We start from the raw sequence: 72,089 nt of genomic DNA, 5'->3' as shown, positions 1-72,089 counted from the left end.
GTCTGAAACCATTAAATATAATGACGACGATCACAAAACTGTGTTCCTGAAAACATTAAATGAACAACGTTTGGAAGGAGAATTTTGTGACATAGCTATCGTGGTTGAAGATGTTAAATTCAGAGCACATAGGTGCGTGCTTGCGGCCTGCAGTACCTATTTCAAAAAGCTTTTCAAAAAACTGGAAGTTGATAGTTCATCAGTAATAGAAATAGATTTTCTTCGTTCTGATATTTTTGAAGAAGTTCTCAATTACATGTATACTGCAAAGATTTCTGTTAAGAAAGAGGATGTAAACCTGATGATGTCTTCAGGCCAGATTCTTGGTATTCGATTTCTGGATAAACTCTGCTCTCAAAAACGGGATGTGTCTAGTCCTGAAGAAAACACACAGTCCAAGAGCAAGTACTGCCTAAAAATAAACCGTCCTATGGGGGAACCTAATGATACCCAAGACGATGAGGTGGAAGAAATTGGAGATCACGACGATAGTCCCTCAGATGTGACGGTGGAAGGAACTCCCCCAAGTCAGGAAGATGGAAAATCACCTACCACTACCCTGCGAGTGCAAGAGGCGATTCTGAAAGAGCTGGGAAGTGAAGAGGTTCGAAAAGTGAACTGCTACGGCCAGGAAGTAGAGCCTATGGAAACAACCGAATCAAAAGACTTGGGATCTCAGACCCCTCAGGCTTTGACATTTAATGATGGCATAAGTGAAGTGAAAGATGAACAGACACCAGGCTGGACCACGGCAGCTGGGGATATGAAGTTTGAGTATTTGCTTTACGGTCACAGGGAACACATTGTGTGTCAGGCTTGCGGTAAGACCTTTTCTGACGAAGCGCGATTGAGAAAACATGAAAAGCTACACACTGCTGATAGACCGTTTGTTTGTGAAATGTGTACAAAGGGCTTTACCACGCAAGCTCATTTGAAAGAGCACCTGAAAATACACACAGGTTACAAGCCTTACAGTTGCGAGGTATGTGGAAAGTCTTTTATTCGTGCACCAGATCTAAAAAAGCATGAAAGAGTTCACAGTAATGAGAGGCCATTTGCATGCCATATGTGCGATAAAGCTTTCAAGCACAAGTCCCACCTCAAAGACCATGAAAGAAGACACCGAGGAGAGAAGCCTTTTGTCTGCAGTTCCTGCACTAAAGCGTTTGCTAAAGCATCTGATCTAAAAAGGCATGAGAACAATATGCACAGTGAAAGAAAACAAGTTACTACCGCCAACTCCATCCAGAGTGAAACAGAACAGTTACAGGCAGCAGCTATGGCTGCTGAAGCAGAGCAGCAATTAGAAACCATAGCTTGTAGTTAAAAACTAAAGCAGAAACTTTATCAGAAATCATGTAAGAAATTAAATTGAACAAAATCTATTGTTGGGATACACTTAGACTGAGAATTATCTTTTCAAGAAAACGTATTTTTAGAGGATTTGGATGCTACGTAGGAACACACAGCATCGCTTGTTTAGGTGTTTTAAAACATTTCAGAGATGGGTATTCTTAGAATATGAAATAGTTTTGTTGTCATTAGCAGTATGATGCACTAATACCTGATTTAATTTGAGAATACAATCAAGTTCTCTGTAAAACAGGGATCATCACCGGCTGATGTTTTGTTTCATCCAATATGGAATGCTGCATACGATGTAGACATCAAAATCAATGAGTTATGTTTAAAAACACTGAGATCTCAGAAAAATTAACAACTATGGAAAGGAAATACTTGTTTTCCGTAGTTTTCAAAGTGTTACACTGCAGTTTTTGAGAAGCAGACGTTGATTCTCTAAGCTTTTTAATTCCTCTTTTTTCCACCTAATGCAGATGCTAGAGGTTGGTAAACAGAGCGTACAGGGGCATGGTGATCAAAACGAAATTGCTTCTTATTCCATTCCCTCAGATACCCTCTTATTTTAATCAAGGCAGCAAGCTTAATGAAATACTTGCTTTCCTGAAAAAAACTGCGTTACTCGCAGTGGTCCCGGCTGGCAAAGCAGATGGGTTGTGGTGTTCACCAGTCCCTTGTGTGGGGAAAAGAGTCTGCCTCCTTTGTTTCTATGTTCGCCCTTATGCAGGCACCTGGAGGTGGGACAGAGCCACAAAGAAAAAAGGGCGCAGCATGGAGGAGGAGTCACATTCCTTACTGGGACCCAGTAGAAATTAGTTAAATCTAATACAGCCTGAGGCTGTGGTTTTTATTATGCGGCTTCGAGTTCACCCAACCTAGCCCAGTTAAGGCAAAGGCGTGTTTCTGGCAGCACGGGAGGATCAGCTGTGCTGGTGAGTGACCGGGTGTCACTGCCAGGCCTCCGCAGTTGCAGAGCCCAGCCACGGGCTATCGCACACCTGCCCGCAGTGTTCAGGCTGGGCTTTGTGTCGTGGCTGGTCATACCAGCTAATAGGTCCTGTTCAAGTTTAAAAAACTCCGCTTTCTGACACACCACCTCTCAGCAAGAGGGAGATTTCGGTCATAATCGATCCAGAATCAGTATTAACTAATAGTCTGTTACTTAGAGTTGCCTTTTTTTTTTTTTTTCTAGACAAGCTGGGGTAGATGCTGCTAATTTAACTGTTAACCCACAGAGTCAACAAAATACGTGGTCTTTGGATTGCAGTCTGCTACGTGTAGTCAACAAGAGAAGACACAATAACAGTGGTAATGTAATCCAAAGGGATATCGAGCCTTTATTTTAAATTTGTAAATACTACAAGTGTTGTCAAAACTTCATTTGAAGTTGGAATGGTGAAAAAAACGCACTCTTGGGCACGTGGTTGGATAACATTGGTCGCTTGCGATACCTATAGCATATGAAAGTGTTAGATCAGTTTCTGGTAAGTTACCATGTGGTAGATCACATCTTGCTTTTCTAAATAGAAACTGAAAATACCATTTTTGGAACTGTTATATGGAACTTTGATTATTTTTGTTGGTTGGTTGGTTGGGTTTTTTTACAGCTTCATTAGATTCATGTACTCGTCAGGTTAAACAGTTATCTTAAAATGCCAATAATTGTTTGAAAGCTGGTCTGTAAATAAAACATGAACTTAATATTTTAGAAAATGTAAACTTTGGACCTTTACCAATATATTTTTTTAAAATGTTACTTCATTTTACATTCAGTAATATTAGTTTGTAAACAAACTATACATTTTGTATCTGTGCAACATCAGAGGATGTGTATTCATTACATTTTATTGGTTCTCTTGAGGAACATGATAAATGACCATTGTTAAAATGTTTTACTGTATATGATTATAGATATAAAGATAGTAGGTCCAAAATGGGATCTACTTTTTTTTCTAAGTATATTAGTCTTGCTATGTTTTCTTATCTAAAATTGTCTTCGCTTTTTCTTACCTGATAAAACTGGGGTTGATAAGTCTGTACAGAACAGATCTGTTGTGATAAGGGTTCAAAAGTGTAAAAGATGGAAGAGAGTCAATTTTCTCTTATAAAGGAGACACATAGGTCTCCTATGAAGAGTGCAAGAAGTAATGAGCTGAAATTACAGCAGAGAACATTTACATGAAACATTAGGAAAAACTTTTAAAGGGTTGAGTAATGAGTTATTAGAACAGAATGCCTGGGGAGGCACTGCAACCTCCACTAGTGGTGATATTCAAGAATGGGTTAGACAAACATCTATTAGGAGTGGCTTAAATATAGTCAATTCTGCCTTGAAGCTGAGGTATAAGCTAAATAACCTCTCAAGAAGAGCCTCGCTGGGCTTTTTGGAAAGTAATAAATGAAAACGGAGCTCACTGGGACAGCAGACACTTGAATGGCAAGACAGAGCTCAAGGCTTACAGTTAAAGAAGATTACCCTCTGATACCTGAGCACAAGCAGTCAGGCTGTGAATTTGAAATTGTTATAGAAAAGCAGGCTTGCAATAAAAGACATGACTGAAAGTGTGAGAAGATTGTGGTTTATGTCAGGGTAAATTCTGCTGCTGTGAAAGCTTGCAGCTGTAAGAATTACACAAGGTTACAGCTCTGTGAGCTGTGTGATGTTTGTAGCTTTTTAAAACTGGGACGGATTGATACTATACATGCTCTTAATACAAAAGGGCGCAGAGGCCAGGAACAAACGTTATTGTTGCACGTTCCTTGGACAGGCATAATCACCTTTCATGAGACTTGGTCTTAACAGTCTGTCATAGGAGCACATCCAGTGAAAACAATGGAACTGCTCCCACATCAAAGGTTTTGGAAGGGGCCTCGGCCTTTGACTAGTTTTTAGCTGCTTTCGAGTCAGAAGTCTGCTGTGTGCTCCTAAGACCAACAATGACAATATTGATCAAGAAGGCAGAGACTCTGTTATTTTTGTGAAGTTGAGAATTGTATTGGCAATTTCTACTACCACTGTCTCTTTTAAGGATGTGAACTTAGCTTATTCTTTTTTTTGAAAGCCATTAGATTGTTTTTTTCTTCCCTCCTCAATTGTTCTTATTCAAGACAGGGAGAAGGCCTAGAATACTTAAGCTTAAAGTTTTGGAAAAGGTTTCAGAAAGGGAGTGTGGAGGTAACCTTAGCTGTACATCATTGTTAATGTGCTCTAAATTAATCCTGTTCATTGTGTACATTCTGAAGGCGTGTTAGCTTATATGTTATGAGGGTCTGTCTGTGAAGTTCAGGTAAATCTGTCTGCATCTTAAGACACTACTGCTGCCAGCTCTCTCCCGTCTGTGCTGGAAGAAGCCACGTACAGAAGCAGATGCATGTCAGCTCCAAGCCACAGAGGTTCTCCAGCGTGATAAACCGTAAGCTACGAGCTGTGTTGGTCGAGGAATGAGCGAATTTTTATTTTTGCTGGTACAAGGATGGCAACTTCTTTCTGAGCTTATGAGACAGTGGGTGAGATTCTGTCCATTTAATGGGAATTTTGCTGTTGACTGTGTTGGGGCCAGACTAGCCTAACATTCCTAACAAGGTTTCCAACAGTGGGCAATGAGCTAATTGGTGTGCATGCAGAAATGACAGAATGCTGTAGAAACATAGGTGGCTAAAATAACATTAGATACGAACTAGTTGTTTTGCTCAGAGTTAAGGAGCAAAAATATGCATGGAATTAGTCCTAAACATTTCTCCATCTATGGTTTGTGAAATAGGAGTTACATCTTTAATATACATAGGATAGCAAAAACTCGGTTACTTTTTTGCTTATACTGAATGTATGTCCGTGTTATGATGTTAGGTGACTAAGTGGCTGCAGTGAAACTATCCGTGTATTGGAATTTGGAACTCCCCCATGTATTGGAGTTAAGTATATGAACAGGTGTTTGTGTGACCAGGGCTTACCTGCATATAGTGCAGCAATGTGTTAGCTGACGTGAAATGAGGTTCTTCTGGTGACCCAAATAGGTCTATATGGTCAACACCAGCTGAGGTGCCAAACCAAATTCTTCTCAGTTGCAAAAAGATGTCAATATTAAGGAAGTATAACCATTTAGCTGAAAGGCTTTGTGTTTTAAAAGGCTAATAAGACTTGAAATAAGAAATTTGCTGTTCCCTGACCTTAACTGTGTATTCTTAAAAATAGGGTGATCTTTTTGTACAGGGAAAATGGAACAAAGAAAACACATTTTGAACTCTGGTATCTGATTGATTTCTGATCCAAATTGTGCTAGCCATGGGTATGCTGCTGGTTATTTGGCATAATTCAGTTTGGAAACTGCAAAAGTTCAGGAAAGAATACCTTCTAGCCCTTCTCTGCTCCCCACCCCCTCTTCTACACACCCTTCTTATCAATATTTAAAGAAACCGTAGAAGATGAAGCAAGTCACAGTTGAGTACTTGTGTTTTCATTTTTCTGCTTTAATCTTTGAAAAAGCTTTAGGCCTGGAGATCAGAGTTTTAAAGGTTGTTGTGGGAAAGAAAACGCTGACATAAGTAGCGAGATTTTGAGGAGTTCAGCTTCTGTTTCATGTATGCTGCAGAATACTAAATACTCCTCAAAATCTTGCCATTTATTTACCCAAACTGGAGTTCTTTTGAAGATCAGGCCCTAATTTTCTAACCTAGAGATCACATTCCTGATTCCAGTGAGTAAGGACATTTAAATTAATAGTTGGGTGATACATAGAATAAAATATCAGATAATATCAGGAAGTCTGCCCTAAGCTTATAGTATATTTTTAGGGACAGGTTATCTGTTCTTAAGTCTGTTATCAATTTAGACACCTCTCTTTCTTCCGGAAGAAATGAAGCATTTCTGAAAAAACGTACATCTACCACTAACAACATACAACATTTCTGAATGTAAGCATGTACACATCAGTACATAACAGGGGAATTCTGCCTAGAAGGTAAAGGCAGACCTAAGGAATTTTCATCTCTTTCAAACAGCTAATCCACAGATCACTGTACTATGCCCAATCAGCCAGAAACCTGCAGGTTTCATTAAAAATTCCATTACAGCGGTTGGTCTGTCATTTGTCTCCATATAGGCCTAAAACAATTATAACAACATTCTTATACATTTCAGAAGAGACGGAGGATTTCCATGAATAGATTTTGTTAAGTATATGTCAAAAGAGTCGAGACATCTCTTCTCAGGAATGATTTTTAAATGTAATACAAGAAATCTGAAATAATAGGATAGCTAAAAATAGTGATTTATACAGTATTGATATGTTTTTCAATGTATTTCTCTCCCCTATCCACTTTTTTTTATTTATTTATTTGCAGGCCCTGCTCCTGCAGGTATTTATAGAACTCTGGAACTGTATGGACTTCAGCAGTTCCAGTAGGAACAGAACTAGGCTATCATGTTGAGAGCTCTTTAAAATAGAAACAGACTTTTGAGGTCTTACTGGTTTTTAATAATCTGTAGCCAAGCATCTAATTTTTTTTATAGATAAACTTGAAACACAGGTAGACCATATGAATAAAGTTGTTCCATGTCTCACCTGTTTGGCATATGGATATCAAAAAGCATGTCCAAAGCAGAACTTCTGGGTACCTGTATCCTGTATTCCTTCCTGTATATATGTGTGTGTATATATATTTTTTTCTAAGTCTGTAGTTCTTGAAAGAACACACATTTATAAAATGAGTGGTGCTAATGAATTACAATTCTTACAGAATGGAAATTCCAAATTTATTTTCTTTTTAATAGTATTGAGCCATTTTGAATAAGCATATAAGACAATAACTACATATTACATATTCTTATATTTAAAGGTGTTTGTTAATGCAGAAGTAAAAGAAATTGATGGAAATAATGCATTGAATATAGATTGTCTTTATGGAATCATAAAATCATGATAATTATGAAAATTGATAATTTCAACTTTTTTCCACCAAAACATCAAAGCAGTATTTTGTTTTAGAAAAATGTATTTTCTGATGCAGAACCATTCTGTTAAAAACAGTAACTCCACCGCCACCACCAAAACACACCCCACAGTGCTTGCATTTGCAGTTTTCTGACCTCCTCCCAATGGCCTATTTATACCTTTAATAGGAGTAATCTGCATCTGCAAGCAACTTAGCTGCAGGGAAGCTCAATCTTTATACTATCTTTAAAGAAAAAAATATTCTAGGTTTTCATTCTTCACTAATAAAGACCCATTTTTTCAGGGTCAAGGGGACCACAAGCAGTGATTACAGGAACAAACCACTGTAGTGGCGCTGCAGATTGCTCAGACAAGGGGATTTAGAACTGTAGAGCTCCACTTCGAGATCAAAGACTTATTTCTTTGTACTCCAGAAGTCAGAAATGGTACTGACAAAAGGCAGGAGTTCCTCTTCAAGGGAAGCTATCAGTTATCTGCAGGTGATTTATGGCTGTTTTTTACTCGTCATCAGCATGATTGGGGTTTACAGAGTGGAGTTTTCAGGACTATGTCTTTAGAGATATTAATTTGTTCTATTTTGCGTACTGTCAAAGCTTTCTTACATGTTTCTGTTGTGTTTAAGGTTGCATGGGCAAAGTTAGGAGAAGAGTTGGAATCAGTACAAGAATATACTGTGCAAAATGTACTAAACATTGCATTTAATAAGCTAATACAAATTACATGCAAATTTTTATTTAATGTATTTAGGGGGCATTAGGTTTAAGAACATGTTTCACTTGCTGAAGAAGTCAGTAGCCTCAGATGATGATTTGTTGATTTCTTTTCATTACCTTAGCCTCCAACATTTAGAATCAGTGTATAGATTTATTCTTCCTGGGTATGAAAGTCATGAAATATCTGTTCGTAAGGTGTGTTACACAAGAAACATCTAGTTATACTGTCTGTCTGTATCTAAGCAGCGTTTAACCCTTTTTTCTTTACCCTGGGGGTTCCACTTTCTTTGTATCCCAGAGAAGCCCATTATCATTCCCCCATTTCCTGTGTCAAAATAACTGAAGTTTTGATAAGATGTGCTAAGAACATCAAGTAGTGTTTCTCAGGTGGCAACAGGCTTTGATCTGATTACTTTGCAAAGATGTGGAGTGAATAGAAAGCGGCTTCCTCTGTACGGAAAGGCAGCTTACAATAGACTGTTTCCCTATGTTCATTTCAAAACTTCAGCATTGTTTATTATTTGTTTCTGTTCTGCTATAAAGCTGCTTTTTTTCCTTTTTTTTGAGAATACAGCCTTCTAAAGGCATAGCAAAGTAGACTTTGTAAGGTAAAGCTTATTTCTGCTGAAAGGGTGAGTTCTGTTCCTTCTCCCCTCCTTTCCTGCTCACAAAGGTGCCTGGTGAACTTCTGCGTCAATGCAAGGTAAGCGATGAAGGTATTCAGGCAGGAGCAGGGATGAGGGTAAACAGGGAAGAAGGAGGAAGCAGGACCTTCTCATTTCAACTGTAGTGGAATGAGTGACAACTCACTCTTTCTTATATAGTCACCCCATTAAAGTTTGTCTTGTCTGGAAAAATCTCATTCCTAAGTTATGTTCTTTTATTCTTGTTGAACCCTTCCTTTCTGAAGACTTTTCAGGGTGGAGAGGTTCAGGCGATGCTGGAAAGAATTTCACCTATTTCTCTGTGTAGAACTGTGGTAGACCTAATATTCTGATTACTAGTTAATATGCTGCACAGCCTGTGCTGTTTTGTTAACAAACTAATGGCTGTCAGCTTTGATCCAAAGATGTGTTCATAGTGCTCTTAAAACACAGGAACAGGCTTAGCACTCTTTTTAACTCAAACCAATTTGTCTGTCCTAGGTGATAAGAAAAAGAGAGAAGTAATGCACCACGGCAGTAGGCTTCGTGTCCAAGGCACAGCTAAATCATGGGACGTTGCTCTGTTCGCAAGTTAAGGGAAAAGCTAAACAAGGTCAAGGCATCAGGTCCGTGGCAATTTAAGACAATCAAAGTTGTGGTTGCTGCAATTTATTGTTCTTTTGCCTGCAGTAGCACTCATGCAACAATTCAGGGAACCACTCCATGGAGAGCCAAACCACCTGAAATCTAATAACTGTTTTGAGGCATTTTTTCCTTAACCTCCTCAGCAGCCCCAGAGGATTGCCTCAGCGCTAGGGTCAGCGGAAGAGCAGCCCCCATTTAGATCAACCTTGGCTATTGCGGAACTGCCTCCTGAGACAGCAGCTTTCTGTTTCACTTGCCATAGTAAAACTGCAAATTGTTGCTAAAAAGGGTAATCCCGTTCTCTCCTTTCCTCTCTTGCGGTTACCTTTTGTACCTGTTTCCTCCATCTTGCTTGCCTCAGAAATAATGGCTTTTGTGGCTTTAGGATAAGAGTTGAGCGAGTTTCTATAACAAAGCAATTTAGTGCTTCAGTGAATTAGTTTTAGGTTGACTTACCTTGTCGAAGCAATTAATTAGGTTTGATCCAAGGTAAGCGGCAGGAGCACATAGCTAGATTTAAGAGAACGAATGGAGCAGGACTTGCCTGGATTTGGCATCACATTAAATACAAGGTGATGAAACAAAGCACTTGTTGCAAAGTGTTTGTGAGAAGAAGCCAGGCAACAGAAAGGACCAGGCATAACTCCTTTGCAACAACCACTGGTGTTAGACTTGCAGGATTTTGAAGAGGGAGATGGGTATGCTTCATTTCTGCTTTGTCAGGAGAACAGAATTTGAGGTTTGAAGTTGGGGGGGTTGTTTTCTTTCTCTTTTTATTATTTAAATTAATCTGACCCCGTTTGCCTCTCATCCAACAATCCTGTGAAGACTTGAATTGTGACAAATTGCTCAGGTTAAGGAGAAAAGAATAGTTATAAAAAACAATATGTATTTAATTCACTGAAGGACAAAGCTGTAACCCCAAAAGGATGAAAAATTACATCTTTGCAACATTGGTAAAAGTTTACAAGTATTAGAAATATACAATATTCACTTCATACTTCCTTAGGTCTATTTTAGATCATTTGCACTGTAAAAATCACCACTCTTCTTAGTTATTGCAAATAATATAAACCCAAAGCATAGGGATAGCTTCTGTATTTCGTTAGGTGATGGCAGCTAGACTGATTTAATGTTAAGCATTTTTTTTTTCTGCCTTTCTAATTTAGGCTTCTGTGGTAAACTTGAAGTTATCAGAATGATTGATTTTTGTTTCCCTCCAGGTATAAATATGAATCCATTTGAAGGCCTGAATATAAAAATCGTAGGTACTTTTCCATTTCCATTTGGTACTTCAGATTAAGGAGTGTTCAGTGTAGTCCTTCATTTGTGTAGCTGCGGCTGCAGAAGGCATTCTTTGCTGAGAGTTGCCTTCTTTCAGTGAAAAGTTATTCCCTGGAAATGGGTTCTGTTCTCTGACGTTTCTCATAGTTTTCTGTGCTTTACTTTCAACAAGACTTTCTTCCACATCTGAAGTAACAACATTTGAGTTTGGTTTTGGGGTTTTTTTGTGGTTTTTCTTTTTTTACAATATACCTTGTTTTATATTACAACTATTACTGGTTTTGTTATTATACCCAACAATATTTTACTAATTCATCCAGATTTTCCACATTTATGACAATCATGGCCACTATATTCTTGTGCTTGAGGTGTAAAATAGAGCTCAAACCAGGATTTTGAGACCTAAAGCTTTTAATGGTGGTGTAAGGTTTCAATCTTTAACTGTTCAGCACTGTACGTGAAACCTTATACTCCTGAAAAGCAGTAAGAACTCACTGAATGCTTCTATTGGAGATGCTTGATATTTTTTTTTTTAAATAAATATATTCTGACTTTGTTTTTGGAATTCTGGATCATAAATCAAGTAAGGGAAAAGAGTTCAATCTGTCATCTTGGCAAGTGGGAAGGAGCATCTATACCCTTGCTTTTGTATTTCGGATGAGTTAGAGGTCTGAAGACAACTGGGCTTGTGTTAACGTAACTAACAGTTACGTACAGCTGTACATATAGTAACAGTTAAAACCTACAGTTTTTAAAGTGCGTGACAGGCAAGTTTACTTATGCTAGCGTTTTGCCATTCGTTCTGCAAAAAACCTGAAATACATCAGAAATCCTTACTTGAAAATGTCATGGCTGCCATCATAAACAGAGGTATGTTAGACAGAAGTGTTTTAATTAAAGTTAACAGTTACCCAATTTAAGAGTTAGTAAATGTTTTCTGTATGAAACATGGGTTTAATTTTCTACTTCAGTAATAAATTTTTCTTTTATCCAGTTGTATGACTTTCTCGTAGATCTCCCATCGTTCCAAGGACAGATTAAATGCAGTCAGAGGGGAGCCCTGATTTGATGGATGTGATAAATTCTGCTAGAGTGGGGATGTCCTATTATAGATACTTTTCAATTGGACATGGATTATGCTCTGTGACTCTTGCTAACCTAAACCCATGTTTTGATACTCTACTGTTTCAAATTCCTTCTTTTGTAACAAAGTTGATGCTTTCAAACATAATTTAAAATTCCTATATTTCTCTTATTTGGCCAAATTGTTTAATTTTTAGCTGTGCATGATGAAATCCCCATCCTTTTGACTCTATAGGACAAGATAGGAAACTGCATTGTGCATTTACCGTGTGTATGTTATATTGGTGTAATTCAGTCTAGTTTCCCATTCTCCGTTCTTGAACAATCTAAGCTGTTTAGTAGCACGTTAAAATGATAGGTTTGACACTTATGTTTCACATATCTTTGTTCTCTTCTCTGAGCATTAAATTAAGCATGGAGTTTAATATTTAGGTTTTTTACATTTATCAAAATGCTGTATCTGAATTTATTGAGGACTTTAATGAAATGGTATTTTCTTGCAAGTTTGGAAATTTCTTCACTTATTTTAAAGCTGACTTCTCCTTAGCTCGCTGGCTAGCAGTTTTGTCATGGGTCGTAAATGCTTCTTTGCATCTCTCCTTTCGAGTCCTTTGAACACTTGAGCACATGCCTAATTTTATGACTTGTGTCAAGTTATACCCACCAATAAATAGGCTGTGGTATGATCAGGGTCTTAAAACACTTTTTATAGAAAAGAGGAAGATGCATGTAAAAGTATTAATTTTTAGTCTAACAAATGTGCTGTCATGCTGGTAGAACAGAAAAGGTTTGAAGATGAGTATTTTACTTGTGGCAGACTCCCAACCTTTCCCATGAGTTTTTAGCATGGTGCAGAATGGTGTGGCCTTGTCCATGTCATGAGTCAGTGGTTGTATGTGGGGTCCTTTAAAGTCTCTCCTATATTTCATAGTGTCCCTGCTGGATCCAGAGTCATTAGCCAAGGACTAGACCGGACTGAATTCCTTGCTGTATAAAAGAATTCCTGTGTGATCGAAAGGCTCTGAATTTTGGACTGTGACTCATTTATCCGTCTCAGTGAAGGGACAGGCTGCCTACAGAGGTCTGGCAGGTGGGAGCAGCAATTACTTTGGCTCCACTGATTTTTGCCCAGTTGTATATGTAGTAATGTTTTAGGTGAATCATTCAGTCTCGTATTTAGATGTCCTAAATTTATCTAGGTCTTCTTTTCTTGTTGGTTGGCTTTTGCTTTGGGTTCAGCTTCTCTGTAATTTTGACTCCCATCTATAACATAAAGATACCAATTTACTTCTTATGGGACTGTTGGAAGATAAACATTAACAGGTGTGATGTGAGGCATTCAGATATTGTGAGGGTGGCGATGGAATCAGCTAGAGAGATTCCCTAGATCGAAGTGGGGCTTTTGAGATCTCTTTACATGCTGTGAGAAGTCCTGGGGTGGACTCATCTTTGTGATATTTAAAAAACAGAACAAAAAACCCCCAAACTGTACAGCTGTTTCTCCTAGACTCTATCTAAAATTTATCCATGTTTTTAAATCTCAGCTCTGGACTACTATGCAGTTTATCAGATTAATTACAAAAAAAATGAATAGGCTAATGTATTGAAACTCTAATGGCCACTTTTATCTTTAATCTAATGGTATTCACTTTTTCCTCTAATGGTACTCACTCTTTCCTGTCTCTGGAAATGTTGCATGTTCTTGCTGCTGGCTTTCAAGGTCTCGTGTCTTTGGCTGCTGAAAATCTGTGCATTGCTGTTCTTCTGTGGTACTCGTGGAAAGGTAACTGGCTTTACATTTACTTCCTTTTTCAGGAGAGTGGTACTTCTACCAGTTTGGATTTTTCTCTTTTCCCTTCTGTGTATATTCCTTACATCTGTCTGTTAGAGGTATATTAATCGCAGAGGCATTAATTGTTCTAGTTTAAATCTAGGACACTGAATGTTGTGATCCCTGCTATGCAAATTGCCGTTTGACACTTCCAATATCCGTCTAAATAATTTTAGATATTTCTTGCTGACACTCAATCACAATTATTTCCTCTAAAGAGTTTCCTTGCAGTTTCAGATGTAATGTATGGCACCTTGGCTAGTAAAGATTTTTATTATTAAGCTTAACCATGAGACAGTCAGTGACTGTAATTGCTTTTTGAAGACCATTATGGTATTACCCAGTTTAATGAAAGACATCAAGAAGTTCAAGCAGTTTACTGATCATATTAATCTTCCCTCCCAAAGAGCTGCGTTTGATTATTAATGTTGACGTGTGTGAGGAAATAAAAAAATTGGCTCAGGGCTAGTTTATTCTCAAAGCTGGGGAGAAAGCTTTTTTGTAAAATATAAAATTAACATTTGATAGAGACATAACAAAATCTTCCCGATTATTTTTATCTTTATCTTATTTTATTATAAAATGTTTTTATTTATATTTGGGTGATTACTTCCAAATTATTCTTCCAGAAACCCTCAGGTGCCTACCTGTAAAATGTTAGCTGTACATTCTTGTTAACAAAACGTTGAAACATTGGACATCTTCAGGTAAAAATGGCTTCTGCCTTAAAACATGTTTACCGAGCTGCTGAATCAATGTGACAAAATAATTGTTTTCAGCTGCATTAGAAGAAGGGGTTTACTTCAGATGTAAAACCACAGAATTACAAATAGCAACAGATGATTTAAAGTGACATCAGTCAACCTGATTTTTGTAACTGTCTAAAATTGTTAAAGTTCTCAACAAAGTACCCTCTAAGGAAGTCAAGGCTTCTTAAAAAAAAAAATCTTTGAAGATTTATACTCAAGAATTTTTTAAGTCTCCTGATGTTATACAGAAACTAGTAGTTCCTCCCTCAAACAGCAAGAACTTAAATGATACACAAGGCAGGGACTGTATAATTACTGATTAAAAGATATACAGATGTTTTTGTTAGTGATGTCATATTTTCTGTTTCATACAAGTTGATGGTACATCTTTAAATTAACAAGGCCATGTAGTGTATTTTAATGATATAACATCATTTTTACCACTGTGCTTCATTCTCAAGGGCTTTTTCTGAATAACTGGGCATAACGGGTGTTGTTTTCCACATGGCCACGTAATGTATGTATCATAAAAAAATACCAGCGCAAGTTTTCCTACAGTCTTTCCAAAATACATCTCCGTCCTGATTTCCTAAAGATTATAGGGTATCCTTGATATATCTCTTGAGAATGCTGAGTATTGCTGACAGTAATCCTTTCTGTATTTTATGTGGGGTACTTGAACTAGAAATTATTCTAATTAGTTCGTAGGTATCCCGTTAGTTCTCAGACATAAAGGTGGATGAGAACAAAGATAAATGATGAAAGGATAGATTAAAGGTTTTCGAAGTAACATTCTTAGAGGGAACACCATTTCTGCACAGTCAGAGGTATAATGTTTAGGTGAGTTAATTCAGTTGCCATCTGAGAGAAGTGAAATTGAATCTCTGAAATTAGTAGGCAGGAGACAAACAAATGGCAATAAAGAAGCTGAAATTGCTCGGGGGAAAATCTTGTGATAAAAAAGGAATATCCAGAAATCAGATAGCAGGAATGGTATGTGACGATGAATCTGGAAGGCATTCCCAAGGACAAATTGTCATATGTAGTATTCCAAAAAGAGAAAAAAAAACTGTTGCCAGATGATTAGTTTGACTTTAACGGGGATGCCATTGTTGAGTTGTTACTGAAGTATATAGGCAGAAGTATTTAAGCAGGTCAGTGCTTTTCTCTATCTGTACTTTAAGAATAAGGACTTATTTGAAGAGTTAAAATATTCCAGATTTAATTAGATAATACTGTGTGTATAAAATGCTTGACTATGAAAAGAAGGAAACAGGCTTGTAGAAATATCCTTAGGTCTTGAACATGTGATTGTAAAATGTATTGCATATTGCAAAGAATGACACACAAACATTCATGCTGAAAATGGGGGCGGGGGGGGGCAGGGTTGAATCTACTTTCTCGAATTTGCGATTTAGTTTAGTTTGCTAAGCTTAAACAGGACAGTTAGTTTCTCTAAATTGTGTCCCATCTGGCTGTCGTGCTTCTCACTTCTGTTGTAGACGTTCAGAGCCCACAGGAACTCTGGACATTTGTTTTAGAAATAAAAGCAAATTAAATGTGGAATATCAAAGTTGCTGGAAACTTTTAAGCTTTTTCTTCTCTCTGTGCTTACCCTCCTCTTCTTTATTTTGTTACTTATTAAGTTATTTATTTTACCTTCTGGCCTTGATGTCATCTTTTATATGCCAAAACATTCATGTTCCCTCTTAAATCAAAACACCTCTGTTCAGCAGAGCTGGGTTAACAGGCCTGTGAAATCAGAGTATAAATTCCTCAGCATTGGAACCTTTGAAAACTAAAATACTGTGACAAAGTCCTGCATTGCCGGAGCCTATTAGCAGAGCTGTTAGCTTGTGGTGAAAGCAGTGCACCCCGAAATGTCAGGCAGTGGGGCTGTTGCCGAGAGGTAATTGGGAGCAATTAGCCGGTCTCCCTGCTGGGCAGATCGCTGTTACCTTTCTCCTCTTCGCCCTTCCCCCCGCTGCTGCTGCAGGGCAACGAGTTGTGGCAGCGACAGTGCCCTGAGAGCGTGTCTGCGTGTCTGTGCGGGCGGTGGAGGCGCGGGGCCGTGCTGCGCCCCGGCCCCCTCCCCGCCCCGCCGCATTGTGGAGGGAGGGACCGCGGCCCGGCAGCCGCCGCCGTGCGGGGCCGGGAGCTGTCCGAGGTGCTGAGCCGTGCGGGGCCGGGAGCTGTCCGAGGTGCTGAGCCGTGCGGGGACCGGAGCCGTCCGAGGTACTGAGGCGTGCCGCGCCCGGGCGGCACCATGGTGTTCGCTCCAGGTAAGGGCAGCCGCTTCCCAGCCGGGGGAGCACAGGGGGGAGGCCCCGACCGCGGTGGAGAGCTGCTCCGGGGGCTGCAGGGGAGGGGGTAATGGCTGAGCCAGAGCTGCCACCAAGCAGAGACAGGCAGTTTCAAAGAAGGGGGCTTAGCTTAGGATGTGTTTATCTGTGGAGCCAGAGGTTATGAGGGTCACCCCTGTGGTTCCCATCAGGCACAGGAGCCTCCTATACAAGTGTGCAGGGGTCGGTGCTTCTCAAACTGCCCAAAAGGGTGAGGAGCTGGAACATGACCTTGCAGTGACTGGAGAGTGAGTCCCCCCCGGCACCCACACTGGTGGCTGCCAATAAGACAATCTCTGAACAGTCTCTGAAACTCATGGAGCTATTTTACAAATTTCTGTTTCCTCCCCACCACCCCCACCCCTCCAAGTGTTTGAAACAGAATTTAATTAAAAGTTAGTTCTGTTCAGTTCTTACTGGAACAAAATCGAAGACTTCATCAGGAGCTCGTGTCAAATGCAAGACCTCACTCTGTAAGGGTGCGGAATCTCTGCTGTGTAGCATATATGTGCTACACCATAGAAGAAGGGAAGCTACAGAGAATCTGCATTGAACTTGGTACATTTTGTTTGGAAATAGGCAGTTTATTGTTCAGGAAGGGATGAGATGCCAATAGATCCAGGATACAAATGTAAGTCATGCATAATATCTTTTGTAGTGAAATGACTTGAATTTAACTTCTTTAAAGATGTATAACTTCCAGTAAAAATAGTGGGTCAATAGAAAGGGAAAGTAAAGGCTGCAACCTGACAATGAGTAACTATTAATACCTTTGTTTTGCAAAGCTAACAAGTTTTGTCTTCCTTTGAAATTCTAGATCCAGTCTGGGAAGGGATAAGAATCCAAAAGCTTTATACCTTCATTAAAAAAGATGATCTTGGGGTTGACTTTGCGAATTCAGCACCTCAACAAAGTCTAATTTTTTGATAAATTAATATCCTTTTTCAACCATCAGAAGTTCATTTTGTCTCTTTAGATGCCCAGTCACTGTCTAATTTGATACCTTCCCATACATTGTGCTCTGAAATTGGGACCAAGTTATTTATCTTAATAGAACGAGCCACTGTTTTTTGTAGTACTCCTTTCTGTATTAGTGGCTCTTTTCTGACCTCCTTTTATCTGACAGTCACCATTAACTGTACTCATTTTTGAAATGCACCATGGGACTGGAATACTGGATTACCTCTAAAATAATGAAAACATGCGTATTTTCCTCAAAGGCTGACAATAAACAAACCCCAAATCTCATTAATAACTGCATGAATTATCCTTTTCACAACTCTAATGCATAAAGAAGAAGAAAAAAGATCTGTATAAATCTGTCTTGTATAGTCATTCTTCTTCAGTCTGCTTTTACTCAAAGAAAAGCCCATGGTTTCCTTGCAAACATTGCTATAATATACATAAGGTAACTAAGTAGGAATTTGTAAAAGAGATGATAAAGCAATCAGAAGGGATTGACAATCTCTTGTATTCAGACAGAGCAAGCCTGAGTAAATTGCATTTTTTAAATTGCTTTTCTTCATTGTAAATCAGCTCTGCCCTGGCACTCCCTCTTCTCCGGATATTTAAAAGAATAATAAAAAAAAAACCCAGACCCCAGGGTTTTGTACATCTTTAGCATCTTCGTAGTACTTAAAGCCAGATGACATAGGAATACTATGTTTACTAAGAAATTGAGTTTCATTTCTTGAGTCAACTTTCTGATTTTATCTCACTGTGATGAATGACCTTATCTTCTGTTTAATTTATTTGCTGGGGAGTAAGGGGAAGGAAGAAAAAGATTTGTCTAACTATAAATGGTTAGGGTCAGAATGATAAACAACCTTCCAGGGTGGGGGGCGGAAAAAAAGAAAAGAACAACCACCAAAAAGAAACTGTCTTCCAGAAAAAAATAATGGAACTTGTTTTTCTGAAGACAAAGATAAGATTTTGCATAGGAATAAGATGATGCTCTCTTCCTTAAGGTAGTGCACATGTTATTACAGAGCACTGAATTTAACATGCTATGTTTATAAACGGTTAGGTAGAAGAAGCTTGCCAGTTTAAATATACTTTTTAAAAGGTGAATCCAACTGACTATTGACTGAATGGATACTTTCCTGTTAAGCTTCAGCTCTCTTCCCTAAATCTTACAGCTACTATGTAAAAAAACCAACCAAGCAAACAAAAAACCAACCACCGAAAAAATCCCAACACCCCACACCAAAAACCCAAAAAAACAAACAAACAAACCAAACCCCCTGGGTATTACTGAGCTAGATAGATTAAAATTGTTACAAAAAGGCCAGTATTTCATGTTCAAAACTGGACTTTCTGGCTCATTCTAGACAGTATATTGCTATTTACAGGTATGCAAAAAGCTACTATTCCTATGTGTTCTTTCTTCATACCATGTTTTAATTAACTTTGAGTCTGGTCCAGAAAAGGGAGCTGAGAAAAGTACATTTTTCCTTACTTGGTTTAATTTCACTGGGCCTTCATTGCACTTTGTTGTGCTGGTTGACTAATGGTAGGTTGGTGTATAGGAAATGCAATCCAAACTCTGAGGTGTCTGGGAGTTCATTTTACCTGGAGAATTCCCACATGCTGTGCTGCCCTTGCAGTGGGAGATGGACCCTGTAATGGAAATGAGAACAAGCTATACGTTGCAAAGTTGAGCTTCTTTACTTTTCCTGAACTGAACTGCTTTAGGCAGCCTGAGGAGCAGGCAAAAAAAGTGTTACAGATCGTTGGCTGTAAGGATGGAGGTACGCAGGGGGCTGGAGTAGAGAAGTAGGAAATGTCAAAGTTTTGGATTAGGTCAAAAAGCAAAGGGAAGCCATCACTATTGAATTGGCAGGTTTTCTTGGGCGACTTCAGAAGATAGTGTATTCCAGGATTTAAATAAATATTGCTGCCAAATTAGCTTATAAAAGTTTGATAACTATAAATAATTCCACAGATTAAATACCTGTCCTTTTAAGATAAGGAATGAAAAGTTATTAAAACATTTATTTGTTCTAAAGCATGAACAAAAACTGTAGAATGCAGCAAGATTTATTCTGTTACCACATCATTAGTTTACAAAGGAGTGGTCACTTCCAGTATTGGGATTTATCAGAATTAACAATAATTTTAAATGTTGCTGATCAATATCATACTACCTCTTTGCAAATTGCTTGCAATTACTTTTCCCAAAAATGCCCTTGGGCATACTCCGTGCTTATATTCAGCCCTAAAACTTTTTCCAGCAGAAAGGTAAAATAAAATTTAAAATAATACTGTTTATTTCTGACTTGCCTGAACAAGCGGGATACAAAGGTGTTTTTCATGCTCCAAGGATTTTTCTTCTGATGATATTTTGTACGAGTCACTCAAACACTTATGTCTCAGACCTTTGTGTACGTACTGATATAGCACGAAGATGGGCTGCATTTTTAGAACTAGCTTGGGAATAAAGTTAGAAACCTGTTAAGGATATCTGAGCTACCTAATGGGTTTTCTAAGCAACTCTCGCTAGGGTGTAGTTTCAGTTATTATTTTTGTACATTTTGAGAATTCTACTGTATAATGTAGGACCATAAAAAAAATTACCAAATGATAGAGCCATCATTGCAGGCCATCATTGTTTCACCCAATCAGTGCTGTACAATGCTGTGTTTGGCTGAATAGGAATTTGTATTTTTGGCTAAAAAATACCTTTTAGAATGGAATCCATTTTGATCTGAATATGTTAAGAAAGACTGCAACATCTACATTGGCAGCTTGTTTCAGTGTCTGAAGACTCCCATCCTTTAAGCTTGTATCTACTTTGAATTGTGTGATTTCATCGTTCAGGTGAATCTTGTTATTTTTCAGTGTAATCTGAAGAATTCCTTCTACCTGACATTTTCTCCATAACTAGGAACTCACAGGCTTTACTCATGACCCTGCAATCTCAAAAGAAGGAGAAAAAGGTAGAACTCATTTTTGTATCAATATTTTTATGTAAAAAAAGATGTATGAGCACACTTAACGTTTAAAGATAGACATTAGAGAAGTCAGAATAGTCACTGCTCAGCACCCTTTTCTTACAACAGCAACGCCAATAGCTTTTCAACTAGCTTTTCAGCAGCACAGCTGTTCTTAACATTTTTAAGCTAGTAGCAGTAAAGCAGACTTGCATAATGACACTGAAGATCAGAAGCGCGTCCTGTACCAAACATTTTAGGCATCTCATTAAACTGCAATTGAAGACACAGCAGCTGCACACTGAAGCAGATGTGCTTACTTGTCTGAATAGCCTTGATCTCCTCTAGTGGAAAAGCTGGGAAAGCAACAGCCTGTTGCGCTCTGGGATGGGAAGACACGAAATTTCTTGATAGCCTTTTTCTTTTTTTGATTAGAGAGTTACAGGTGCTGCGGAGAACCCTATCCACAATGCACAGATCAAGACACTATGGAGGGACCTGTTAACGAATAGAAAAATTGCTACCAATAACTTTACTTTTTTGAAGAGAATCTGTTGTGGGATATCTCTGGTGTTTGTGCGGAGTGTGGTCCTCTGGTTCTCTGAGTTATGAGGTGCCTTTCACCCATGACAACAACTGCAGTAAGGCAGAACACACTCCTTGTCCCCATTAACTGCTGTGCTACCTTTTGCTAATGCTCTAAGCTCTGCAGTACCAAAAAACCCCTCTCCCCTAATATAAGATGTAAGAGTATATACATGTAGGATTCTTTCTCCTTAGCTTAGTGTTGACAAAATCCATGCGATGAACATAATTTGGAGGCTACAGACGAAACTACTTTGCAGACCTCATGCAGCCTGATATAATTTTCTTTTCTTGTCCAGAATTTGTGATGGCTGGTAGTGAGCATGGAGGCCACTTGCCCCTGAAAGTATCTGAACACATTTGCAGCTAAGAGCTCTCAACAATGCTTCAAAGTGTTTGCCACCTGGTAGGAAGAAATCATATAGGAGGAAATTTCTTGTTCTTTTTTTGCTGAGGAAAAATTGTTTCTTATGCTGACCTCCCCCCAGTGATGCATTGATCTTTCCACTGCTCTGAAACTCCACTGGCAGATTGCATTAGTGAGGTGAAAGAAAGTTAGTTCATAGGTATTCAGAAATGTGATGAAATTAGCAAGCTTAAAAAGCAGTCAACAGTCATAGGTGCACTATTTCTTTGCAGTATGAAATAACGTAGTGTTAGAAACTGGCACAGAATTTACTTTTTCAAATTATTTTTAACAGAACTGAAGGCTTAAATAACTGAGGCTGGCACCTTTCACTTCCATATCACTGAATTGAATCCTATTCAAGTTCGCAGTGAAAAGAATTCTGTCTTCACAGTGGCTGTGTAGTGGCCTGTATTGAAGGAGCTGTGGAGAGACGGTGGTAATAAGTGATAGAGTCATTACTGATATCCTTACTGGCACTGTGTTATAGGCTCCATGTATTGAGCAGGAGAGTCAAACGGTGAATGTACAAAAGGAATGAGTTACGCTGACCTCTAAAGTTTGTCCCTCAAAAACATTATTCTTCTAGATTAATGGCTCTGTTGTTCTTGTTATGGACATAAATAACATGATTCCAACCTTGTAAGCTTTATCATGATAATGGAAATTAAATATACTTACTGTAAAAGATAGTGAAAGGTAGATTTATTCTCATGCCTTCAGTCTTTTCTCTTAAGGATTCTATTCAGGACACAATCAGTTGTATTAAGTTTACAAATACTAATTTAAGGAAAAATTCTTTGCAAGCAATGCATTAATAATTTCCTTATAGGCTTTCTGAAATTATCTGAGTACTGATTACTCATTTGCAGTGTCGTCTTTCCACAATAATTTGAAAGCTCCTACAGAAAAAGATTTATGATTTTTTTAAGGGATTGCAATTGGAGCAGAATCTTTACTGATGTTAGGAGAAACGAAAAGCTGACCTGAATAGCCATAAAATGCTTCAGGTTCCTTTAGAATGCCTTGCCAGGGAAGTCAAGGCAGGTGAGCTCTGTGCTGTTGTCATCTGACCCTGCAAAAGCCTGTTATGTTATCTGTGTTCTTTCTTCAAGAGAGTCTGAAATTTTCTGCCCGAAGAAGTAAATTAAGCCATATTCTACTCAAATATTTCTCTAATGGTAAGGCAAATATAATCTCCTGTAGATTGCTTACATTGGCTTCACTTTGTACCATGCATATTTGCTACAATGACACTGTATTTTTCTTACTTTGATCTGTCAATGCACTCACCATTTGTCAGTGGGGGGGGGGGGGCACCAATCCATTACTACTTCCATTAAATATTCACAGAGTGACGTTACATTTTGTCTTAAAGGAATTTTTTGTAATAGAGTGGAAAATGTTTCTCTGGGAAGTTAGAGAATTAACTCCAAGCGGGGGAAGCGACATGTCATAGCACCCTGTTGCAAACAGGGATTCTGTCAAGATTACAGCTGTGAAAAAACCCTGTTTTTTACTCTTTCAAGGTGCACTTTCAATTTATATAATCTTTGATTCACTTTCTATTGTGACTTTCTGTGTATGCATATATGCATATAAATAAAATCTCATTGCCACTTACTAGTAGCCTTACGCACAGCTTTCAAATTCCACTCACATTCTAAATTAAGCAGGAAAGTTTTTCTATGCTGTTCTGTGCATGTACAAATTTAGGGTTTTACGTTGTTTTTTTTTCTTTTTTAGAGCTAAAGAAGGGCTCTGCTTCAGCTGAGGTTTAACTAAACAATTTCTGAGATTAGACTCTCTGAATAATCTGGTATAAATTGAAACACGTCTAAAATGTAGCAGGATGTTTTCACTGCTTTGCTGGCTTTTGACAGGTTATGTAACCTCTTCCCTATTTTCTTCACTTAAAAAAAACTGGTTAGAGATAGTGCAAATTTTAATTAACCTGTACATAGTTTTTCAAGCCCAAAACCCACATAGCATTGCAGAAATATAAACACAGCAGCTAGCAAAATAAACCTTTAGTAGTGGAATATGCCTCCATTGAAAACTTTCCTTTCACATGTGCTGTACAGACCAAAAGTCTCGTGACACCCAGCAAAGGTAGGTATTTCAGTGGGGATTTGTGCAAACCCACCAAGGAGCTTTTTGGTACAGATTCAGAAGGCCTAAATATTAAAAGCTTTCTGTGCTTAGTGTTTTCTTTTTGGCTAGCAATCTCTGAGCACCCAAACCACAGAAAATAGAAGGCAGAGGGAGTTAGATGACGCAGGTCACCTGTATCTGTGCCATTGGACCTCTCCCTCTGTGGGAGAAGTGCAGTATTTGATGCAGAGGGTTTTCTTATTTGAAGTGTATTCCCTAAAAGAAACACCAAAATTATACAGGTGAAGTTTTTCATTAACTTTGGAGCAGCTGGTCCCAGGTGCTCTTTAGGAAGTGTCTTATTTTTAATACACGGAACTCTAGGCTAGAGTTAAAAACCCTCATAAATTAATGTTAGTTTACAGTACTAGATCCAGAAATTTTCCTTCTGGGACCAAAATCTGAGTATCACCCTTACGGCTTTGGGTGTGGCAGAATTTTCAGTGACTAGGATAGTCCTTAAGGAGTGAAATTTATTGCTATATGTGAAAATACCTAGAAAATATGTAGATTGAAGTGTATAATCTGTTTTTAGTTAATCTTAAAGTATGGCAAGAAATCTTACTAAAATATGTTGAGAAAATGCTTGAGAGTAGTTAATGTATCTGTAGATCTCAACGACCTCTTAATCTAAAAAACTTTGGAAGCTTCATGTTGGCTGACATATTTCAAATACTATGAAATAACTCATTGGAGTCTTCAAAAAGATAACTTTTATATAGCAAACCAACCAAAGAGACTTGCAGCTGTTCTTTTAAGAAAGAGCAAAACTCAGTGGAAATAAAAAACTTTGAAAACTCAGTTCAGATGTAGCTAATGCCTGGATAAAAAAGATAAAATGCGGTATTACTCTGGAGATATTATTATGTCCTTTGAGACAGTTTATCTGCACTTCTGCTCTTTTTCTTCTTCACCCTTCCATTCCTCCTGGATTTGTGTTCAGAGCAGGGTTGTTCCAGCATCATTCTTATAATTTGTTTGAAGAGCAAAGTAGTCTGTGCTGGCCCCCTCCCTGCTACAATTCCTCTCCTGTGCTGGTTGCACGGCAGGAGTTAAGGAGTGAGGTTAGGGCAGAAAATATAAGTGAACTGAGCCGTGACTTTTGCAGTGAAAGTGAGTGTTAAAATCCCCTGCATACTGCAGCTTAGGAAATTGGAAAACCACAATGCTCCTACATGAAAGTACTTTTAGCACTTCTGATACTTTCAGTGTCCTAGCTTCTTCCTCAAGGAATCTCAGGGTAACTGCGTATTGCCCTCCGATACTTGACAGCTATCAATCAGGACCTCACAAGGCTCCATTTTAAGGCATGAGAAACAGTACTGGGCAGAATTAACTCTAATACAGTTCTTATTTTAAACACATTTTGTATTTAATTTTTAACACATTTCTTATTTAATTTTTTTTAAAGATTAAATTTACAACTTCATTGTAGGACCTTTTCTGGAGGTCTCTGAACAGGCATCATTACTGACATTGAGACAAATCGGGTTTCTAATCCTGTAAATAGCTTAATGACACATGCATAAAGCTGGGTTTGTGCACGTGTGTTGGAAAGCCTTCAGCCCTGGCTGACTGCCATGTTCGTTCATTCTGGATGTAATTAACATGACTCAGCAACATTTCCGATTATGGATGCTGTGTAGCCTCCTATTTTATATCTCTTCTTCAAGTGCTGAAATCGTAGCACCAACCTCTAAAGCAAATGAAAGGAGACTTTTTTAAACATTTCAATTCACAGGTCGCAAAATATTCACCAGAAGAGGCTCACCTGGAACTTCCATGGGTGGAGAGATATGTCACTGCCTAATGCCAATGGGAGGTTAAAGAACTGCACTTCGTTTCTTGTGGTAGAAAAATATCAGTATTGATGCAAAGAATGTTACTGTTAATTACTACAACATATACACGTACATTATGTTGTTACAAACTTGTCAGGTTCTTTATTTTTTTTTTTGAAAGCTCTACAGTTCATAAACACAATTTCAGCAATATCCTGCAACTTTTTTCCATAAATACCGCTCCCATGCGTCCATACTGGACCTTGTGATGAAGTCTTAGAGTCACAGTCTTGTTTACTTATACTTCCATTCAATTTAAAAATTTCATTAGTACTGACAGTTGGATTATAAAAATTACAGGAATAATTTTCAATAGAGTTGAAAGAGATTTACCAGCGAGCAGTATTTTCATTGGACTATTATTAATTTTTCTAATAATGAAAAAAAATAAATCTAATGTTGCAATGCTGCAGAAAATAGTATAATGGTTAACTCTTGCAATTCAAAGCAATATACTGATAAAACAAATAGGAAATTTTCTGGTTGAAGGATATACCTGCATAATCTCATGTGAAAATAAGGAATATTTGCTGCACGACTCTTTCAGCTTCAGAAATTTTGCATAAATTAAAATTGTGGCTAACAGGAATACATTTTTGTATAATTATTTCTAATTTGCTCAGAAGTTGGATTAGAGGAATGTGACTTTTATTGTTAGTTTTAGATATGGTTAAGCTCAAAGCTGTTTACACAAACAATTTATTTAATTTTTCCAGAAAAACAAGTTTAGTGGTATTCATTTGCTGGAATTAAACTGCATTTGTTATTCCTGCGAAGCAGAACGTAAACTTTTGCCCTCTGATGCATGGCCCTTGGGATTCATGGAACCTGTCGTATAAGCTAAGCTTTTCTCTTCAAATGCAATGTTTGTATTGTGCCTCGAGACAGAATGAGACGTAACCTGCAGGAAACATGATGAGCTGCATAAATGTCACATGCTTTGAGGAAAGGTGAATTAAAATTAAAGGCATTATTTTTCTCCTGGGAAAAGCAGTAACCTTGTACAGGTGAAGAAGCAAAAGGGATAACTGAGGGACAGTAGAAGTTTCCTGAGATTGGATGTACGTTCATGGTCATGCATGCTCATGCACAACTAATGTCTTCTTGAAAAGTATGGGATAAATTATTTCTAGTCCACGTTCTCCCAGAGTCCAAAGTTCCTTCCTACCACAGCTCATTCATCATTTAGCCCCTGCTGTCTTTCTGTGTGCAAAACATTGCTTCTGTTTCCTTCTAAATCACTGATTCGGCACCCACTGAAAGGTGTCTCGTTCCCCCCAGTCCATTGCCAGCGGTAGTGAACCTGGGATGGACTTGTATCTTTGCAAGAGCAAGGTCATGCCTGTGGCAATTTAGCTTCATAGAAGTATTCCCGACAACCCTAGGAAAAGATACGGCGGAGAACTTAACTGCTGATTCAAACAGTGACCTGTTGTTGAGTGTTAGTAGAGGTGTTTATAAGACATATTAAATTTAACTTCTAGGAAGCTGAAGGAGAAAAAAGGCACAGGGGATATCCACAGAAAGTGCAGGAGACTACTCTGACTGCAGGCTGGAAAGGAAATTACTCAGGATGCTTTGAAGAAAGTGAAGTGTGTAAATGAGAAAAGGTCCATGTGCAACCAGAGAGAAGCTCTTCAAGATTTCACCTGTGCTAAATGCTCTCTCTCTGTACCTATCATTTTCCATGTATAATTTTCAAAGCATATTCCATAGTCTAGAAGTGTGAAGTCTCCCACACAAGATGCTTTTGGACTTAAACTAATAGTTCCAGTAATTGAAATGACTACTGGGAATCTACTTCAAATGCTTTTGTTCTTTGTCCAAACTACTAGCATATTTTCCTTCACGGTGAACATTTTCAAGCAAGCCAAGGGAATTTCGGGGTACTGATATATGGCACTGGTTTTAGATGGAAGTGGAGTACGTGACCAATTCCTGCAGTCAGTCCAAGATTCTGAGGTATTTTTAATCTCTCAGACTAGTCTTTAGATTGCAAAACCAGGCTGGAGTTTGCAAATTACTTTTCATCTGCTGTGTTAGTTGGCATAAAACTTACCAAGTGAAAGGCAAGGTAATAAAAACATGCTAAAGGGACTTTGTCATGTCTTAATGATAAAATTGCTACCTTGCATTTAACATCACTTAACCTGGATTTCTCAGTTCTCTATTTGCAGAATTAGGCTGCTGGGTTCCTGTACAAGTCAGGTGAGCATTTAAAGATAGAGAATAAGTAGAAAAGATTTTTCTGACATCAAGAGAAAAAAAGTAGTCATTAGGCAAGGATAACTAGTAGGCAGAATGCTGTTTCTGCTCTCCTGCAAGTTTTTCCCAGCAATTGCTTCAAATGACCTTTTGCCATAAAATTTCAATTAAACTAATTATTCTTCAAATCTTTAAAAAAATCCTAGATAAAAATTAATTGTATCTTATCACCCTAGTAACTCTTCTTTTGATTAGCTGAACACCAAATACTCAGACAACAGGAGCAATGTCTCTGTCTTACCTAACTGAAAATATGCAGTTCTTAAAATTCTATAGGCCCTCAAATTTCTGCCTTTGTTTATGTCCACAGCAGCCTGTATTTCAATAAGATGGAGCAGTCTGAAAGACATGTTCCAGCTCTGCCCCTTTGGGATCCTTGCATGAGTCAATCCTTCTCTTCTTGCTCAGAGTAGGTCCAGCATATCAATAAATAAACAAGCTTCTCTGAAAACAGCTTTGTGCTTTCCTTGAAATGAATAGTTGGAAGGAGAGGATGTAGTGGAGATACCGTTCCAGCAACTGCTGTTTACTCCTTCAGGAAGTGGAAAAGCTGGGGTTTATGGCAGCCTCACCAGCTAGAATCACAGGAACTCAGAAGGCTTGAGGTTGGAAGGGACCTCTGGAGGTCATGTTGTCCAACTGTTGCTCAGGCAGAGTCACTTAGAACTATTTGCCCAGGATCATGTCCAGATGGGCCAGCTGTGATGGGCACCACATACCCAGGGGAGCTGGATAGTCATGCCTGACTGCTTGACATGTCTGGATCCTGGCTGGCAGTCCAGCTCCTACGGGTAGTGGTCCCAATGCAGGCTCAGACCTCTGCACAGTGTCACATATCCCCTTTCTAAAAGGGCTATTATCTTCACTGTTGCTTTCTAATTTAGATGGCCAACATATGCTGCCAATGGTTACTCATTGGTCACATCCCCCGGGCCAACATCTTTGACTCTCAACAAGTCCAAAGCCAATTAGCTGTTGTTACCTGGCTTACTATCTCCCTGACTCTGACACACAGATGTAAAATTGTTAAGTTTGAGATGCCTTATTTCCTTTCTGTGCATACCTAAACCATCAGAGGCAGGGCAGTAGTAGTCCAGAGTTTTTGGATTCTCTGTTCTTGGTTTGCTTTCCCAGCAAATAAAAGAATAATCTAATGAGTTAGAGCTGGGCAGATGTAACCTAGGTCTCACTTAGATAAGTGGTGCTCTCAGGCAGGCTTTGTTCAAACTGAAAAACTCGGGTATAAATCCACTGGAAAGCTGTCCTTTTTTTTCAACTGGGTGTTGCTGTGGATGACGTTCCTAATGTAAAAATATTTAAAGTTCAGATTTTTGTAGATTAAGTGGAAAGAACCAAATAAATAATGAAGCAGCCCTAAGGAAAGAAAACAGTAATTTTCAACAGCAATGTGCTTAATGACGGTATGTTTTTAACAATAAATTCTGGGGGTTTTATGGCTATAGGGGTTTGCAAATTTTTCACATTTTGTATAACCTCATAGTCCATTCCAACATCCTAATTCTTATTTTCAATTTCATGTTTATCCATGCTTTTGTTAATACATTATCTTCTGAACATCAGCTGAGTTGGCTGATCATTTTCAGCCAAGCAAGAAGACTAATTCTTTGTGTAATACAATGTGAGTTTATATTCGTGTACTGAAGAAATATCTGTACTTTACTGTTAAGTAGCATTGAATTTTATCCAAAAAACACTGTTTCAAGTGCTGAGGAGTGGAATAAACTGAATCAGGGAAGCTGATTGTGCCAAGAATTCAAGTGATGCCATTCAGTCAGCTTTTCCAGCTTAAAACATATTTTTGACGTTTTCATGGTTTTAACCTCTTAATTGTAGACAAACTTTGTCATCTCAGTACAGTTGCAGTTTTTTTTTTTAACTATTCAATTTAAATAGAATTAAACCAGGTTTGTATTTTAATTTTAGCCAGAACATATATAATATGAACATGATAGACATAAGTATATATTTGAAGGCCTTTCAAAAAGCATGGGAGATAATTATTTCTTTTTCATATACGAAGTTTTGGTCATTTTGCTGGTGGTTGTTTTGGGCTCAGAGATCATGAAATCACAGAACCACAGCATGGTTTGGGTCAGAAGGGACCTTCAAAGGTCATCTAGTCCAACGCCCCTGCCATGAGCAAGGACATCTTTTGCTAGATCAGGTTGCTCAAAGCACCATTCAACGTGATCTTGAACATTTCCAATGATGGGACATCCACAACTCCGGGTGACCTGTTCCAATGTCTCATCACCCTCATTGTGAAAAATTTCTTATGTCCAATCTAAATCTACTCTCAGTTTAAAACTATTACCCCTTGTCCTGTCACTACAGGCACTGGTAAAAAAAATCTATCTCCGTCTTTCTTGTAAGTCCACTTGAAGTACTCCAAAGGTCACAATAAAGTCTCCCTGGAACCTTCTGTTCTCCAGGCTGAACAACCCCAACTCTTCCTGTCTTCACAGGAGAGTTGCCCCAGCCCGCTGATCATCTTTGTGGCCGTCCTCTGGACCTGTTCCAACAGCTCCATATCTTCCTGCTGCTGGAGACCCCAAAGCCGGACACGATACTCCAGGTTGGGTCTCATAAGAGCAGAGGGGGAGAATCACCTCCCTTGACCTGCTGGCCATGCTTCTTTTTATACAGCCCAGGATACAATTGGCTTTCTGGGCTGAGAGCACACGTTGCCAGCTCCTGTCCAAGTTTTCATCTACCAGTATCCCCAAGTCCTCCACAAAGCTGCTCTCAATACATTCACCACTCAGTCTGCACTGATATTGGGGATTGCCTTGACCCAGGTGCAGGACCTTGTCCCTTCCCTCAAGCGTATCACATCTTAGTAGTGTCTTCCTTAAGGTAAACAACAGATTCTACTTTTTACCTCTATCTTAAATTTCCTTGTAAAAAATTCTGAAAGAGCATTGGGAATTTATCATAATTCCAGACGTGGACCTCTCATAAAAGCAGCTGACCTTTAATTCACTCTGTTTTATTTATCTCAGGACATTATTCTTAATATATGGCATTGCGACAGACAGTAAAATACAGATCCTGTTTAATGAAATACTTGAGCACAACAGTAAATTACGAAAGAACTGAGACGAGTATCTTAAAAACCTTTAAAATCAAATCTAGTGATGTAAATAAGCACCTACCCTCAGCATTTTGATTAGCAACTGAGTCTACATTTTCCTAAATACAAATAGGTGTACATCACCTTTATTCAGAATTTTTTTTTAATATCAAGATCAACTTTGAACATGACGCAGCTTGCTTTATTGTCCAACTTGTCATTTGTGTTAGGAGTAAAAATACTTCCAGAGATAAACCTCTTAACATAAACTGTTCTTCCTCGTTACCAAATGTCAATAGTCACACTACATTACTTTGTTCTTATCCATTTTTTAGCACTTTGGAAAAAAAAAGGAAGTGTCGCATAAGAAGTATGTATTTGCAGGTTGCTACAGACAATGTGGGATTTTTTTTATACTTTACCTATGAGCTTTTTTTAATGCTTTTGCACATAGTTTTGCAAACGTAGCTAGGCATTAATAAACTCGCACTTAACAAAGTGTTGTATCTTGAAGTCAATTGGAATTTGATGGATAAGGGCTTTCAATCTGAAGTAAAAGTAAATAGAAATGTTAATGAAACAGCTTTTTCTCTGCATGGTGGTGAGGGAGAACCTGTCAGGCTTGCAAAATGAAGTCCAATTCCCCATCCAGAAGCAGAGATCAAGACAAAAATGATGTGATTCACAGCTGGATGAGAAAACTCTCCTTCCCTGTGTTTCTGCAAAACGCAGCTGTGCTTGTCTCAGCTGTGAAGCCACAGCTGGCCCCAGAGGTGAGACGCGGGTAACTGAGCCGTATGACTCAAAGTCTCCCCCTTCATTCAGTCCTGTAGCGCTGAGCACGCAGAGGCACTTCCACCCTACTTGATCATATTCTGTATTACCAGGTTTCCTATGAAATAAACTGTTCCTAAGCACTCTGTGGTTTGGTTCCCCCACCCCCGCCCCTCTTTTTCTGCCCTTCAGGTGTTCACAGAATAGCCACAAATGCTTAGTTCCCTTTCTTTGTCGTTTGGTTCTGGCAGGTGAGAAGCCAGGGACGGAGCAAGATGAAGTGAAGCTGCAGAATGCCAGCAAGCAGATTGTGCAGACTGCTATCCTCCGAGCAGTGCAGCAAGTTTCCCAGGAGAGCCAGCAAAAGGAGAAGCGAACAAACAGCAGTACGAGCCTCCAGCTAGAAAGAGGAAAATTAACCAAGAAGCATGAAAAGAAGTAAAGGAGCGGATTGTTTTTTTCAATCCTCCAATCTGCAGTGTTTTCAGCCTTCTCTTTAGTATCAGCTGTATTGCTAGTGCAATGTTACTGTTGTAAAGCATACCAAAGTATAATCACACCTAGACATAAGGTAAAGCTGCAATAGTCCTCAGCTGAGAAATATTAAGTGCATTAGATGACTAACTCCATATTTATGCAGTGCCTCTTAACAGAAACAATAACCATAGCTATAAAAGTATTTTCAAGCACAAGCTCTTACAGTATGGACTTATTCTGAAAAGCTTGTTGTCAGTGCACTTTCGTGTAAGCTCCGCGTGCAATGTTTATGCCAGTTCAGCTGGACGGACTCTTTTCTGAGTTACTGGGTTCACTGAAGCTGTCTTCACCGAAGACTGTTGAGTGTGCCAGAATGCTTTCAGGCTGCCTTGAAGCATGACTTTGTACTTTGCTTTGATTAAACATGGACTATGTGAAATGGCAGTGTAAAGTGGATTTGGTAAGTTCGGTGAACCGATTTCTTTTTACATCTTGGGAAAAAAAAAAAAAGCAATCCAGTAAGACTGCACTGACTGTGATCTATGGCTGTGATCATAGACCTATGATCTATGTCTTTTTTTAAAGAAGTTAAAAGAAGTACTGAAGTTTTAGTCTACTTATTTGAAATACTTCTCTACTTCTGCATAAAAATCACTTGTGCCTCGACTATTCCTTTTAGTTTTCTTGATACTGAAGGAAGAGGAACTGATGTGCTGATATGGAGTTTCCCCAGCTTTTCCTTCAGTTTTTGCAAATTTGCTGGAGATTGATTTACAGAAAGCAAAGACTGGCGTGTCTTTAAAATAAATAAATTTAAAAAAAAAGTGGTTTAATTTATTAATATCTTGAAGGATGGAGATACACTGTATCTGGATTCTGTCATGGTAGGTATTTCCCACCTGCTGGGTGTAAAGTGACTTTAGATATTTGCAATGGTTACATAGATTCACCTTAAACAGCACTGCTTTAAGCTGCTAATACAGAACTTATCCTTTAACTGCTCTATATAGCTGAAGAAATCCATGATGTTTCTGAAAATACGAATTAAATAAATGTAGCTTTCACTTTTATGCTCCCTTACTGTAACGATGATTGCACTATTATACATCTTAAATGAATAACAATATATTTAATTCTAGAAATGGCTTGTAGCTCTGCTTCAGCTGAATTCTTGCAGTAATACACCTAGAAATAGAGAGAAGCAGATGCACAGGATCTGCAAAGAAGGAGACAAACCTTCATAATTGCTTTTCTACTCCGTTAGATGATTCTCAAAGAGACTTTGTGGTTTAAGTAATTGGCTATTACTTACTGTGTCCTGCTGCTCGTGTTAAGCAGTTTCAGGATTCTTTCTCATGGCCGGAGGCTTAGTCATGAATAGCGACATACTGTAATATTAAGCCTTTGAAATCTGCTTCATTCCAATTTATTTTTTTTTATTTAACAACACTGACTCATGCCAGACAATGATTTAGCTCAATCTTCTTTCACGCAAAGATGCAAAGAATTATTCAACATGATTAAAGTTGTTCTAAATCATCTAATAATGAAAACTGAATTGGATTGCAAGTACACAGTTTGTTCACTTCTATAGACACTGGGTGTCTATAGACTCACACAAAGACTGAAAGGTGGAAGTAGTTGGGTCTTGAGGCATGTGCATGTCTGTCATAATAGTATTTTTTTTTTTACCATTATCTTTTTATCAGTTGACCTTTGGTTGGGAGCTCTTTTCTATGCACTTTTTGCATCTTTGCTTTCTGAGAGCCTAAGAAAACTGATCATGAGCAAAGGCTCAGTTTTAAGGCTGATAGGCAGGAAAGTCTAGTGGATGAGGGAGAGCAAGCCTGTTGGAGAGATTCAGTGGTGCAAAATGGTGTTTACCATGGACTCACCTACAGTGCTGTAGGAAGCAGAGCTATAGGACAGCAAAATCCCCATTTCTTTGGGAATATTCTATATTTTTAATGCTTTTTGTCCCCCAAAATTTGCAGTATGTCTTTTTTTTTTTTATGTTGCTGGTAATTATTTTAATAATCTTCCTGTCATTTGGAAACTGGTTTACATGTCCAATTTTTCTCTTTAAATCATCATGTTAGAAAAAGAGGAATTACAAAAGCCAGTGAATCCAGGCTTTTGCCACTTCTTCATACGAGCCTATTCCACTCCTCCTCCCACTATGCTCTTCTACAATATGCCTTTACTGTCCTACCCCTTTTAGACATGCTATTACTCAACCATTAAATCGTCTATAAATTTCAGTGCTGTCAGAAGTCTAATATCTTGGAAAGATAAAAGTGATAGGAAGCCTAACAGAGCCGTGAGGAAGTTTTCTAAGGTCTCCTATTAAGGAAAAACAAATACTGTAGCTTAAATAGTGTAGTTTTCTCTGATAGGCAAATAATGCATCTCCTATCTATAGTATATATCCCTAAATTAGGGCATGCGTTTAGTATCTCCTATTGACAAAGGGTGTTCTGCACACCACTTGCATCCAGGATATGTAGCTGAGATCTGTACCGCATGTGAGAGAACTGCACAAAAGAAAACTTCACCCTTGGCTTTTTATATGCTTACTATGTGGTGAAAGCGGGTATTTTTGGTATCTTCACTGACAGATTATATTTTCTGGAGAAAATACAGACTATAGAAATTATTACAGATGTGATGCAAGTCTGATGACAAATAAAGAAACTGTTAATACCTTACCTGTCTCTGGTTCCTCTTGTCAAAAGAAGGGAAGCAGTTTTCAGATTCACTAGAGAATCTTATGAAGCAAGCAATGTGCTCATGAGGTTTGTAGGAATGAATGCATTATTCAGCACAATAACTCATATCTTAAAAGTACAAGACAATCAAAATGGTATCTATATATATTTAAAACAAACTCACCACCTTTCACTTATCAGTGGTAAGTAGAAGGATGCACAAACCTGTGAAAGTACATTTATCACAGCTCCTTTCATGAATAAGAACTGGGTGTGCCCGGATCTCCTGCACTTTGCTTTCATTCAGGTTGATTATCGCAGTTTTATTACCAAACATGTGCTCGTCTTTGTAGTGTAATCAAGCAGCAACACCTAAATGGAAATTCATGAGGCCACAGTAGGATGTTGTAAGAGGTTGCAGAATACTACTGTTCATAAGGTTTTTGGTTCTGTGCGGTTACACTGGAAATCCCTGCTCTAAAATAAAAACATAACAAAACAACTGTGACTTGGAAACAGCCATCTTAATTTTATCATTTCAGAAAAATGAAAACATTCTGTGGTAATATTATAGTTGAGATTTGGAAAGTCTTGAATATTTGTTCAATAGCAAACAATGCACCTAAAAATCTTACAGTGTCTACTCATGTCTGATTTTTTTTTTTTTTTGTGATGTTTTTTAAGTATCTCGGAAGGTAGTATGTCTACAATGGTGAGTATATAAAAATAGCTTGTAACTATTCTAAATATGACTGCGAAGAAGTATGCTGCAGTTCTTCAAATGTGTGCTAATGACAAAAACGGGTCAATGTGTCATTACTGAAGGCTCTTCTACAAAAGTTTAATCTAAATTAGGGAAAAAGATAAGGTGAAGTAGAATAAATTCTTGAAAGTATGTGAGATTCCCTCTAAGTCTCTTGGTTACCCACTCAGGACCGAGAAGAAATGAAATTAATGAAAACTGAATATTGGCATAGCCTTATTTCTCTCAACAGGTTCCTGCAACATGGGGATCAACTTATTAAAAGAGTTTGTGGGAGTGAGGGGGGAAACCGAGCTGCTGACAATGTCTTCCTCACTGGCCACTCAGTAAGGAGTGAGCAGCAGTACTGATGGAGCCTGCTTTCTAATGGATGGGCTTTCTCATCGTTGGCTTTTGGTGCCTCGTGATAAGCTCTGGCAGAACATTTTTTCCCTGTTTTGGGTTTTCTGGAACAAAGTAATTCTCTGAGGCCTAATGGGTTTTTAATTTGTGCTGTATCCTGCCTTTCAAAGGGAGCAGAAGTAGAGTCTCTTTCCTCTACTTCCAGAGCTTCTTTCACAAAACCTGGTGGATGTGCATAGGTTTTTATTTTTAAAGAGCACTGTATCTTCACTGGGTTTAGTCAATATCACCAACAATTCCTTTAATCCTTGAGACTGAATGGACAAGCACACATACTAGCTGTGTTTGAGTGCTCTGGGGAACACCAAGAAATAGATACATATTTTAAATGCATTTGATTCTAAGCTTTTCTTGTCTGCCAGGAAGATTTTCTCTGTTTAATTAACATAAGCAGCTTTGCTTTTTAAATAACTTTTCCTCCAGTGACATGCTACTTGGATTTTGTTATATGAACTTGCTAGTTTTAACACTAAAACAATAATAGTTCACATTTAGTTTGGGTTTGATTAAAACCCCTGTGGAATTACATGTTCCATTCTGTTGTGGCTTTTGTCTTTTCTTTCACTAAAGGTGAGTAGCAACCATAAATAATGTTCTAAAGAAAAGGAAGCATGGGGTTTCTTTGTTGTTGTGATGGTATTGGGTGTTGTGTGTTTTTCCCCCCTCACTTGGCTATAGCAGGAGGCCATGAGGGGCAGATCACTGTGAATCATTCACATGCAGTGCAGAACTTGTACAGAAAGAAATAACTCTGCAAGCTGGAAGCTGAACCCACCTAAGCTGATTCTAAAACATTGAAGTAAGACACTCCTGGTAGCTGTTAGGAAAACATTCTCTGTGTGCTTTTGGAGTTGAAACCCATTTAGAAACACCAGCTAGTAAAGACTATAATAGCTTGCTTTGTGATGTGAGGTGGAAGATTAACATAACTGCATTGTTCCGAAGGCTTAAATGCTATCTTCTTGTGTCCCTTCCAGAAGAGGGAGAGTGAATATAATATATCTTCTTTGCCTCATTGGTGGGATATTGAGCCTTTCCCACTGCTCACTGTACGTGTTTATTTCTAAGGAGGACAACTGTGTTAGCCAGTGCATCCTTGCCCTGTCTTGCTGTGACCTTTAGTGACCTTTAATATTTCCTTCCAAGGCAAAAACTGTTCCTGGATCACAGTTTGCCTTGACTTGTGACAGTTTACTAGGTGACTCCAGATTTCCCACAGATTGCACACCTGTTTTTTTGTTGGGCTATTGGGTTTTTTTTCACTGTAGTAGAAGAGCCAACTTTCAGATCTGAGTATCTACAGTGGAGAGGATCTAATAGTTTGCCTGATACTCCACCAGCTGAAGAAGTTTGTTTACTTGTACTCCAGCAACCTGAACTAAAACATGTGAGAGCTTGTAATTCCTCCCATTGTATTTCCCAGAATTAGATACTTTTTCACAGTTGCTTTGTTTTACTGAGCATTAGACTTCCAAGATCTATAGGCAGGAACAGGAAGTCTTTCTGTCCTCTTCTGTTTAGATCACTGAAACCTGCATGGAGCAACAGAAGCTGCACTGTTGAGGAAAATGACCCTTTCAGTGCTGAGCTGCTTTTTTGGCTCTTCTCTTGACCTTTTATGTTTCTTTATTTACATGTATTTACTTCTAGACAACAGTCAAAGTGAAAGATCCACAAAACAGAGATATCTGAGATACCAGAGGTGCAAGGACCCAGTGCACCCTTGCGACATCTTCAAGTTTAAGGAAATCAGCCTCATGCTGTGCTTCCTTCTGGTAACTGGGTAAAAGGATATGAGGCTGCAAATTTCCGCTTAAGACACTGGGGTGCCACCAAGACCAGAGCACTGTTTCAGCTCAGGAGGTACCTAAACTCTTCTTTCGGTTTGCTAAAGCTGGCTTCAAAGATCAGTGCCTGAGTCAGGCAACAGCTTGCTCATCACTGTGCTCAGAGGAGTTGATGGAGGAGAACAGGCCTGTCTCAATCCAGGCTCCAATAGTAAAACTTTGCAGAAGACACTGGGCTCTTTCCTAGCCAGGAAGGTGCCTCCATCAGGTGGAACAGCTAAATAAATCTCTTCTTGTGTGTGGTTGTGTTGTTTTATTTGTTCCTATTTAAAAAAAAGAAAAATAAAAAAAGGGTGGTAGTAGAAAGTCCTTGGCTGCTCCATGTTCTCTGCCAGGCAGGAAAGCAAACACAGTACTCTAGCAAGCAAGTTTGGAATTCAAGACCAATCTTCAGGGTACCTGACCTCAGAAAAAGCATTTTATTCAAGGCCAAATTGGCACATCTACTTCCGTAACTTGATTTGTGCCTTCAGCTTTCTCTCCTCTTCCTTATGATGCAAAGAAACACTAAGTCTGCAAGATAAAGTTAAGTCCACAGTTTGTTTTTTGGCTTTTTTTTTTTCACTTTTTTTTTTCCCCTCCAGTTAATCTGCCTGTTGTCTCCCAAGGTCACCTTTTTCCTTGCCTGAAAAAATGCCTGAAAAGAAATATTGGATCAGTCCTGTAGTCCCTATTTAGTCTCTGTGTTCCAGCATATTTGAGGCAACATGGTTTTCCTTGGTATAGGCAAAACCTCCTGTCATTATTGCATGTTTCATTCTTTAAACAGTTTCCTCTATACCTGCATTGTGTGCAGAAGTAGGATTGTAGAAATTGCTGCCACATTATGATTCTGAAGCTGCAAAAATTTCTGTATATCATATATGCTAAATCCTTACTTCCTTGAAAAATCCCTTACTCTTAGAAATCAGATTATATAACTCCATCTGCCCTGGTAAGAATTAGGTTAACATCTATTTTGCCTACTGGCAGACTAGAAGATTTTTTTGCTTACACACCCCACCCCCCCATCCCTTTCAAATAGCTATATCTTGGACTATTGGCTCGATTATTTGGAAAGTCAAACATCCAGCTAGGGGGCACATTGAGAGACTGAGAATTAGGATCCTAAGTAAGGTAAGGGGACTGCATGCAAAGCTGATGACATGTAACTCTAGGATCTTCATGACCTGTGGTTTGGAGGTCATAATAATAACAGCCCTTAACAGATTATGATATCCGGATGCTAGCAGCTTTCAGTGTGCAGATGGTGATGCTGTCAGGAAATGTCAGCTTTCGGCCTCTAAACACCTGTCATATTCCATTAGGGCGGACAGATGACTGTGTTCCCACCACCGCTGAGGCTTGACAGCAGATAACAAATGAGTTCTGCTGGTGATTGCTCTGTTCCTTATTTTGAAATCCATTCATTTCACCCAAGCACTCATATCTAGAGAAACAAAAAATGCTTCCACTTATGAATTTTCACATTGTTGGTGACAATTAAGGTGTCATTGCTCAGGGAGATGCCAAATGCTCTGCAGAAGGGCAAATAAACCCAATTTATTTGAGTATGTCTCTCTAGAGGAACAATGGATCCGCCTAAAGATTCAGCATATGTTTGCAGACACCTATGGGAGACAGGCGACTCCTCTTTGGTTTGTGACTGTCACTTTGAGTATGAGACCGTACTATGGCTCTTCAGCTGTCGTTTTACCTCCACATTGGACTCAATCTCCAACAGTGCAGACACAAGGAGAACAACAGGTGATACAGAGGGATTCAAACAAGCCATGGTTTTCCCCTAGCAGTACAAGAGCACAGCTAAAAACCCTGCTCTCTCCCCACTGTTTCTGGCATGCAATAATGAGCAACAGCTCCATTAAACAGCTCAGTTTAAGAAGGACAGGGAACTGCTCGAACAAGTCCAGCAGAGAGCTATGAAGATGATCAAGGGAGTGGAGCATCTCCTTTATGAGGAAAAGGCTGAAAGATCTGGGTTTGTTCAGCCTGGAGAAGAGAAGACTGAGGGGGGATCTTATCAATTCTTATAAATATCTAAAGGGGGGGTGTCAGGATGATGGAACTAGGCTCTTTTCAGTGATGTCCAGTGACAGGACAAGGGGCAATGGGCACAAGTTGGAACACAGGAAGTTCCAGCTAAACATGAGAAAAAATTTTCCTGTGTGGGTGCCAGAGCAGTGGCACAGGCTGCCCAGGGAGGCTGTGGAGTCTCCTTCCCTGGAGACACTCAAAACCCGCCTGGATGCGTTCCTGTGCCCCCTGCTCTGGGTGTCCCTGCTCAAGCAGGGGGGTTGGACGAGATGATCTCCAGAGGTCCCTTCCAACCCCTACCATTCTGTGATTCTGTGATTCTGTAACAGCTGAAGTGATGGGGTCTGGAGACCGTAGACTCTCCTGCTGCATGACCTTCCTGATCAAAGTATAGGAGGACCTGACCAGATCACCAACATAGAATGGAACAGGAAAAAGGGCAGAAGTGGGCACTGAAGGCCCTTGAAAACATCAGTCCAAACTCTGAGAGGATGCTAGAGCTACAGGGCTGATCTGAGCAAGCAATTTTACAACAGATTTTTCCTTTAGATCTTTATCTCATAATGTAAATCACTTACAGTAAGTTTTTGCAGAGAACATTATTTTGGGTGAAATGAAGCAGCAGTCTATTTTTGGGAAATAAATTACTTACCAGCAGAAACTTGCCCAGCCCAGAGCAGATTCTCACTGCTCAGTCTTTCCTGTGCACTTTGAAGCCTGCATTAAAAAAAAATAACCAAAACAACACAGTAATTGTAGTGCGAACAGTCCGTGATAGATGAAGTCTAGTGCCTGTGCATGATAACAGAAAGCCTGTAGTATTGTGTGACATGAAGCCCACAACTGAACATATATGTCAGACTGTCAGCACTGCTTTCATGGTCCAGTGCAACTCTATATCAGAAGTCTTGCACACTACTCCTGGTTGTTTCTAGTTTGCTGATTAGGCTTTTGCGGGTATATATGGGAGAGAGAGGCAGGTTGATACCATGCTTTTGCTTTTTAAAATGTCTTTTTTCTTTTTCTGTTAATGGAAAACCATTAACTTACCTGGAAATAAAGAAAACTTGTTCTGGCTGCAGCTGAAGGAAATCAAGGGATGAGGGAGGAGGTGCACTTTGTGTCCACATTTGGTACAGGAATAGGTTCAGAAACCATTTGTAACTTCAGAAAACAAAGATTTCCAAGGGGTTTTTCTGGAGCATGTTACAGCACGAGTAGCTAATAAATATTCAGTAGGTTTTACTTTCAACAAACACCTTTCCTGTGTACTCATAAATGAACTACTTCTGATCTTACTGTCATCCACGGTGGTCCTAAAACCTCACAGGAACAGCTGCTGGTTTTACATATATTCTAGGCCACACCTCCTAGAGTCATTAGACTCTTATTTATATTCATATTTAGTCACACAATCAATGTTAGGGAGTCATTATTTTCTAGCAAGTGGGGTAAGAGATTCTTATAAGTCATCTCTTTTCACAGAGTAGCTCTACCTGTCCCTCTGCAAAAAGGCAGGTTTCCAAGTTAACCACCCTGCATCACTCTATACCCATCACAGCAAATCAAGAAAAAAGCCACAGGCCCCAGCCGAGGTTTAGAAATTGTACATGCTTCCATTTTAATTGTGTTAAAGGCACATGATGTTTCTGTAAGAAGAGGACCTGGTGGAGCTCATTCCCATTACAAAATCTGTAGTATGGCCACCTTTTAAAGTATTATGGAAGTATTCCAAAGTATTTTGGAAGATTATGTAAATAAAACAATACCTTGCACGAGATGTCGAATTTTTTCCTAGAGGCTGAGAAAATCTTACTCATGTTTGCCTTTATTTCTCAACCCGGTTGCAGTCAATGAGTCCAAGATCCTAAGGGTTCCTGGCAGAATTCTCACCAACTTGAAAGGAGCCTGGATTTCACCCAATTATACTTCTAACATTGGCTTCAAAGCTGCTGCTGCTGCTGCTGCTGCTTATGCTTTACACAAATTGCACTCCATATCCTGGCAACAAACCATACGCAACAATGCACAATGAGCTCAGCTGAACCGGAGTTACCCATTTATGTGAAAGTCTGAGGTCAGTGGTGGAGTTTTCTTTGCTTGACTTCCTAAGAAAGTGAGGTTTACATGCTCACGTTAGCTGTCTGTGTTTGTGCCTCCTGACAGCTTTGGCATCTGTTGGCCCATGCAACAAAACCTGACAGGAAGGGCTCGGGATGTGACACCCCTTCCTGCATGGAGATGGAGCATCACAGGAAAAATAGTGGGGAAGGCGTGTTTTTGAGGGATGCTTCAAGGAAAAAAGCTTTTCCACTGAGCATGTCTGAGCTACTCTCTCTTTTAGTCTTAGGTGTATATAATGTGATTACTTTAGGGTTTATGTTATTATTTATAATAGGTATTACTTCATTTTAAGGTATTTCAATAGAGCTGGGCTTTTGGTTTTTTGGGTGGGATTTTTTAAGGTTTTAAATTCTTTACATAAATTACAGGAGCACTCTTTATTTGAGACCTAGACAGCAATATTTGGCAGGTTTATCCTATCTAAGCCAATTTAAAAAAGAAAAATACTCTCCAGAGGTACAGCACTGAAAGTAACAAAATTCACAGGTTTTAGAAAAAGGAGAGAACAAAGAGTTCCTAAAACATGGGAATTCATTCACACAGTATACTTCACATAACCGTAGTATACTCAACTTTTGTCAAGTTTCATACCTTCAATAATGCTTAAAACTTTGTAAGGCACACACATACACACACACACAAAAAAAACCCAAATCAGAAAGAGTAGTTGGAATCAAACTCTGAATATGTGTACATTAGTACTAAGATACACAAACAAATGAAATGTTCTTCCTTTTCTCCTCCTTTGCCATTATGTTTTTTAGCTAGAAGATGCATTTACAATCAAAGGACTTGTCATTTATCCTTTGTTACAGCTTACTCTTCAAAGAATGCATTACATTACAAGCTGTAGCAAATACAAGATCTGATTGCTCTTAACATTCAAACCATATCATATGAAATTCGTCTTATTGCAAAAGAAATATTAGTATTGTATATTTATTCACTGGACTTTTCTCTCAGTCCTTTTAAAGTATAAAATACAAGTTACAGCTATGCAGTCTTCACCTGATGCACCGAGAGAAATCCCCAGAACATAGAAAACATTTTGTTCAACCGCATATACAAAATTAACCACTTGGTGAAGATACGCATAAGCATTTCTGAACATTCAAGTGAACTATCCCTTGCTGTCTGAAACACTCAAAAATGACTGAAAATTCAAATGAGAAGAGCATATTTTCCCATGATAAAGCTTTCCTGTATTATTAGGCACCGATGTGGCATTTGCCAAAGTTATCACTGTAGTCAATCTCTACATTTGTAAATATTCCCAATTCCATTTCACCACCATCTGAAAATGTTGAGCTGATTGAGAATTCTCCTATCCTGCTAACGAGCAGTATCTGTTAGGAATATTTGAATAACTCCTAGGAGTATTTGAAATTTCTGTGAATTGTGGCATCAGAGGAAAAACATGGCTTTCCTAAAGAGGTCTTTGATTCCTTTCTACATAGAGATGCCAGAAATACAAGAAGTTTTATTTAACCAGGATATATAGCTCTGGTTGTGTGTGGATGCTAGAAAACAAGGCTATTTCATTAGTGGTTGCGGTCAAGCAGTCCAAAAAAGGTCAATATCTCAGAGGGATTTTTTTGCAAAAGTTTTACATTTAGTTCTCCTTTTAAGCATTGCTTTAACCTCAAAAGCAACACCTTTCCCTTTTCATTTCCATCACAGAGCCCTGCAGCTTCCTCAGCCACGCAGGCAGCACTGCACTCTGCCGTGCCGTGCCACACCACAGAAACCCCCTGAGCTGACTCATGCATCTTTGCACGGCTGGTAGCTCTGCAAGGGAACTTCAGGGAGCTCTGGCAGTGGCGTCCCCCTAGAAACAACTGGGCATGTCCAGAGGGTCTTTATTTCTTCACTGAACATTTGCTATAAAACATACTGAACTCAGTGTGTGGCAAAGACTTGCTGTTTTCAAAGCCAACTTTCGAGACATTAACTTTGTGTATTTTTTACTAGGAGCGTAGCTGCTAAAACAGTGCCTGGGAAATATAACATGACAGACAACTTCTTAAGGGATTGTGTTACTGATTTTTGTTTGAGTGTTTTTAATTCTGTTAATACAAACCGAGAATTTTGAACTTTATCATAGGTTTTCTTAGACAATTTAAATGTCAGGCATGCTTTCTAGACCGAATGTAAGGTTTAATCATTACCTCAAATACAATAAAACGTTTTGCAAGAGAAAGGCAAGACCAATTCGTTCTAATTGAAGAAGCAATGGCTGGATTGAAACTGCAGGGGAAAAAAAAAGGAATTTAAACTGTAGCGAAACTTCAGGTTTTCCAAGTTAGGGGTGGAAGACGCTGCTGGGAGGGACTGTGGAGTCTCCATTCCTGGAAAACAGATGAAATAAATGCCTGTCAAAACCAACTAAGTGTAACCGCTCATGTCCTAAGATCATGGATGGGTTAGAAACCTTCCCAGCAACCTTTCAGGCATTTTTAAAAATGATTCTGTGATTGTTTAGTGGTGTTGTATACATTATGCTGTGAGGGTGACTGAGCACTAGCACAGGTTGCTGAGGGGGGCTGTGGAGTCTTCATCCTTGGAGATATTCAAAAGCCATTTGGACATGGTCCTGGGCAACTGTTTCTGGGTGGCCCTGCTTGAGCAGAGGGGTTGGACCAAATGACCTCCAGAGGTCCCTTCCAACCTCAGCTATTCTGTAATCCTGTGAAATTTGATTCTATCTCTCCTCATTCATACGAGAAGTGAACAAAGTAAGGAATTAAAGAAATAAGAGGCTGTCCTTGGAATAAGGAATGCATTACAACAGGCAAAAGACTGTTAAAGAGACCCTCAAGATAACCTCATTCAATGAGAGGCTTCAGTGTGAGCTCAGCTCCTATTGCGTACTAAAAGTTTCCTTGGGCTGCAGGATAAAAGATTTAATGGATTTAAGAGGGAGAACAGGCACGGAGAAGAAATCCATTGAAGGTTACTAAATACAAAAATATTTAGGGGCTATGGAATTTGGAGATTTAAATGGTTAGGTACTGGGAGAATATTCAAAAGCTCAGCTTTGCTTGCTTGGTTTCTACTCTTCCCTTGGTGTTTGTGTGAAGGCAGGTCCTCAAGGCAAGGAGGGGGGCAAGGAGGGGTTCTCACCACAACCTCTAGCCCCCATGCATGAGCAGGAGAGGACCAACCACCTCCTCCCCCTGCCCAGGGAAAGCAAAGCCCAGCTCATGACCCAAGGAACACCTTGGCTGCCACAACAGGCACCCATGCTGGAGAGTCAGGAGACCTGTCACAGCTGCTGGTAGTACGTAAGCGTACGTGCAGCCCCTGTGACTGCCCGAACTAGATATAAAGCATCCATCAGCAAGGAATCAGTCAGATGTAACTAGTGATCCTCCACTCTGCAATTTAGATTATAAGTCACTGTTTAAGTCTTTTTTTAAGCAGATGACGTAATGGGTTTGTTATGGCAGTTGTTAATGTTTAGTGCTCTCATTTCAAAACCAGGTCGTCTGCTGCCACAGGTCTGCATTATTCCCCTTTGCTGATGTACAGCAGAACCCTTTTAAATCATTCAATTATAAGAATATTTTCCTGTGCCCTGTACTAAGGAAATGTATTCTAACTCAATGCAAATAGCATAAAACTATTAAAAAGACATCTCCTGTTCCAGCCAAGGCTCTTGGGTTTCATTCAGTCTTACGCTACAGGATTTTTTGCTGAAGTATGGACTTTGTTTCATGAAATTAATATACCCACAATCACAAAGTCCAGAGATAGAACTGAACAAGGAATAGCACAGAACTCATTTTGGTGTGGGTCCTCCTTAGCTGTACCAACTAAACTCCTTCATTTGCTGAAGTTGTGCCTGTAGTCAGTAAGTACAAGGTGACTGGCAGCTGCCATGTAAAACACAACATTGCATGACGCACTTGGAAATGACTGATGGGACACTGCCGTGCGATGCTCAGTGTTTATGCACAGTGGAAAATGGTGCTCCCAGCGAGACTCCCATCCTAAGGGTACTAGTGGTCCATGGGGAGCGCAGAGGTGAGAAGATGAGACCAGAAGGGCAGGGCTCAGCCAAAACTGGAGTCACAACCCATGCCTACCCCTCCCAGGACACTACATCCAAACAGAGAATGAAAACAGCCCAGTAAGTGTGCACTACCGGTGGCCCAAAGGTGAGATACGAGAATGGCTGAGCCAGGGCAGCCTTTCCCTCATTGTCCACCACTCTGCCTCTGAAAAGGAATAGACACAAACGAGAGGGGTGCTGCAGAGGGCTGTTGTTGAAAAGCTGCTATTACAAGGCCTGAAATAAAGTTTCTGAATTTAAATTCTCGTTAAGTAGGAAGAACTGAATGTCATTAAGTGCAATTTTTGTCAAAATGCAGAAAAAATGTTAATGAATTGCACAATTTCTGCTGAATGGGTTTAATAAAACCAGTGACTCAGCTTTCTGGAGGAAAAGTCTTTATACAAATCGCTGATATTTCCTGCAGGGAATAAAATAATAAACCAGAGGTTACAAGACAGAACTTAAGCTCTGCGCAGTGGGGTTATCTTTCTTAACATTGGGTTTTTTTCTGGCCACTGTGAGCTGTGTGTGAAGTCGTAGTAAGTATTTGCTTGGCATGGCTGTTAAAAGATAGTAGAGGATGGGAATCTTTTCATAGAATAAAAAATATTTTTTTCAAACTTACGACGAACTAGCACTAGAAGTAAAAACGCTGAGAGTATTGGAGTTACACAGTTAGTGAAGACATTTCTGAGATATTGGTTGGTGAAGATGTAAAAATTAAAAAATAGTCATCTTTTAAATGGAGAAGTTACTACAGAAAAAGAACAAAATACACTTTTAATGAATGGGCTTAAAATAACCAAGACCTAAACCTAAGAAATGTCCAGCAACTACAGATGCATTTACATGAATAATACGATGTGTTTAATTTCACAACAGCATGGGCTGTGATGTAAAATATATAGTTTGTGTTAATGAAACTCATTTTAATACTAATGTGGAAGTAAGTTATCTGTGTGATAATATAACCTATTTGTCCTGCTGGTTATAATTTTCTATGTATTGGTCCCTCCCCCATCATGGGATGATTTATCTCAATTTCACCGTCATCCTCTTAATGAAGTTAGCCAAGGTCCTCCAGCATTAAATTACAAAGAGCACACAGGCCGACGATATGGAGCTCTAAGCTCTTTAAACTGGCGGTTCCTTCTTGGGGAAAATGTCTTTATTAAAGATTTATTTCGTCTGCCCTTTGAAACTAGCCAATTACCATCAATTTGAAAGTTTTGCTGAGGTTATTCCCTGGCAAAAGAGGGGAAGCAGAATCAATCTCTGCTGCTGCAGAGCTGTTTCTTGTGATATCTGTATCAGGCAACCTTTAAAGAAATTGGATTGTAGTCATGTTTCAGACACAGCCACATTACATTTTTTTCAATGCGACTGCAGTCTGGTTTATTTTAGAGCTGTTTAAAACAGGTTAATTAGTGCACCAATTAAATGGATGGTGAAAGGCTCCTGCTGCCTACTGCAGAGCACGCTGCACCCCGATCGCCCCACAAGGAGCTGGGGGTGCAGGATGGGCATCCCATGAAGTGGGGAACGGCAGCGCCTGGTGCGGTTGGCACGCTTGATTGGAGCAGCTCTAACCAAGCTCCTGCTCTTCAGCTGCCCTGGGGATCCCTGAAGCTCTCTGCGCAAGCCTTCATTACAGTTTCCCAGAATGAAAACAGTGCTACAAAGAAGGGTGAAAGATCACTGCTGCTACCCCAAGCACTTTCTTGATCTGACAACTCAGTCATCACAGGTGACTCACGTGTCATTTTCAGCGGCTCTCCCTTCAGTATTGTTCAGCCCAAATACTAAAACCTGACTATTTTCTCAATGTTTAAATGATTTTTGAGGTTGTATGAGGCAATAGTTGAGGTTTTAAAAGGGGTATAGCTTCTCTGAGCACAATACCACAGTCAGACCCACTCATGCGGCTGTGTCTACACCTGAGGAACTCCCAATAGAGGCAGGATAAGGGATGGGATATCTTTTGGGAAAAGGATGCGTACAATCTGATGTGAATTCCTCTACTTCACAGCTTGCCTAAGAAAGCAAAACAATTATGCTCTTAGTCTGTGGTTAAACAGTTTTCCATCTTGTTGCAACAGTACTAATAAGCCCATTTCTTAAGGTCCCAGCTAAATGCTAGTGCCAATTCCACCATTTACCCCTCCTAAAAAAGGGAAGCAAAATGCAAGTGTAGACTTCTCAAAGATGAAATAATGTGATTTTAGAAAGACATGCCAATAGGTTTGAATGATATGCCCCAATTTCATTGTTAAGCATTACAAAGAGCGAGCAAGGGACTATTGGGTTTCCACTGGTTGATCATAACTTATCTTAGCTTCTTCTCAGTTTACATTAATATTTGATTCAAACTTTGTCGTTTAGCCACGAAGGGAAGATCTCCTGCAATTCTTTAAGTACGTTTCCTACTTCCTACTTTCCTTCATCCTTTCCAAGGCTATTTCTTCTTTTTTTTTTTTTTTTTTTTTTGAGCACTCCAGCCACCCTCCCAGATGAAGATATTTATAACAGCAATTGTCTCTGATTCCTGATTCTGGCCCAGAAGGGAGAGGAGTGGTATAGGTGTCTCCTGCTTCTTTGGCAGCTGCACTCCAGTCTCCCACATATCTCCATCCCATCTTTGCCAACCTGCTCCGACAGCCCCAGGGTGTTTCCCAAGCCCTCAGTTACATGTCTGAGACCTGTAATTGTCTCTTATGGAAACTTTCTGCAAAGCTGGAAGAGGTAGTAAAGGCTTTTTAACAGAAACCAGCAACAGACAGCAATCCCGATCACCAGCCAAGGGCTCATCTATTTTATACAGGGGAAAAAGAAATAACCCCACAGCAACAGAATGAGATGATGTGTGCCCTTCAGCCCTGCAGGGATATCCCTCAGTTTTGTCCTTCAACTACTGTTGTCATCTTAGATCAGAAACAAGTTGGATCCTTGCTAGCATAGAAAGCCAGTGGGGGAAACGCAGGTTTTCAGTGATGTTTGGTGTACCTTTTCATGAAGTGCTGCATCACTTCACAAACAGAGAAGATGTTTGCAAGCTCTCTCAATATAAAATGAAATAATTTTGATGTTTGGCAACTGTGTTCTATTGCCTTTTAGGGCAACTGCTCTGGAGGTGAAAGAATAAATTTGACATTTAGGGATACTGATGACAGTTACTGTGCTCAGTTACTAAGACTGAGAAGTGACCTGCCTTTTTCATGGAGGACTATTAGTTTAATTAATATTAATTACAAGTCAGAGGTAAGTATTCTGTTGGAAGGTACAGCAACAGTGCCCGTCACAATTCATAATGAGAAACTGTTGATCACACATGCCACTCCCTGACGTAGAACTGAGGATTTATAACACAGAGAATACATGCGGATATTAAAAGCTTGCGCAGTGAGCTGAGGAGGGAGCAGACAGAGAATACTTACTCAAATGGTAATCAAGAACTTTCCACACCAACACACCTTTTCCACTTCTTGCCATTGCATATTGAAATATCATAGGATACTTCATTATTTTCTTCTTGCATATTTATCACAGTTCTGAGTATTTATTTCTATTGTCTTCTGTAGATAAAAGATCATAAATCTTGCAGCTGAAAATGTTTTCCAAACAGAATATTAGAATATTTAGATGATTTTGACACCATTGGGCTAACTCTTCTAAATGATCTTCTTTCCTAATTCTGATCTGTGACTCACACTGAGGATGAGGGAGAGAGAGGGCAACCAAAGAAGCTGGATTAATAAAAGCATGTGGGAAGAGGGGAGCAGGCCTTCAGCAATAAGGATGAAGGAGACTGCCCTATGGTTCATGAGAATTATGTGCCCAAGTGAGTGGTAAATATCATGACAGGAAAGAATTGCCTCAGGCACAAGTTGGCAGGAGTATAGTCAATAAACAGATCGATGTGCTTGCACTATTTCTAGTACAAGCTGAGTCGCCCCAGAAATGGCAAGAGAGACGTTTGAGCAGTTGTTTCATCTATGTAGCACATTTTGAAGAGCTGGAACCTGCACTTCTGTGACTTTCACAGGATGCCAATGAAGTCACTACATTACCCTGAAAAGTAAAATAACATGCCCCAAAACACAGGCCAGCAGAAGGACTTCTCAGAAGTTATCTAAGGGCTTATTGACGGAGGAAAAATTTCTGGAGCAATGAGGTATTGTAAAACCAGGAATTAAAAGTTCTGAAAGTGCAACGCTAATGGGAACTGGCCTCAGAGTTGGGGTCCTACGGTTGACATATAAAAAACAATTGTTTTCCTTGAATGATGGCATGTGGACAAATCTGTTTCTTAAGTGGATTCTCCAGTGTCTAGTAATGTACAAGCTCCTACTGCAGACTCTCCCTGGATGCTCTATGCAGCCAGCTATTTTCACAGACTTTGCAAAAGCCTGATTTCTGTGAGATCACTAGACCTTTGTCAAGCCTGTGTTAAAACAGACAAGAGACTCAGCAGGCTTCGTCTTCCCATTTCTGTTCATCTGAAAGCTCTCTAGCCATGTGTTTAGAAAAGCCTTAATCTGAACATTCCTTTTAATGCAACTGCCTAATGTTTTCCATTAATGGAATTTCTTCATCTCACTTATGGCTCTGCTAGTAATGCCATTTATCAATGGGCATTTTGAGAGCCTGTATTTTGTCTAACTTGTGACTTTTTAATGTTGCCCGAGAGTCACAAAATTTTGGCCAGGCATCCTCTGAAAATCAGGGCTTTGGAGAGATGGCAAATCAAACACTCAGAATCAGTCATCGTTTTTGAAATCTTCGTTCATACTCAAAATAAAAATTTAAAAAAGGGGGGAGAGGGGGGGAGCAGGGAATGGTGAAGCCTGTTAGGTAGGAAAAATACCTATGAGTAAGAGTGGCAGGACTTAGACTGCAGTAGCTGCCATCAGGTACAAACCACTTGTAGACTTCTTTTGGGCTGTACAGCACAGTGTAAGCATAGAGAGGTTCCAGCTGGGGTTCTTCTGGAGACAATGATTGCCTAGACCATCTCCAAGAAACAGATCTGTCTCTACATGCTTGAATATCAAGACCAGTGCCTACTACACACTTCCAATTTTAAAACATTAGACTATATTGCATGGTAGGGACTGAGAAGACTTCTGGTTCCACCTGAGTTGTTTAAACACAAAAATATATGATGGTTTTGATGTCCTGATTGTCTCAGGCATCTCTCACCCTCACGTAGTATGGGTAAATATTACCCATGAAGAAAAAGATTAGGGTACAGTTAAATATTAACAACCATCTGTGCTTTACTGCTTTTAGGTGAAAACAACTAGATCACAGCTTCCTTCCTTGGCTTCAGGAATGACAGACGGTGACTGCTGAAACTCTTTATACATGGTTAAGGTGTAGACTCCTAAATCACAGATTCATGAGGAGATTTAGGATAAAAATTGTGAAGTGTTATGCAAAACCCTTCTGAATGGTCAATGCAGAACTTCTAGACAGTGTCGTGTTCAGCGGCATAAAACCGTGACTCTATATTTGGTGTCCCAGACCCTGAAGGCTTGGGTTGGCATGAATGCTTCAGACAGAAACATGGGGTAGAGTTTGTAGTGCATTTGGATATCAAAACTGGGGTTTCAGGTCAAGTCATTCTGCAATGCCGTGTTAAGATGGTTATTTCCTTCCAAGCAGGGAGCTACAAGAGACAGGGTCAGGGATTATATTGTGTCCTGCGTGCCCCCTCCGCCATTCTCCTCCTCACACTGCACTCACTTTGCTGACCAGACATTCGCAAACCTTTAACAGGATGGCCCAGGGGAAAAAACCGCAAAGGTTTGGCTAATAGCAGAGACACATTTCTTTAACTGAGCAGCTCAAAAAACAGCCTCAGGTGATTCCTTAATGACTACTATCACCAAATTATGGAGACTGAAAGGAATTGATGTTTTGGTCTTTTTTGTCCCAGTAAACTATTAACCTTATCCATGTAACTGGTCACTGCTGAAGGCTGGGAATCCTTAAGGGTTACCTTGGAAAAAAGGTTCAGGTGTACAACAACTTTTTACTTTGAACTGATGTCATGGGGGGGTCAAAAGGAAGAAAAGGAAGAACAAAAGGCAAAGGGTAGGGTTATTTTTACATATAGTAGGTTTTTCATTTAAATTAGCTGAAGAAGTAGAAGAGATGCTTGTAGAGATGGAAGAATAAGGGTAATAAGCAACAGAGACAAAAGAGCTATTCAGGCCTAATGTTCAGAGAAATAGTTATACCTGTAATACTGTGTAATTATTAAAAATGCATTGTTCCATAATGCTGCCAGTAGGACTTAGCATTATCTGCTCCTTAACTTCTGTGACAAGATAGTGAGAGGTGCTCATATATATCTTAAAGTATGATATGACTGAAAAGGGTCCAGTAAAAATGAATTTCATTAACCCATTGAGGACTAATGAGGCACCAGGCACTAGCAGCTTCCTCCAGAGACCGGAGACAGGATTTGAAGGATTGTGACAGAGAAATTCCAATATAATCTTGACCAGAGCTGCAAAAGAAACCTGTGGCTTGTGTGATTATAGTAATTAAAATGGTAGGTTTTTTCATATAACAATACAACGGCAAGTCCTTCAGCCTTCCTTTATTTTCCCAGACGGAGGTTGCTGTGCCCATGGAGAAGGAGGAAAGAGCACCTCTTCCCATAACTTTGGTCAAATCTGAGAGTGGATAAATTTGCTAGCAGTGACATGTGACATGAAGTTTTCACCCAGTGTTTAATTAGGAACCAAATTTATGGTCTATCTGTTACACAGAAATAACAACATCCCAATTCATTTAAAAGCTGAACTGAAAGTCACTTCAAAGGAATGCAGTCTTCTTTCTCCAAATATTTTAAGAGACTCTCTGGGTAAAAATGTGTAATATCTTTTTTCGTAATCCCATGTGTCCCAAGCCTGGTCATAGTTTTACTACTAAATCAGGGGGATAGAAATGAGTCTCCAGGATAAAAAATTCCCCTTAAGGTTTTATGGGTTATTGATTATATAAATTTCAAGGCCATTTTACTATGTGTTTAAAAGAAAGAATAAATCTTTGCTGATCTCTCTGTAGCAAGCTAGTGAGCACATTTAGCACTCATTAAGGAGAGATACTGTGTAAGCAAGGCTGGCACTGGTTATTTACTACTTAACAGAAGTAAAGCTAGGCCAGCTCACTTTATTTTGAAACTCAGTTTTGGTGTTTGGACCTTTCTGCTTTGCTTTGCCCTTCCTCGGTGAAGTGTCAGGGTGCAGCCCCCGCAGCAAGTCTATTGGGCTGGGTTCAGACACATCAGCTCTGCTCTGTGGGTATTTTCAGGCAGCCCAACTGAGAAGGGTTATTGCTGTGGCTGTATGAGAGGTGTTGAAAGGACAGATGTTTTCAACATTATTTCTGGGAAATAACTCTCCAAGACTTGCTTAGTTGTAGATTTTTTGGACTCAGTCTGGGAAATGACAGCGCCAAATGATTCAAGTGCCACACACAAACTTTAGCACGCACTGGGAATAAGCGACACCTCCCAGAAAGAGGAGAATAAAGCAGTGGGAAGGGGACAGTCAGTTAGGAGAGTAGAAGCTCTTTCACAAAATCTCAGAATAGGTGAAGTTGGAAGAATTTGTCTGAAAATCATCTAGTATTTGTGTGAACAAGAGGTTGTAGGATGTTCCTGCTGTGTCTCCTCTAGCATGGAAATCCTCACAAGCCTCTGTTGAAGAGTGATTTCCTACAGTGACTCTCAGAGGCATTCCGGAGACCTTTCTCTTAAGGGGAAGGGCTGGGACCAAGAGGCTTTAAGTAACTGTTTCATAAAGCAGTTGAAAAAACCATACCTAACTTGCACAGGAAACAAACTGACAAAGAATCTGTGGAAATATAAGGACTGTTGGATACATTTTAATTCTTGTCTCACTTTCCTTTTTTCTCTCCCTTGAAGTGCCTCTTAAGGTGTAGAAAGGCCAGGGGAAGCGCAGAGAACTGAAGGCCAATGCTCTGCGCAGCCAGGTCTGCCGTTGTGTTTGCTGTCACCCAGCTTCCATGGGCACTGCTCACCCGCCTGACAAAACAGAAGTGTCCCACCTGTTTCCTTATCTGGTGGGTTTTCCCCTCTTTCAGAAACAGACCTTTACAGCCACGTGTTGGAGTCTGTACTGGAAAAGCAAGAAACACTTGTTCAGGGAGAAAGCAGCTACTTTGCACATTTCATACATGTGGATGCGCTGAGATAAAAGTCACGTAACGCTCCACAGGGCAACGAGTTCCCACTGCTCAAAAGGCGCTGGGTGACAAACTGGGTTTCGACTTTCCAACACGAAGGTTTTTGTGCCACGTGCTTCTGGAAGAAGCAAAATCCGACTTCAGGTGGAAACCTGCCCACGCGGTATAAATCCACACCCAGCCCCCAGACCGGTGTTTCTCCACGCAAACGATGCGCCGCATCCCTTCGGTGATAAATACGAGGGACGCAGGCCAAGGGGGAAGGAGGGGGGGCAAACAGCCTGCTAAAGGACTCTCCCTGAATAATTTATTAAAGTATTAGATAATTATTTAATAAATCGAGTTTACGTCGGCGCTAGGAAGGGAAGCGAGGCGGGGTGGCGGGGTCCCCCCGCGGCCTCTGGGGCGGTGCCGGGGCGGCCCGCGGTGCCATAGCGCCACCTGGCGGCCCGCCAAAGCCACCACCGCCGCCGCGCTGCCTCCGCGCCCCTCCGCGCCGGCCCAGGCCCCGGCCCCGGCCCCGGCCCCGGCCCCGGCCCCGGCCCCGCGGCGGGGGAGGCCCCGCTCCCCAGCCCGGGCCAGAGGCGGCTGCCGGTGCCGGCCGTGCGGCGAACGGCGGCAGCGCGCTTTTGCGGCGCCGGGTGTAGTCCTTCGGGCTGAGCGCGGCACTGTCAGCGGCAGCTGTGCAGAAGGAAGGTAAAACGCGTGAAGGGAGCCAAAGCAAGCCCTACAGCTCATACACTGTTCGTGAAATTATAAGTCATAGAATCACAGAATGTCCGGAGTTGGAAGGGACCCACAAGGATCATCAAATCCAACTCCCGTCCCTGCACAGGACAGCCCCAAATTCACACCATAACTCTGAGGGCACGGTCCAAGGGCTTCTTGAATAGCGTCAGGCTTGGCGCTGTGGCTGCCTCCCTGGGGAGCCTGTTCCAGTGCTCCACCACCCTCTGGGTGAAGAACCTTTTCCTAATACCCGACCTAAACCTCCCCTGGCACATCCTCCTGCCATTCCCTCCAGTCCTGTCATCGGTCACCAGAGAGAAGAGACCAGCGCCTGCCCCTCCTCCTCCCCTTGCGAGGAAGCTGCAGACCGCGATGAGGTCTGCCCTCAGCCTCCTCTTCTCCAGGCTGAACAATCCAAGTGACTTTAGCTGCTCCTCGTACGGTTTCTCCTCTAAACCCTTCGCCAACTTCGTGGCCCTTCTCTGGACACTCTCCAGTAGCTTTATATCCTTCATGTCCTGTGGCACCCAACAGCACCCACAGTACAGTTAATAATTATTTATTTACAGCAGTAAAACAACAGTTCAACAAAAACATACAACTCCTCAACAAAAGATACTTTGGTTTCAAGCTTTACCATTATTTTGTTTCTTTGAAGATTTAACCTTCACTTTCCTAAATACTCAATTCCCCCCCTGCCCCAAGCTGCTATCCTTCTTAGTGCTGGGCTTGTTTCAGTATAAGCAGACTAGCTATGTAGTGGGAAAAGGTTGTTTGTGTTGTATCGGTGTAGGTTTGTTTGGGCATTTTTTTAAGCACTATGAAATAAATTTCTGTCCAGAATTCAGATGTGCGGTAGTGGATATACCGTGCCTATAGTGCGTCATAAAATGAGAAGCTGCATTCCATCCAGAGCTGAAGGTGCTCCAGAGCTTCTGGCCTCTGGGTACTCCTTTGTTTTGGGCAGATACCTGAATGAAGTGACTCGACAGCACTGTGGATGCTCACTGCAGGATCTGCATTTTTCCAAAGCGCAAATGCTGCTTATGGCACATCCTTGATATTCCCTGTTAAGTTTATCTCCTTGGAATTTATACTCAATATATGCCCAGGGCAGAGCCAAGGCTGTTAAAAATTACTCTCTCCATTTTTCTTTTTCTAAATTTGTAAAAGCATTTTACTTTACAGTCTGTTGAGCCTTATTTCCCGTAACAGCCTACTGTGGGGCTTCTTTTTTCAGATCATGCAAACTACAGTCATTTCCAGATGAAGTCTGAGGTGGGGCAGGATTGCAACCAGGGCATGGCAGCATGGACAGAACCCCAGCAACATGGAGTAGGGGCTAAAGGAGAGGATGATAAGTCAGGCAACGTTCATAGTGAAGACCGTCTGTTGCCTGATGAAGGCAGTGCCACTGTAGGAGGTAAGGATCTCCTGTTTGCAAATACTGTCAGAAACTACATTGTCCTCAGAAAGCTGTCTGTTCTGTAAAATCAAACTCATGGTCAGGCCTGGGAAGCCCAGGTCAGCGAGGGAAGTGCTCAAAGTTGTCATGTGTTCGCAGCCCAGCTGTGAATTTCCCCAGAACCCTGAAGGCGTCAGACCACCTGATTTCTAGGGACAGATGAGCCATTTACAGTTTGAGACAGGAGCACAGTAGTAATGTTCACCCAGAGCCCACAGGACATGGCCGCTTTGTGCTTTGTCCACCCACCTTCTACTCCCAGGCACTGAGCGATGCCTGACACAAACATTTCCTCTGAGCCTGGGGAATGCCACGGTGCAGAAAGTCTCGTCCCTCAGTGCCCTCTAATGTCCCCACTGACCCCTATCACTATCTTCGAGCCCATCCCAGCTAATCTCTCCTAACACCTTTTCTAATCTAATCTAAACAGCTGCTGGCAAACCCACTAATTCTGCACGTTAATTCTCCAGCTCCTCTGCTCACACTTGCTTCTAATGCAAAGCTGTCCCCTTTCTACTGATGAAAGAGCCTTACTGCCAGGGCAGAAGTCACACATCCCCAGGCATGGTGAGAATTAGTGGCCTTCCAGATAACAGAGGTGGGATTTAGAGGCATGGCATGGAAGAAGTGCATCAGCATGGTGCTTGGGCAAAAGACAGATGTTCCCCTGTTGACATAAATCCTGTACATGTGTAAAAGCAGATGACATGCATCCAAGCCCAGATTTCTAGCATGTTTAAACATGCAGTGCCCCTGCAAACCTTGAATGATTGGTTAGGGAGTAAGACTTAGCCACCAAAGTCCTACCTAGGAGACTAAATTAGGGAAATTAAGCATAACACAAATGTCATATTCTTCTTTTTTTTTTTCCCCCTACCCATTTAGACATGTTTCAGTATTTCTTCTGTGATTGTTTCATGTATCATTTATATTCTTGCGTAAATAAACTATTTTTATTATTATTATTTCACATGAAATTTATAAAAAGATGTAAGGGTAATGATTCGTACTCTAACTGGGAGAACTTTTCTGTTCACATTCTTTTTAAAAAGATTTTCTATTTTACTGATGGATTATTGGGGTAAAAATACCAGAACATTGAATGTGTTTGATTTATTGTGAAAATGGCTTCTATACTTATATATATGTTCATATTTCTCATTCTAGAAAAAAGTGTTAGTATTCTTTTGGTGCAGAATTTTCTAGATATTTTAGGTGCGATTGAGAAGTAGGTCCTTTTTCCACCCCAAAACACCCAAAGAATAAAACCTTTCATTATTGAAACTCTGCATGTCTGGTATAGGCTTTAGTCAATTCAGTGTAAAACTACTTCAGATCCATGAGTGGTGAAAATAGCAACAGCGACAACAAATCTCAGATATTCCCTTTGCATGACTGGGTCAATTACTTGCAAAAAATCTAATTAACACACTGTGTCTTCCCTCTCACTCCTGTTCCTGTCTTAGGTCCTTTAATTGCCTGTGAAAATGTGTCTACACTGAGCAGCTGCGACATGGAAGGGAGAAAACAGAAATGACACAAATTCAGTACTCTATGGCTACCGAGGTAAATATGAGGCCAAGTCACTATGCAATGCTAATGAGTGCAATTATCAATAGAAACACAACCAGCTTACAATGCTCCTTTTTACAGTTCGCAGGGCGATGGGATCCTGTAACCCAGCTCAGCTGCGGAGGGGAAAACCTTCCCCTGCTCCCAACCCGACATGTCTAATGCTCCCTGCACGGCTGCATTCGTTGCCAATCAGGATGACACTTGATAAAGCAAACCCTTCCGGCAATAATCTGTTTTCCATTTAGCATGCTACAATAGTTCTTAACAAAACTTCCCCAAATAAATTAACAATAATTTTAGGCTGCCATGGAAAACTTGTTGAATCATATTTAACATATTACTATGGCTTGCCCGAGTGATTTCATATAATAAATAATTCCATCCTTTGAAATATATGGGTGGGGTCTTTCTCAGTGGTGCAAAAATATACCTCTTTCTCCACTCCAAGATAAAAATATATCTTAAAGGGAAAAAAACCCCACTGGTTAGAAGCTTTCACCTTGAATATAGGGCTATTAAAAATATGCTATAGAGAATTTCAGAGGAGAGTGGGGAGCGTGTGTAAAGGGAGGCAGCAAAACTCCCCTTGGCACTGAGTCACGCTGAGCTTTCTGCTGTTCGCAGCCTTCCTGAGATCTCGGGAGCAAGGAGCAACCTCAGCACCACTGACAGTGAGAATTTGCTCTGCAGCTATGGGACAGGAATGCGCTTGCTGAGAGGTCAGTAGATCAGAGCAGGGCCCTGGGAGCTATGCACCAGCATTTGCTTAGCCCCCGAGAAGGGCAACTGCATTTTGGTCCCAAAACAAGTGCATCTGAAATGTGGAAAAGGGCAGTAGGACAGTCTTAAAGCTACACACATTTTCTGACCTTCTGCAGATTGGTGCAGTCACGCAGTAAGCCAGATTTGAATGAAGCTCTTTAATCTTACCAAAACTGGGTTCAGTTCCCTTCCCAAGACCTTGTTTTCCTTTGGGCTTATACTCTGTCTCAGAAGGACCATAGCCCCAGTCCCACGGGCAACCTGGTTTGCAGCTGGTTCCAAGGACCAGACCAGATTGGTAGAGGTTCATACAAGCATTTGAACTTTCCAGTTCTCATTTTGCCTGTTGACTTAAACCTGTCTGGGTCCATCCAACCATAGAATTAACATTGTAAATTAAAAGAGCTAATCTTCCATGAGGATAAATGCCTTAAAATACCTGTTGCAAAATCTGTCAATGAGGAAAAAACAGATGTTATAGATGTGTAAGGACATTTACTGACACTTCTCCATGCAATTCCAGTTAATTTCAGTGGAATCCTTAACACCTGGGGACTGGATTAGCCCTGTGGTGGTGCTCTTCATGAGAGCTGTTCCCCAGGAGCCGTTTCCAGATTCAGCTTTCTGTATCAGAAAATGCACGGCAATGAACAAATATGCAGCTACCATGATACATGCAGCCAGCATGAATCATTTTTCACAGCAAGAATCCACTAAGGTTTGAGATGATTATGGATCACAGGAAAAGGGCATTTCTATAAATAATTGGATTAGAACAACAAATGTGAAACTTGCATTGAAAAATGTGGCTGCTTATGAGTTGTGATCTGTTGTTGCCACTAAAAGAAATGTTCACAAAGAGACTTCAAAAGCAATATGCATGTTTCAACCTCCTTTGGCCATGAGAAAAAGCCTAGGTTGCGGGTTAGAGCAGAAGCCACTCTTAATTATGTAAATACCCATTGTAAAGACACAGTGCCAAATGGGCTTTATGCAGAGAACCCTGATAAAAATATAGCCAGGGAAACTGTAATTTATCAGATGACATCTAATGCCTTCTCTTTTACTTGCTAATGGCCAGACTAGGCCAGGATGCACGTGTCATGGAGCACCACACAGCAGCCCTGCGAGACCTTTGGCTCCCCACTGCAGCACTGATGAAACCCAGGCTGAGCAGGCATGCTCCTCTGTCTGGGGAGAGCAGTTTCATGGCGGGAGCCAGGGCATTTCCCAGCCCTAGGACTGAACATCTGCTTTGGCTGTATCCCAGTGGGGCATCAGGGTGCAGCATCCCTGCCTCCCTACACGGCACATGGGCAAGCAGGATGCTCTGCTCTGGGCTAAGCACACTGACTGTAAAGCACAGGTACGGCCAAGGCACAAAACATAAAAACATCAACACCACACAAAGGAGTGAATTATAAGGACAAGCCCATCCATGCTAACAGAGCATGCCTGTAAATCCAGCAAGCAGAGCATACATCTTTGGTCAGTGTTTGTGTGGTGCTTAAGGACAGCTACTTAGCTGGTTTAAATCAGCGCAACTGCTCTGGCATTTGTGGAGTCATGCAGATTTACAGCAGCTGAAGATACAGCCCATTATCGGCAAGTAACCGTGTTCTGGGGTTGTAATTTCAGCTGGAGGAAAGCCCAAGTGGTTTATGTGACAATTAGAGCTTCCTTAGGAGAGTGATGGCCACATGAAGCCTAATTTCTGTCTCACATAATGTATATTATATTGCACTTGCCTCCCAGACCCAGAGCCCTGCCTGAGTTGTCATTGCTGCCACCTCATGCACTTTTTCCTCCCAGCCCTGACTCTGATTTTTCCTCTCATGCTTCCACTATTGCTTTTTCCAGGTGTGGCACAGTTTTGGCCACAGGGCTGCACAGTACTGCCCAACATGCTTGCCATCACACACTCTTCCCACTGCTTTGGGAGAGATCATCTGAGGTCCAAAAAGCAGCATGCAGAGATGTCCCTCGGGTAATGTTGCTCTAGATACCAGCTAAAGTCACAGATGCAGACACACCCGTGTGGACACTGGGTACTGAGGCAACCTGAAGATGTCACGCTACTTTTCAGCCTGGTGGTACTCGAGCCGAGAGATTTTAGCTCCACCTTACCTGTAAGCTAAACAGCTAGGCATGCTGCAGTCACAGCTTTGTTACACAACCTGTTTTTTATTAGAGCAGCAAATCTCACCAAATTGCTTTCTGTTCCTAGCTGGGAAGTGAGAGAATCACACTTCAGAGCTCAGGGTTCACATTTGTCTTCCCCAGTGTTTTCAACATTGCAATCTAGCTATTACTGCATTTACCATGCTATCCACCTCTGTACGTGTGTACACACCTACTCTTGTTTGCCCCTTTTGCACCACCTAGTAACCCCTGATACACTCATGCGCTCCAGCAGCTTATCAACCAGGAAAGCAAAGAGGAAAAAGATAAGGAGCATTACAAGGATGTTCTATGTGTTTATACCAATTCAGCATAGCTTAATCTCTTGACTTTATTGTTGCAATATTTCTATAAGTCTATACTGAGTTATTCAGGATATTTTCCTTAATAAGCATGATGAGCTCTATAACCACCTGTGAAGGATGGGAAAGCAGGTGTGCAGACCTATTTCATGTTCCTTTGGTGAAGCAATGAGCTCCAGCTGGGGCCACTCATCTCCCTAACATCCCCAGCTGATGCATCCCTGAGCAGGATGCACCCCTGCTGACTGCTGAGAGATTTGGTGGTCATTGTTGCTACCTCAACTATATTGGTTTTCAAAGTTTGGGGCAATCTAGGGAGCAGTTGTGCCCTGAGGACTGGAAAACAGAGATGGCTGGGAAATGTACTGCTGGTACCAGTAGTGGGCTCAGAGCATCTGTGGTGGTGGAAGTTCTGCTCTGTGGGACTGGGTTGCTTTTTGAGAGGCAGTTCTCCTTTCCTATGACCTGGGCTCACTCCCCTCTTCTCCTAGTTATTCTCCTTACTTTCCTGCCCTTCATTAGGCTTTTGCCCTTCGTTAGCTGCTTTTCTAAATAAGCCCTCTACCAAAATTTTTAAAAAGAGAAAAAATATCTGATGCTAGAGTGTTGTAACTTTGCTTGTTTTGCTTCTGTCTTTTTTTTTTAATCCTGTTCCTCTGCTGGTCTCACTCATTCAGAGCCTAACAGCTCCTCAAGGGTAAGGGCTGAGTTGTTTGTTGCCAGAACAGCGGCTTTCTATTAGGTGCTTGTCCTCAGGCGCTGTTCTAGCATGTACAAATGATGATGATGATGTTATTTTATGTACTTTGTGACTTATTATTGTTATCCCTTCTGCAACTAATAAGTACTTGACCTGTGGTTAATTAAGTAACATGCAAAGTTGTTTCCTCTTGTTGTGTTTGTAAAACAACAGAAAAATAGAATCATGTGAATTACTCCAAACCCTAGACTGCAGAAATGGGGCTCATATCAAGCTTAAGCAAGGAGGAAATCCTCAAATTCAATTATTATTAATTAATCAAATAAGGAAAAATCATAGGAGGAAATTGTTATCTAAATGATGGCTGCTTGTTCTGGAAATGTATAATTAGTGTCTCTATTTAAGTGATTTATTGTGTCCGTTAACATAAGGTTTCAGAAGCACAGGGGAAATCTTCACAGGAAACAGTGGTATATACCAGAGAGCAGAATTGTTTATTTTAGTGTTTCTGTGTTACTGGTGATTATAGAAACAAATACTAAAATTCCAATGAGCACAATGTTTTTCAATAAAACATTTATTTGAGATATCACTGGTCATATATTCAAATGAAGGATTAGAAAGAAACAGAAGGGTTTTGTTGTGGATTTGGGTTGTGATTGGCTTTGGGTTTTTTTTATTGTTGGGTTTTTCGTTCGTTTGCAGGGTGGGTTTGGGGTTTTTTATTTTGTTTGTTTTGTTTTGTTTTTTTTTTATGGTGAAAAAGAACCCAGATAACATCAAAACTGAGAATTGACACTTTCTGAGTTTTTTTTCTCCACACCTTAGAAAATACTGAATACTTGCTCTTTGGAAAGTAAAACCCAATCAGCAGCTGTGAAGGGTTTGGTTTTTAGGGAGCTATAGTGTTTTGTCACCTGCTTGCCTTTTTAAGTTGTTTATGTAACGATTTGGAGGTAATGCTGGTGGTGGTGGTGAACCAGACGAAACCAGACCTACTGGTGCACCTTCAGGTCCTTCGTCTTACGTAGGTAAGTGAGGAGAAAGGGCAGGCCTGAGCGATGGGTGGGAATGTAAGAGTGCAAACTGCTGCTGCTGCAGCCTTCTATGTTTGCAGGTAAATGATGACAGTGTTTTGCAAAACCTGTTGGCTGTGTGTTTAGGATGTGAGTTGTTTTATATTGCAAATTGTAAGGGTCCATGCATCCTTTTCATAAAGCCCCTACTGACTTTGGGTAGGCTTGCTACCAAACATCTTGATATACTTTAGTGCAACCTCTCCTTTGTCGTCTGACTTTTGTTACTACAATCAATTCTCAGTTACTATATCTTTGCTCCTGAATTAATAATATCATATGTCCTTGCCGCTTGTTTCTTGAAGTTCTAATCCACTTTAATGATAACAATCTCTGCACCACAAATAAGAGTCTGACATTAGACAGAAGCAGAGGAAGCCCTACAACTGAAACACGTCTCTGTGTAATGAAATGTTATAACAGGCTGGGAGAGCGAAAACTTGCAGAGGCAAAGGAAAAGAATGGTTCCAACAAAAACAGCATTTGCTCCTTATTGTTTTTCAGTGTTGTCTTCTCCAAAGTCCGGAGAAAGGCCTGTTTCAAAAAATAAATGGCACAATATGGCTTTTGAAGCTCTTGGTGGCAGTGAAGTGTCACAAATATTTCAGTGCAGAAATTGCGATTGGATTCTGCATGCCAAGTTGAGAGTGGAGTCTGAGGATGTGTAACTTGAATCGCCCCATGCTGGCCAGAGGCTCCATCTGTTATTCTTATGCATTATTTACACCTACTGCCTTTAAGTATCACTCTGGGGATTTGTCTGTGGATTGTCTGTTAAGTTTATGTTCAGATAAAGGGCTCAATAACTAAGGTAACTGAAAGCAAAGTATATGTTACACTTAAATCCCTTCAGCTTCTCCACATGCAGTTGCAGCAACGCACCTCCCTGTAAAACTTTCTGGATTAGTGTTCAAGCTGTTGAAATGCACCCGTTAATACGCAGCCTGACCTGCTGAGGGGAAGAATTCTACTTTCCCCACGCCGCCCTGCTCCCTGTGCAGGTGCCTGAATACCTCCAATTGTCTTGTAAAGAAAAGTTAATGCCACTTAATTCAGAGTATAGGCAAGCTGTGTCCAACTTTGTTTCTTAAGGAAATGTCAAGGTGCTCGTCTAAGTGTATCCTCAGCAGCCTAATGAGTGGAGGGAGGAAAGGCGTGGGGACTGTGCCTGCAAACTGTCCCCCAAGCAGTTAGCAACCCTGCATTGCTGGCTGCAGCTCAGTGAATTTTCACATTCCTGTTTTCCTTGTCCTGATAGCTGCTGATAGCAATTAAAGGTAGGGAGCTGCTTGGTGTCTGGTGTAATACTGGTCGCAAGTGTTTGCAGAAACTGGAGTGGAAGGAAATGGAAGTTTCACCTGGGGGCAACAGAAGGGAAGGGAGCTTTTATGAAGAGAGATGAATCCAAAAGAAAATGTGTTTACAGAAAGCTTGTAAAATGCTGTTTTCAAGAAGGATAGCATTTTGACTTGACTACAATAAAGATTTCCAGTTTGTCTTTATTAGAGAAGGAGACTTCCTCCTCTCTTTCCTCTGCAAGAGGGGAGTTTCCTACTGCTGTGAACAAGTTCAGTCGGTTGTGATCTGTGCTTTGCATTTATTGCTTGGCAGACTTTGCTCAAAATGTGATTATTACTTAAATTATCCTGACCCAAACCAGACGATCCATTGCTTCTATTGAATAGTATCGTGGGACTTTTTTTTTTTTTATTCTTGATGGGTTTCTGAGTTGTTTTAGATGCTTTTACGTTTGTTTTATTTATTACCTGTGACTCAGGAGTTGCAGGCGGTGTGGTCCACAGCCTATGACAGTGCAGCTGGCTTTCCTTCTGCGCATGTTACAGAACTACTGAACACACCTTACTGACCTTTTCAGCTCTCTTGGAGGTTGTCATGGGGCAATAGATAATTACAGGCTCGGTCATGATTCTTATGTGGAAAAGCAAACAACTTTATGGATGTTGCCACAGTAGTCAATGAGGCTATATGTAAACTAAATGTTGTAGTGGTGAGGGTTGTAGACCTGGATTTCAATGCCTTTGTGTGTGTGCCTAAGGTGTCTGTTTATGGACTCATTTGGGCTTATTCATGTGTTATCCTATCAGCAGTTCCTGCTGTTCGCTTCCAAGGGACCTGCAGGCTCTTTCCTACGTTCAGGTATGTTGTTATTTCTACTTGCATCAGATAGGGACGGTTGTAAACTTGCAAGTTACAGAATAGGTACGAGTGACGGGGCTTAAATCCAGGTAGCTTTCCACCGGCAAGATCACAGATAGTCTTCTATTTTCTCTTTTTTCACCTTTCTTTCACCTTGCTTTTGCCACCTCCTGTCCAGAGGGAAAGCAGCACTTTGCGTTTTCATGTTCAGGTGAACACTTTTTTCACTAAATATTTCAGAGGAGCCTTAAATGCTCCAGACTGCTAGCAGGGTTTACCCTCCTGGGACAGCTGAAGTACCTGTTTCTCACACACATCTGCTGGGCAGCACAGCGCAGCCAAATCCTGCCCAGTAAGTTAGATGTCATGGGGCAGGGTAGCAGAAACTCACACAATCACAAGGTGCTTGGGTTGCTGGTTTAATCGGGCCTCTGCTAGGCTGAGCTGCGCTACTGAAAACACCTCATGCTTTTCCTGGAAAAGCCTTACTGAAAGAAAAGCTGTGTGACAATCAAGGTCTGGTCATCCTATATCCCTTTTGTCCTCAGCAGAATACACAGCCTGATCTACCCTGTCACATACTCCTTTTGGGAAACCTATTGCAAGAGAAAATAGAGTAAGGCAGCTTTCAGAGGGCTGGTGCATGCACGAGGTGACAAAGATGCAAAAATCCACCCCCACACCCCCCCTCAATGGGTGCAGAAGGCCAAGGGGTTTTTGCAGGAGCTAGGCAGCACTGCCTGTGTGGAGCAAATCGTGCTGGCAGCAGGCAGCATGGTGCTGGGGTGGGCAGGGACAGGGATGCTCTGCTGATGTGCAGCTCCTGCAGGAGTAGGAGCAGCTGCCTGGCTCGCAGGCAGTTGTCAGTATAGTGCTGTTAAGAAAGGAAACAACTTCTTTTATATGTGGATGTCAGTGAACTATGGGAAGAGGACAGTGCTTGTCTGGCTGTGCCCTGGACAGCCAGCTGCATCGCTGCCTGCCCCAGAGACAGCAGTGGGGCTGCTCTCATCAGTGACCCCAGAGCAAATACCCCAGGGAGCTGAGCCCAGAAAGTGAGTGCTGTCAAACATGGGATTGCTTTGAGTACAGCTTTGGTATAACACAGGAAGGATCCATTCCCTGGTGATCCCCTTCCACAACTAAGTGCAAAGGGAAGGGTTTGGCATTGTAGGGTTTTAGAGGACAAGGCTTTCTGCAAAGTCATATTGCCCCTTCAAATGAAGAATTGAAGTGATTTAAAAAAGATAGCTTGGTGCATAAAGGTATTAAATGCTACATTTAATTCTGAAAATGATGTGATTTGGCTGAATATTTGTTGCCTTTCTGGTCTTATTGGGATTGGATTTTTTCCTGAGAGGTAGAAACAGAACTGGTAGAGCTGGGGTATGCTGGTAGATACTTGGGTTTTTTATAACAGGCACCTGGTATATTGACAACATTTCAGTTACATTCTGCTTTTTTGAAGGATCATATCAGTAGTAAACCACACTAACAGGTATTGCCAAGCATGCCAGGATTACAGCTTGTCTTAAGGTAACTGTTGGACCTTATGTGGGGTGTAGAAATAGCCTGGAATGGCCAAAGAAGTATTTGAGCCAAACAGCTGTGTTCTAACAATTGGGGAGAATAGCATTTCTCATCTGCCTCTCCTAAATAACTGTGTCCCTTGTAGTTATTGCTCCATTCTCTTCTAATTTTGAACAGTGATGATGTAGTTAATGAAAGTTGAAAAGGGAGCTATAGGATAAAGTACAGTTTTGAACACCTATAATGGAGAACTAAATAGCAGGACCAGAAAATGATACCCCTTTCTCACAACAAGTAGCATCATCTTCTCTGTTAGCCTCATTAAAGAGAAAGGGACTACAGAGGCTCAAGTACTATTTAATACGAATCAATCTATTGACACTCTGGTCTGGGATTAAAAGCAGAATTAAGTTTTAATGGAACATAAACACTTCAAGGGTTTTCCATTTGTTTAAATTTGTTTCTTTCCTGAAGAAAAGGAGATAAGTGCTTAATGCAGATGTGGGGCTGGGAAACACACAGTGTGAGTGAGGGGAAGATGATTTAGGTGAGCCAATAAATTTTCAAATAGAAGGAGCAGAGATGGATGACAAAAGAAGTTAAACAAATAGCATGTAATTAATTCTCACAATTTTACCTAATGCTCTGTGACATGGCTGTCACTAACATTGTCAGAAGCTATAAGTGAAATGGGATTGAAAAAATTTCCAGGCGGCAGTAACCTCAGTGTGCTGGAAGAATGTTTTTCTAAGATGGATGTCCCTGATTATTTTTCTTTACAGAATGGCAGGGGTTGGAAGGGACCTCTGGAGATCATCTTGTCCGACCCCCCTGCTTGAGCAGGGACACCTAGAGCAGGATTACATACAGCTCAAGTATACAGGAAAGAAGAGCTTAAAAAGCTTAAGTTGTTCTGTATTGACTTTCATCTGAGACTCTTGCTCTCACTCCAGCTAGCAATATATAACTCGTATGACACACAAATATATTTACTTCAATGTGACTGCCCTCCAGGGCACGGTCTGTAATTATAAAAAAGGCTACAAACACATCTGATTATGCAGTTTTACTGATTCATTTATATTTATGTCATTGTTGGTTGGTCGTCGTGTCCTGTCCTGGCCCCCCCCCCTCCTTGAAAGCATTTGTTTTCCCTGCTAATGCACCTGAGACTGATGTAGGCGATTGTGTGCCCTGGTAAGAGAAAAAATGCTATTTTCTGGTTCACAAGTGCAGCAGGAAAAAACCACAGAGATGTTCACTTTCTGTTTTAAAGAACCTACCCAGCAGGACATCCTAAGAATTAATACTGAATAAGAATTAATGTTGTGTTAACAAAGAGGAAGGCTATGCTATATCACTTGGGTTTAGCTACAGTAAAATCGTTGTTTGCTGAAGCAATGGCAGCTGGAATTATACTCAGATGCTGCACTTGCAGTGAGGGCTACACAGCACTTTTCATTCTAAGACGTTCTCAGTTACTTACCATTTTCCTATTCTTAATTATTCAAGTTAAGATCTTCCTTTGCAGATGTCCTACTCTCACAGCGACTTTGGTTCATTTGAGAAATGGCAGAACCATGTTAGCTGGAGACAAAGCTAGGGGAAAAATGTGTGACGGGGATTTTCTGTTTGTGTGTGAGTGTTTTTTGGTGTGTGTTGTGGGTCTTTGGGGTTTTTTTGGGTTGGGGTTTTTTTTTATGGAGGGACTTTCAGTTTCTTTAAGATGATTCTGTGCCTCTGGCTTGGTGCAGGGATTAGAAATCTGGCAGAAGGTGGCCTTTGAAAGAGAACCCTTATTTTGCTTTTGCCTGGGTTTTCTAAACACCTGAGGAAAAAATGAGTGTGTATATATCCTCGGATATGTGTTCATTTGTGAACATATTCTGAATTCTCAGAATATTCTGTCTGCAGGCAGCAATAGTTGCTGTTCCTCCCTTTCCAGTCCCTATACACTCATCAATCTTGTACATGCTGCATGCCTCTAGGGTGTAGGGAGAACCCTGTGGTTGAGGAGCTGTTGTGACAGTGTCTACAGAGCAGAGATTGGTTTGTGGTTTGTTTTTTTGGATCCCCCTACCCCTGCTATATTTAGCTAATGCTCAGCTGGGATGAAGTTGCTAAAATCCAGCAGGTTGCAGAGGGCGTTTGAGCAGTAAGGAACAGAGCTGAAGTGCAGTAAATAGTGGAAAACAGCAGAGAGCAGAAAGAGTGAGCATCAGGGGTTGGTAGAGGGTAAGAAAGGAGGAAGCGGAGAAAACTGAGGCTTAAGTTGTTTCACACAGGGAATGGCTAAGGAGCCTGAGAGGGAATAGATGGGTGATGTACCTTTCCCATCTTAGCTTTAAGCAGTAAGTAGATGGGGCAAGCAGTGTGGAGAAGAGGGAACTGTACAGGGACTAGTGGCTGTTCACTCAGAGAAAGGCAAAGGCACTGAAGATGCCATTGCAAATCCAACAGCAGGCGGATGTTTAGAAGATCTTGCCAATGGAAACAATGCATATGAAGATCCAGTCACAAATGGAGTTCAGATCATCTCCTTGCAGGCCTTACAGGTTTTTCCAGCTAGACTCTCACCAAGGATTAACGAGTCCCTGTGACTGCAAACACAGTTGGACATCTTCACATTGGACCTGGAGGCTTTCTTTGTAACCTTTCAAGCACATAACATGTTATTATGAACCCCAGCTGGCGATGTCGAGTCCCTAGCTGGCTCAGTTTGCTATGACCTGTTACTGGTTTAGAGGAAAAATACTTGTGTAGAGAAAGTATGGCTCCTTTGGCACAAGCCAAAAGAACAATAATGCTAGGTTCTGGGCCCAAACCTGCTAAATGTTTGAATCTCTTGGGTATTTGTCTCATAAATCAAGAATATCCAATCCCTAGTTGTGCAATATTCTGGACTGTTTAGTAGATGTGTTTGAGAAAGCGGTGTGAGAATTTGGTATAGAAGTAAATATGAACTGCTATTAGCCCAGGTTTTAACTATTCTATTTTGTTTATAGAAGACAATAAGTAGAACACAAATTGTGGGATCTGAATTTGAAGAAAGACATAAAATTTCTGGAGAAAGATTTTTTCATCGGTTGATGGAGCAAACCTGAAAGACATGTTTGCAAGTGCTAAATGAGAGTATGCACCAGCAGACAACTTAGATTTGTGATCATAAAATATCTTGGCCACATCCACACCCACTGATGGCTCAAGCGTGTGAATCTAGAGATTGATGAGAGAAGGAAGCATTTTCTGGACATGACTTATGTAGAACTATGTGGAGTGAGTTATTGCGACTTAGTATAGTAGAAAATATCTAATCAAATATGTTTTATTTTCTTCACCTTGCTAACTCAGATCACTAAAAAAAACCCCTGCATTAAAAATAATAATTATTCTTCCTTGCATTCTGGTTTGAATGACTTATGTACAAGTGGTCTTCAATTCACTTGCTTAATCCTTGTTCATGGAGGTGTGTCAGAACTTTTCACAAAGTATTGCAACACAGCAGCCTTCATCCAACAGAGACTGGTATCTGAAAGAGACAGCATAGAGGTGGAGAATTCTGGCTGATGCGTTACTTTCAGGACTTCCAGCATCTCCCTTTAACAGATACATATTCAGTAAACTGCAAATGTTAACAGGCACATCTAGCTGGGAGATTGTTGGTCAGCCAGAGAAGAAAGAGCATAACAAATGAGCACTTGTATGATAAGTGTCATCTACCTCTGTTTTTCCTCACAAAGTGGCAGGGAGGCATGGCTGTCACAGCTATCGGCAGCAACTCTCTGACGGCCTAACAAGGGCAGTTTCTAATTTCCAAGGTCATCAGCAGGGTTTGAAATTCTCTGTTTTTTCTAATCTTTGACCTAATACTTGCAATTTACCAAGTTCAAAATAAACCACAGAGTTGTAATGGGGGTTACTCTGAAGAGACTGAGCAGTGGTGCCAAAGCGCCAGTGACTGCAGGGAGGGGGAAAAAGCAGAATTAAAACTCCTGACCAGGTCAAGACCACTCAGGGAACCAGGCTGTGGCTATTGAAAGCCCACTAAAGGAATAATGAAAGGACCCGATCCATAGCCAACAAGTGGGACAATTCTCAGTAGGAGCCCTTTGAGGATGGAAGAAAGATACACCAAATGAAACCATCCCATGATGAGACACTAACATCACATTACTGGTTACAGCAGTAAAAAAGATTAAACAGAAACTTTATCTAGATTCTGGGCCAGTTTCTGAGGTGATAAAAAGCAACTGAGCGAATAGCTAAATTGGAAGCCAAAGAGAACTTTTAACTCACACCAAATCTTCAATAACCATAATCATTAAATAGAAATCCCTCCTGTTTTAGGAAGGTGGGAAACTTAATATTGCATGAAAACAAAAGACAGGCAAGAACTGTTTAATACTCTGTGCATTTTTCAGTCACAGATCAATCCCAACCATTGCAAAATGACTGAAAACATTTATTGGGGCAGCTACAGAAGTGCACAAATTTTAGCCGCTGTGAGTTAGAAGGAGGATCTATCCAAATTGCTGGTGATGCTATTCTTAGTTCTTGTATTCTTGGTGAAAACTGATTTGCAACTGTCTCCTGGGTATCTTCTACCTAAAAACTGAAATTATGCTGCAGGAGGATAGTGGTGACTAAAACTTCCCCACTTCTCCATGCTACTGAGGGACATGCAGGGACCAGTCAAAGGCAGGGGTGGAGGTACGCACTGTATGAACTGGTGGGCCCTAATCCGCTGAAGCTGCCCTGGTCTGCTGTGCAGCTGGCAGCAAAGCATGACGGGCTAGAGTAACAGAGCACATTACTAACATATTCCAGGTGGCCTGATGTTTTTTCCTGCCTCTTCCCTCCCCTTAAGTAAGAGCTTAAAGGAACTTTATTTTGTGGGCAACCATGGTGGTTGTTGCTATTGAAGGGAAGACAAATGGTGTTTTGCTTCTGTGGGGCTGGGGTGTAACTATGTGGACTTGGGGACAAAGTGACCAAAGTTGTGCAAGATCTGTGATTTCTTTTTTTTATGTTCATGGTCACTGAGCTTGATAAGTGGAGGCTTTTAAAATTTAAAAAAAAAAAAAAGTTGAGCAAAAATGCATTGTAGTTGTACAGTGAAAAGCTGACCAGTTCTTGAAGGGTGGGAACTCAGGTTTACCAAAGGCCGCCTAAGGGATTTTGAATGGCAGAGCATATATAATATATAGCATTATAGAGGAGGGAGTCTGCCTAGCATGGCAGTGTTCCTCTTTCCCGCCCCATGTATTTAGTTGTCCTTGCCAGGGGGCTTCCTCGTGGGCCTCTTGCCAAGGACAATGGCCAAAGAGC

The 72,089-nt window shown here is 40.5% G+C and overlaps 2 protein-coding genes across 6 annotated transcripts in view; both read left to right on the top strand.

Annotated features, from left to right (window-relative positions):
• ZBTB14 (zinc finger and BTB domain containing 14) overlaps positions 1–3,318 on the top strand; it is a 6,746-nt gene extending 3,428 nt beyond the window's left edge. For all 5 annotated transcript variants that reach the window (XM_064442941.1, XM_064442944.1, XM_064442943.1 and 2 more), the window contains one exon: positions 1–3,318. This exon is cut by the window's left edge and continues 17 nt beyond it. In XM_064442941.1, the coding sequence (XP_064299011.1) occupies positions 1–1,327 (1,327 nt within the window). In that variant the 3' untranslated portion in view covers positions 1,328–3,318.
• A 12,821-nt stretch (positions 3,319–16,139) lies between these two features.
• On the top strand, positions 16,140–34,803 carry AKAIN1 (A-kinase anchor inhibitor 1). The gene is made up of 2 exons (XM_064441780.1): positions 16,140–16,168; positions 31,845–34,803. The coding sequence occupies exons 1-2, from the start codon at positions 16,140–16,142 to the stop codon at positions 32,092–32,094; spliced, it is 279 nt and encodes a 92-aa protein (XP_064297850.1). The 3' UTR covers positions 32,095–34,803.
• The last annotated feature ends 37,286 nt before the right edge of the window (positions 34,804–72,089 follow it).

This window comes from Phalacrocorax carbo, chromosome 2 (genome assembly GCF_963921805.1).
Source record: "Phalacrocorax carbo chromosome 2, bPhaCar2.1, whole genome shotgun sequence".
Taxonomy (NCBI): Eukaryota; Metazoa; Chordata; class Aves; order Suliformes; family Phalacrocoracidae; genus Phalacrocorax; species Phalacrocorax carbo.
Note: the sequence above shows the minus strand (reverse complement) of the source record. Positions and strands in the feature narration are given on the sequence as shown.

Excerpts from the sequence above, each read along its gene's own strand:
- AKAIN1 (XM_064441780.1), top strand. The coding sequence starts at position 16,140 with ATGTCAGGCAGTGGGGCTGTTGCCGAGAG. Across the intron at positions 16,169-31,844 it reads AGTGGGGCTGTTGCCGAGAG|GTGTTCACAGAATAGCCACA; the intron begins GTAATTGGGAGC and ends TCTGCCCTTCAG.